General features: G+C 36.1%; 1 protein-coding gene across 6 annotated transcripts; it reads left to right on the plus strand.

Moving 5' to 3' along the window:
- The first annotated feature begins 18483 nt into the window (after window positions 1-18483).
- LOC112054059 (probable serine/threonine-protein kinase kinX) lies at window positions 18484-49970 on the plus strand. 6 transcript variants are annotated; one of them, XM_024093712.2, is made up of 4 exons: window positions 18484-18659; window positions 42526-42565; window positions 44834-47922; window positions 48241-49970. In XM_024093712.2, exons 2-4 carry the CDS (start codon window positions 42527-42529, stop codon window positions 48347-48349), a joined length of 3237 nt encoding a protein of 1078 aa, XP_023949480.2. In that variant the 5' UTR covers window positions 18484-18659; window position 42526; the 3' UTR covers window positions 48350-49970. The 6 variants fall into 6 exon arrangements, with proteins under 6 accessions (XP_023949480.2, XP_023949482.2, XP_023949475.2 ...); XM_024093714.2 differs by having other exon boundaries at window positions 44837-47922; XM_024093707.2 differs by lacking the exons at window positions 18484-18659; window positions 42526-42565 and adding exons at window positions 43385-43676; window positions 43800-44523.
- The last annotated feature ends 22119 nt before the right edge of the window (window positions 49971-72089 follow it).

Genomic DNA, 72089 nt, shown 5'->3' on the forward strand with positions numbered 1-72089 from the left:
TTGTTTTTATTTTTCATAATTATAAACACATAAATTTATATAGTAAAGCCCTGTGAGTTAGCAGAGAAATGAACACAGTATACTTAAGTATTTTCTGACAGTGCATGTACATTGTACTTATAGTACTATTATTTATAGTCCAAGAGGGTGTAGATAATTTTAGGGTTGTACTCGTATAATCCATTTAAGAAAGTGAACATTTTGTCACGCTTTCATGCTTTAAAATTTTGCTTACACGATAATAGTAGATAATTGATCATCTAGTATATTCAATCTTTTTAAAAATATTTCTCTTTCAATGTCTTCTTCTTAATATTTCACAGTATCTTTCATTTTTCTTATACGAAAACTGTTATTTCGAGGGTCAGAAAGAAACATCTACAGGCAGTTGAAGATTTCCTGTCTTTCTAGTGTAAATACTCCCTTGCCGTAGTCAAATCATATAATCAAATCAATTTAATTTATTTCAAGTACGCCTACCTACTTTACAAGCATTTTATTTGTAAACTCAACCACACTGTGACTCAACCATGTGGCAGGCTTACCAAGAAATTCAACAGTTCATCATCATCTTCATAATTATCAGCCAATGGATGTCCACTGCTGCTCTTGGAAGGACTTTCAAATACGACGGTCTTGAGCCGCTTGCAAATCACACGTCCTTACCTTTAGGAAGGATAAATGCAAGAGTTGCTCTTTTAAAATAATAATTCAAATAACGTCAAATAACGCTTAGAAGAAACACCCCTTCAAAATAGTCCACGCCCTCCTGGATTCTGTGACAGCAGTAACCAATATGCGGTGATTGATGTTTGCAAATCGTCAGTCTGGTGTGCGTTGCAAGAAATATTGCAAAGCGTTGCCATGTTGTATGGTGATTTATTGTCGTTGCGGCTTCACAGCGTTTTGTCTGCGCCATTTTCCTGGGCTTGCTACTAATCCAATTAGCATTTTTTGACGGTTTTTAAAGCACGATTTATCGTGGATTTTTTATTTACAAATAAATAGCGTGATGTGATGGAACATACCAGTTTGATACTAGATTGGGTCGAACAACATGCTAGAAAGTGAGAAAAATTCAACGGAAATTATGCCTCATCATCGTTGTCCTAGCCGTGATAGCCCAGTGGATATAACCTTTGCCTCCGAATCCGGAGGTTGTGGGTTCGAATCCGGTCCGGGGCATGCACCTTCAACTTTTCAGTTGTGTGCATTTTAAGAAATTAAATATCACGTGTCTAAAACGGTGAAGGAAAACATCGTGACGAAACCTGCATACCAGAGAATTTACTTCATTCTCTGCGTATGTGAAGTCTGCCAATCCGCATTGGGCCAGTGTGGTGGACTATTGACCTAACACCTCTCATTCTGAGAGGAGACTCGAGCTCAGCAGTGAGCCGAATATGGGTTAATAATGATGATCGTTGTCCTTGGAACTCAACTTCAAGGCAGCCTGAAGAACACCTGAAGTGCGATTCTGTTACAATGTTTTGTATAATTCACAAGTGCGAGTTTCAAATTCACCTCTATCTTTCTTATTCTTTACTATCGCGTTAGCCAGAGAGAGGTGAATTCGAAAGTCGCATTAGTGAGTTATAAAAACATTGTTACAGAATAGTCCCACTGATTTGCTCTGCAAAGAATAATAATTAAACTCTTGATATATGTATCTTAATAGAATAGAATAAGGGTATATTTACACGAGCAGCACGTTGCTAACGGCAGCTGGCAACTGCTTCCGACGACTGAAGTCGACTGCCGTTGACTGCCGCCGAGACGTCACCGACTGCAGTCGTCGGTAGCAGTAATTACTGCTCGTGTAAATGAACCCTAACGAATAATTATGGATTTAATATTGATCTAAAGTATATTCTTTTGTTTGATGTTACAAAGTTTAATCTTCTGATAGGTAGGTATACTATCACATTCATACATTCACACGTGAAAGTTATGTGTATACAAATTTGAAAACCTTCTACTTTAAAAACCTATGAAAAATATTTAAACATGTCGTTGAAAGCAGAAGAAAATAAATTGCAAAGAGTTCGAGCAATCTATCACCGAAGTCATCAAGGTCGGCATGTCGGGAAAGCGTGTATTTCCGTGGTGTTACGCAATCCATTCTTTCTGTTGAGTATTTTCAGTCGCTCCAGCCGATAATTAGCCGGGCTTCCGTCTTCCTAGTTGACAAGTCTTATATTTGTGAAAACGATTGATTTTTTCTGTTTTTTAAGTAGCTCTCTTGGTAGTAGTCTACTAATGCTAACCTACAATACTATCTACAATATGGGTATCTTCAAGTCAAGAGTGAATAGGCATCTTCTAGGCAAGCGCGTTCCACCATAGGTTGCATCATCGCTTACCACCAGGTATGATTGCTGCTAAGCGCATGCTTACAAAATAAAAAAATAAATAATTACCCCCTCATAATTTGTTGTTGGAACAATGTTAAGTTAAGCGTCACAAACATTAGCACAACTCGTTAGCGAGCTATGGAGCGTGCTATTATTTTTTTGCAGGGGAAATCCTCGTGTATGACATCCAGGTTAGCTTGGATGACTATGTCCGACTGCACTGTTGAGTATGTGATACTAGGCGCCTTACGGACTAAAACTTCCTCCTTCTAGGGCGCAAGTAGCAGGTAGGCTATAAGTAGGTACATAGTACCAACATGTAAAGTATATTTTACAGAAGGAGAAGGTACTAGTGTTCAGTAACAATGCAGATGTTGGTGTCATGAAAATCAAGACTTGTATTCTCTATGCATATCATGTTTTTCTTTATTTCTGTAAGACGAAACATTTTTGGCCTAAATTTGACGCCTTTAAAATCTGCCACTTAATATATACCTACGTTATATGCAGAAGAGAAAACGGAAGCTGGAATGGCGTTCAATGTAACCTGTGTATGGCTGTAAACAAACACAGAAGTGGTACAAACATTCCTATTGCTAAAACGATGTATGCGTACGCGGAACAATTCAAAATACAAAACTAAATTACAAACGGTGAAATAACAAAATAAATAACGCCGATAAGAACACAAAATGCTGGAATTCAAACACATAAAATACTTTTATCTACAATTGAATCTTATGAAAATATGCATCATAAAAATTTATTTCCACCAATTTATATTCAAAATTTCTCATAAGCGGTCAGATTGGACGACTTTTGTTTGATGGAATGGTTTTTATATTTACCCTACCTTGTGCCTTACCCACAGATATTTGCATGTAATTTCGCAGTTAGGTCGATTTATTTGATTAATTTATAATAGTCATGGTATTTGAGGTACTTTGGTTTCATCATTATAGTAGGAGAGCTGATCAGGGGATTTTTGCAGTTACTCGAGCGCGTCAAATAAACATAAGGGACTATACCTTGCACGTTGTTGAGTACCCCCACCAAGTATGAGCCCTTAAGTAGGTATTATGAGTGGGTACGTTTAGAGCGAAAAAAAACTAACTTCGGAAATACTCAACCAGCACGTCAGATAAAGATATAGTAGATTAGTTAATTATTAAAAGTTGTGCATTTCGAAAATCTAAGGATTTAAGCGTAATTTAATGGAATGGGGAGGGTTCCAAATTTACAAAATAAAATCCTTATGTTTTAGTTCTTGAGTTACGAGGGCAATTATTTTGAAGAATATATTCTCTTAATTAATCGCTAAAATTTTCTGACAATTTCAGTAAGCCAAAGTAATAAAAATTATTACTATATAAATATATATGGTATAATCAGCTATCTTAGTGCCTACAATACAAGCTATACGCTTATTTTGGGACTATGAAGTGATGTGTATATTGTTTAACATTACACACATAACTTCATTATATTCAGTATATATTTAATTTAATTTAACATTGTGATGCGATTTAATTAGACAACTTTTAAGTGGAATTCTATTACCTATCAGCGGCGAAGAGTCCATACAGACCGCTTCTCGTCGGGTTGCCTTTTAAAAATCCATACATACATATTCATTATTGTAATGTATGAATGTGTGAGAAACCGGAGTTTGTATCGAGCGGTATGAATTTTCTTTTCTTTGGGACGGCTTGCCTTCATCAAAATTTCATCCTTCGCCACTGTTAAATTGAACACCAATATATATGAAACACTGGGATTCGATCCAACTAGACACCTTGCTAGATAGTTACTGTTTATTGATGCTTGGATAATCTCTGTCGATTAGTATGCTGCTCGGTAATTAAATTTAAACGGTTATCCGGTTTACTTTGCTGATATATTTATAGCTTGTGTCAGCTATTTTCTGCTCAGTTGCTGATGTATCCTTCCGTTTTATATTTGAATCGTTGGTATTTAGAGCGGCGACGTTATTGAATTATATGACGATATACTTATAAATACAATTATCTGTATCTAAGTGTTTTTATGCATATGCATAATATATATAGGATATCGCGAGTCAGTTCAAATAATTATCGACATCTTCATCAGTATATCGTACGTAGTTGATGTTCCTTGGACTCGTACGAAGCGTTTAGGCTCTTCGTTTTTGATTCGCAAGTTATGGAATGCTCTTTCAGAGTTCACGCTTCCGTTTTTCGTACCACTTACAAGTCAAGTCCATAATGAATAAGCACGTTCTAGGCGCTTTTTCACCATAGGCTGCATCTTTGCTACCATCTGACGTTATTGCAGTCAATCGCTTTTAAAGTTAAAAAAAATCATAAAAAATTAAAAGCAAAAAATACATCGTACGTCGTCTTCTGATCAATTTGAATGCGGTGCCAACAACAATGTAAGCCGTTTAAATCAAATAGTTTTACAATTTTTAGACAGTTCTTTCCCGTTGTTCTTTCAGAAGCGTCTTTAATTAATACGTCACTGGCTTGGCACCGCCTTCAAATTGATCAGAAGATAGCACGTACGATGTTATTTTTCGCTTTTTAGTTTATTTTCTAATTTTAAAATCGGTTAAATTTTTAATGATTTTTTTTTATTTTTACATTTTTAGTCATATATAATGTAGTTTATAAATGACGGTAATTAACGTGAATTGAGAACCTCCTCCTTTTTTGAAGTCGGTTAAAATATCAACCAATTTGCGTCCATTTTTAGACATATTCATAGTCCCTTTAAAATGATAGATTATATTCTGAGGGAAGACAAAATATTAAGTATGATAGGAATTATGTCCATTAGATATGTATCCTCTTTTAGTCAGGTGAAAACGTAGTCGTATAAAATGATAATTATTATAATAATTACTAAAAACTGTACCAATTCTTATAGTATGTATACAGACACCGTGCATGTCTGTCGGTAATTGACCGCGGTATTTTTTGCACCGTGTTAATGTTGTTTGGCATTGTACCAATAAATGCTAACAATGATTATAAAAATTTCTTACAGATTTTTGAGACAGAATGTACAGAGCGACGTAAATCTAAAAATAGCAAGCTAATGCTCGCTACTTAGTACGTCATTGAAATTAATGGTACCTAGAGATGTTCCAAATTAATTGCATACTGGCATTCTACAGTGGCCTCGGATATAAATATATCCCATAAATATGGAATCTTTGTCCTTTCTGAAAAGTATAATCGAAATTGTTTTACACATTACTAAATTACCACTTGTTAATGAATATGACATGGATTTCTTTATAAAACCACTAGCAGACACTCCGCGGTTTGATCCATTATCAACCCATATTCGGCTCACTGCTGAGCACGAGCCTCCTCTCAGAATGAGAGGGGTTAGGCCACTTAGGTAATTGTACACCACGCTGGCCCATTGCGGATTGGCAGAATTCACACACGCTGAAAAATTGAAGGTGCATGCACCGGACCGGATTCGACCCTACGCCCTCCGGAGGAGGCATAGGTCATATTCACTGGACTATCACGTCTCCCTCTCCCTCAGTTTGATCCGCGTAGCATTTAAGTGGGAATAGGGAGATAAATATTATGTTATTCGCTGATAGCAGCTTTCCATTGTTGAAAGAATTTTTCAAGTTGGTCCAGCAGGCTAATTCACTATCTTTGACGTACCTATGTTAGTTGACATAGAAAAAATTGAGATTCTATGTAACAAATATCATCCGGTGCCTACTGAAAATCCTTCGTGGATATCATACAGTAGGTAGATAACATTTCGTACTTGATTTGACGTTTTTTTTTAATTGGTTGTTGATATAGACCAAGTTAGTGGATAGTCCAGCAGGAGTTTCAGAAAGAATCTCCTGTTTTCAGAATCTTCTGTGTTTGTCCTATTAGTATAGGAAGCAAAATAAAATGTTGAGTGTCGTAATTTTAATGTACCTAATAGCTACAACATATTGGTTACTGCATTTACATACGGAAGGAGATTATAACTCTTAAACAAAACTGTTTACTGTTCCCGATCGGTTCCGAGTTAGGAGTCGCTGAAATATGGCCGTCCTGAGTCGCTGCCATAGAGAAATTAACTATGGACATGCATCGCCCAAATTCAACAACATAACTAACTGGTTATCGTATTTTGAGGGCACGAGGTAAAGTCACACATGAAAATTAAGACTACTATTTATTTTTTATTTTTTTATTCTTTACAAGTAAGCTCTTGACTACAATCTCACATGATGGTAAGTGATGATGCAATCTAAGATGTAAGCGGGCTAACTTCTTAGAAGGAGGATGAAAATCTACACCCCTTTCGGTTTCACGACACACACGGTCACGGTTTCACGGTACTCGACTTCGTACCGGAACGCTAAATCGCTTGGCGGTACGTCTTTGTCGGTAGGGTGGTAACTAGCCACGGCCAGCCAGACCTGGACCAATTAAGAAAACCTCAATCGTCATGTAAATCCAATATAATTCATGTTCGTACACTACACACAACTATAACTTTTAACTGTAATACACACGTGTTCTATAGAAACAATTTTTTCGTTGATCTTATATACATTGACAGAGGAGTAGACAACGTTAAGTTTAGCAGGTCCCTATATAATTCGTCTGAGGTTGCTGCAGTTATTTCGTTACAGCGAATTCCATAAACTACGCCGTTGTTTACTCTTACGTCTCGCAACATAGAAAATGGCCGACGATAAATCTGTCCTACTGTACTATTTCTTGATATCGAAAATAAGTTTAAACGTGGGAACGTTAAAGTGAGGTAGTGCCAAACCGCATTTTAATTTTTCAGATTAATTGATTCCAGCTTTCGTTTCCCCTACCAATGTGAGTATCATCAAATGGACAGGCACTTGTTCATTTGAAGAACGTCGTTTACCGTCAGACGAGACGGCAGTCGCTAGACTAGCTTATTCCATTAATAAAATGCAGATATGTCATTTGGTTGGAATCTATGACCTACGAATTTTCCAAAAAAAAAAAAAAAAATTAAATGCAATACGAGGTCTCCCTAAAGGAGAAGCCACACGATGCGGTAGCGGTGCGGCGCCGAAGCGGTGCGTTCCGGCGCCGTTACCGCAAGCACACTTTTTGCTACAGCGCCGCAACGGTGCCCAATTGCGGCGCCACATACCACATGTGTTCCACCACCACCACCACATACCACATGCGGCAAAATGTTGTCCGCACCGCACGGTGTGACTTCACTCTTAGATTAAATCGTTAAAGACTAATTTTAACGTATAAGTGAAAGGAGATGGCCCATTTCAGGTCCACTCTTGTACCCCGTATCATTAAAATTTAAAAAATACAAGAATTTTATTAAAATTTATTAAATTGAATAAATCTAAGTATATAAAAAGAAATAAATAAAATAAAAACCTAAGTTTTTGAGTTATCTCAAGATGGCGCCCATAGAACAACTATGACATGACAATTGACAGCAAACGTCAAATCGATTAATGCATTGAAAACGTCATCTATCCGCCATTATTACACTTATTAATGTTGCATTTCTAGGGAGATCATGAATATTATTTCGAAAGAATTAAAATAAATTCGTAGATTTGTATAATCAAAAATAGTTAAAAAAAATATCATCTTTTATTTCCGCTAGGGTACAATGACTGATCCTGGGCTCCATACAATTTTGGACCATCTCCTTTGACAAAATCCTACACTAACAAAGTCACGAGGCTGCACCCGCCCACTTGCATCCGAATTATTTAATCTCAGCCCATTCGCCGCATACTTCGGTGTTTATAATTGAAATTCATGTGATTGCCAACTATTTTATATTTATATACTCAATTTACGTGCACATTTTCAAATGAATAAACACATTAATTAAAACACATTGTTGTGTAGTAAATATGAGCGCCAGCAAATAATGAACAAACTTATGTACCTTTATCAAAACTTATGTAATACAATCTTATGTAATTTATCAGAAAATCAAAACTAATACTGTTAATATTTGTTACGATTAGGCTCCGAAACTACTGGACCGATTTTAAAAATTGTATCACCAATTTAAAGCTACATTATCAGCGAGTAACATGGGCTATATTTTATTCCAGTATTCTTACGAGGATGGAAAGTACGCGGCTGAAACCGCGGGAGTATGTTAATCATTCAGTAAAAGAGTTTCGCTTCAACATTGCTATTCCGAGCATCTAAGGTGTAATAGGTACCCTTTGTCTACCATAAAATTCAAAGACCTTATTGCCTAATTTAAAATAAATGAATTTTGACTTTATTAATAGGGATTTTCTCAGTCAAGCGTAAACCTATCGACTATAAAACAGGCGGAGAAATTTATTAAAAACTAAAGACTACAAACACAATTGAATCACCACTTTCTATGACACGATGCAAATTACCTTAATGTCATCATCATCATTATCAATCCATATTCAGCTCACTGTTGAGCACGAGTCCCCTCGTAAAATAAGAGGGGTAAGGCCAATAGTCAACCACGCTGGCCCAACGCGGATTGGCAGACATCACACACGCAGAGAATTGAGAAAATTCTCTGGTATGCAGGCTTCCTCACGATGTTTTTTCTTCACCGTTTGAGACACGTGATATTTAATTTATTAGAACTCACACAACTGAAAAGATGAAGGTGCATGTCACCCCCTTCGGATTCGGTGGCAGAGGTCATATCCACTGGGCTATCACGGCACGATTCCTTAATGTAGTGTCATCCAATCTGCATTAGAATCTACCTCCAAGATTGAATTTATCGCAAATGGTTCCTTGCGTTTCGAGTTCCGCAAAAGTGTGTCTAGATTGACTTTGATGTATGTAGCGCTGGGGAGGTGGCGGTTGCTAAAAAATAATATAAAAGTTGGAAACTGCACGAAAATCCTTTTAGCGTAGCCAGACATTGACAAAACGTGCTCCTTTTTAAGCCTTTTTGAAACAAAAGCTTTGTTAGATACAAGTATGGGTGTTATTGTGTGTTACTTTCTCTCTATATAATTCTACAAGGTTTTGCCCGCGGCTTTTCAGTTCTCACGTTTATGAAAATTTAGGTTTTCATTTGGTTTTGACAAGCATTTAAAAGTTTTATATTAGGTTATAATACCTAATATAAAACTTTTCGGAAATAGTAGATACTATTAATAAGTATTAATGTCTTTAACAAGTACAAGATACTGGAAAATATTTGTGTGATGAACATGGGTTATTTTCCAGTGTCTGTGTGTATTTATACATTATATAAGTATTTATATGTAGTATATAAATGTATATGAATATTATAATTATAATATCAACTATCTTAGTACCCATAACACAAGCTGCTCTGTATGCTTACTTTGGGGCTAGATAGTGATGTGTATTGTTTATGTATATTTATTTATTTATTTATTATTTATTTAAGATATAGTTATATTTTTACCTGCATGCCGTACTTAGTACTTACGTAGGGTAGAAGAAACTTTAAGTAGGAGTAAATTTCAGCTAAAGCCGTGATAGCCCAGTGGACGTCTGACGTCTGCCTCCAATTCCGGAGGGTGTGGGTTCGAATCTGGTCCAGGTCAAGCACCTCCAACTTTTCAGTTGTGTGTATTTTAAGAAATTAAATATCACATGTCTCAAACGGTGAAGGAAAACATCGTGAGGAAACCTGCATACTAGAGAATTTTCTTAATTCTCTGCGTATGTAAAGTCTGCCTAGATCCTCATTGGGCCAGCACGGTGGATTACTGGCCTAACCCCTCTCATTCTGAGAGGAGACTCGAGCTCGAGTAGTGATCCGAAAATGGGTTGATTACGACGAACGAAGATAACTTTCAGCTATAATTGTAAGATTTGGTTGGCGTGGTTATCAAATACTCGTTTTAATACTCAACTTGGAGATTCATTAAAGTAGTCATATCGTAATCGTATCGTAATCGACGTTAAAAACTTCTTAAGAGCGCGCAGCGCGTCGGTACGATATGGATAAAATTCGAAGCGCAAACAAAACGCCGAATTATGACTTTCACGCGAGTGAAAAGCACAGAGCGATTGACGTGCGACGCAAATTTTATGACGTGAGCGCCAAAACCATTTTTACCTAATTGCAAGTAAATTAAACAACATAACGAAAAACAAAATGGCCCTGTTCAAGATATATACCTAATTTTCTATACAAAACAAAAATTTAAGAAAATAAGTTTGCTTTTCCTGAAATTGAAAGCAAAATGTGAGCAAAACATGTATTTTTCAAAAATATAAACTATCGAGAAAAGTTTTACAAATTGTGTATTTTGTATAGTCATAACGAAGCTAACACTTTGAAATATCATTTACCCAAATATCAGGCTCCTAACTTTTCCAGAATCTGAGATCCAGAACCATTTGTAACCACCAAATTACATATTGCACACTCTTAAAAACAAAACATAGTAAGTACTCGTACACTAAAATTGTACTTCTAATATTGTATCTCGTCGCAAATAAGTATATTTATCCCGTTATTAAATATCTCGAACAAATACGTTTTATTTTTGAACAGCAGACAAAGGGAGAGCTTTATTGCATCCAGGTTAAGACAAATGTTTACAGGAAGCTTTCCTGAAAGCTTTTCGATTTTTAGGTAAACAACTTAATCTATATGAGACAATCGGAGTTACTGTAACACCGGTATTAAATTGTTTTCGATAAAGAACAGTTAGTTTTCCATTAAAACTATTTGTGAGATATCTAACTTATTTTATTTCATTTCTTTTTGTAGGTTTGAAATTAAGGTTTATAATAACAATGTATTTGGACTTTAACATTACTTTTATATTGGATGTGACTTGTATTCTTAAGAAACCCGCAAATAAACTTCCATCTTCAAATTCTCCCACCCCTCCCAGTTAGGCCACGACATGTTTGTACATCAACACATCTAGCCCATGGCTAATAAGCTTATGGGTAATAAGTAGTGTTCCGAGTGAAACGTATGATTAGATGATTTTCTATTGGATCTGTGTGACATTGCCACTTCTTTTCGTTGATTGTTCGGATAATAGCAAAATAAATCAACTATTTATAACGATTCAAATTCGAACGATTACTTCCGCAAAATCACGTCTTTATTCAATACTTATTGGGTCTAAAATCACTGATGCACTTATCCCTATAGTATACATATATTTTTTTGACTTTATTAAATTTATCTCTCGTTCCAGATACAGCAAACATTTTCATCATACAAATATTTTCCACGTGAAATCCATCGAAGTGCGTGGAAATCGAATACACTACATTGTATGCAATAGAAGTATTATTTTCGTCTACTATACATAATTATATAATGTAAAAGTAAACTGATAATATCCCTAAGGCCCAGGTTGGTACCTCAACCACTGTGCTTTTGTCTTACCAAAAGGTTTCTTATCGCAAGCTTCACGGTTCGTTGAAAGGGAGTCGGGGACATTAGTCATCGTATGCAAATATGTGTTTAAAATTTTCTAAAAATGCTCTTTCTGATGTCGGATGGAAAACCGATTTCTGTAGTAATATATTTTTAGCGTGAAATAAAATTAACATTTAATAGATGAACAATTTAGAAGCTGGAACCCAAAATCCAGAGCATCTCCTAAAGGATTGATAGATTGTCCTTACGCAACTGACATTCTAAGTCAGCCACTGACGATCAAGTAAGCTCACATGCCCGCAGCGCTAACGGCCTGACAGTCGATAAAACTGATCGTGCGTATCACGCAAGCAGTTCTATCGGACGTCAAGCCGTTAGCGCTGCAGGCATGTGGCCTTAACGGAAGGTGAGTGGTTAGCATTAGGTGTTAATGCAAATTAGAAAAGATTTTCTTTTACAGTATTTAAATTTGTGCTTTCCATGATGAAACTGTTCAGCAGACTAACTTTCTTCGAAAACTAGAAAAATGTATGGGAATGACAGATCTTGATCACGAGACCTGTCGATAACAAATGTCATTCCCATGCTCTTTCTAGTTTTCGAAGCGTTTGCGGTCGTAGAAAGAGAATCGACGTGCCACTTGGCTACAGATTATTTTGCCCTACGCCGGATTACAAGAACGAGTACCGAATACCTGACCTGAGTTTTACCATATATATTTGTTGATTTGATTTTACTTTTACTCCAAAAATGAGAATTTATAGAAAAATGGCGTCCCTATAACAAAGCTAAGCACATTGAATATTTATATTTAGCAGACAAAAGTTGCTTAGTTTAAAAGTTCGTAAATTGAGAGGCTTCGCGTGAGGCAATACTTCACAGCGCCTCGAAAAGGGTTGCGACCTCAACGCATAAGCCGAAGCGGGTAAAAGGCACCTTGTAAAGTTCCTATCATAAGAAATTTTTTACATGGCAATTTCCATTTAAACTCTAGACTTATCGACTCTTTTCGAATTATTATTATCGAATTTAAAGCTGTATAATGTATGTCGTATGTACGTAATTTATTACTTTGGCTTTTTTACCGATTATGGCTGTAAGGACTAAGAAAGTAAGGAAATATTAGGTCAAACAGGAAATCTTACAGTCTTCGTGTATACTAATTCATAATTGATTCATATTTACAGGAGACAAGATATGGAGCTCGGTCTATTAAGGTGATATTGTCTGCCCCTGTGACGATTATGATGGAATGTTAATGATAATGACGTGCTTTTTAAATAACACCAACTTCAACTTTGTTCAGAATACTTAAAAGAACGAAAATTTCAAATTTAAAAAATTCAGAACCCTACTTTGGACTCGAATCAAGGGTTTCATGATCCATCTATTCACATAGGCTAACTAATCAACAATAGCAAAATCCAGTCCATAATAATAGCAAAAATCATTTGTCTAACTGTGAAATTCATTGACTTTGCAGGGGCACCCCCAAGGGAACATTGACCCGCTCAGTGTCGAATTCTCAAACGCATAGAGTTTAAATTCGACACTCAGTAGGTGAACGATTTCCTGGGGACGGTTTTTTTTTATTCTTAACAAGTTAGCCCTTGACTACAATCTCACCTGATGGTAAGTGATAATGCAGTCTAAGATGGAAGCGGGCTAACTTGTTAGGAGGAGGATAAAAATCCACACCCACACCTTTCGGTTTCTACACGGCATCGTACCGGAACGCTAAATCGCTTGGCGGTACGTCTTTGCCGTTAGGGTGGTAACTAGCCACGGCCGAAGCCTCCCACCAGCCAGACCTGGACAAATTAAGAAAATCTCAATCTGCCCAGCCGGGGATCGAACCCAGGACCTCCGTTTTGTAAATCCACCGCGCATACCACTGCGCCACGGAGGCCGTCAAAACGTCGTCTATGAATTCCACTGTAAATCGCTTTCGCCTATATAACAAGCATCTAGTCTTACGTGCGATGCAACTTGCTAACATTAAGGTGTACTATTACCAATTTGAAGAACTTGTACTTGTTCACACTTGGGCGTAAACTCGACACGAGTAGCGCTGAACATGTTTGTACTTAATTATAGCGGGGGCGATACAATTTCTCACGTGTTTCGTTACACTATACTGGTACTAGTTTAAATTGGAGGCTGCATCTGGTTGATAGATGAATGCAAATTAGTTGTAGTTGCTGATTTTGGTACGGGAACTTTGTGGCTTCCTTAAAAATGTTGTCATCATCATGTATACTAGTTAAGGACTTATTTATGGGATTGGGACGTATGATAATGAATGCGTATATGGCAGAACAATGTTTGCCGCGTTAGCAATTTGGCAGGTGGGAGGCTTCGCCCGTGGCTAGTGACCACCCTACAGACAAAGACGTACCTCCAAGCGTTCCGGTACGATGTCGTGTAGAAACCGAAAGGGATGTGTCATGCTCCTCCTAACAAGTTAGCCCGCTTCCATCTTAGATTGCATCAACACTTACCATCAGGTAAGATTGTAGTCAAAGGCTAACTTGTAAAGAATAAAAAAATATATATAAATTTTAACATTGAGAGCAGATTTATGTATGTTTTAAAATTTTCGATTTCAGTCAAAATTGTTATGATTTGCAATTTTAGTTTTATAATGAAAATTAGTTTAAAAAAATACTGTGTGTGACAAATGTGTGATAATGACATTATAAAAAAAATGTGTCAGCATTATGACGATCTCTATGCCGCAGTTGGTTGGCAGTGCTGTGGATCTCAGCACAGAAGTCTTGGGTTCGATTCCCAGCTCGGGTCAGTTTAGGATTTTATATTTTCTAAATTGCCTCAGGTGTGGTCTGGTGGTAGACCATCGCTAGTTACAACCCTACCGGCAAATACGTACCGGCAAGCAATTAGCATTCCAGTGGTGAGGTCACAGTCAAGGGCTAACTGTCACTGAATAAAAACCAATCATGAAATCTTCATTTATTTATTTTCCACGCAAATTTTTACAACTATTATAAACTATTTTAGAAACTAAATTATCGTGAGTGTTATTCATGTTAATTTATTATACACGGCTAGAACCCTAGTGATACAACGTCGGAGTATGTTCGACTAGTTTCGAACCCATACGCTATATCCATATGCTCATGACTAAGGGCCCCGCCTTACTCTTGAGTATATGGCCACATGAGTTTTAGTCGTGTTTTATAACAAACTAGCGAATGCCCACGACTTCATCCGCGTGGAATTCATGTTTTAACAAATCCCACGGGAACCATAGATATGTCCTGGATGAAAAGTAGCCAATGTGTTAATAAAGAGTAAAATCTATTTCCATTCCAAATTTCAGCCAAATCGCTTCAGTAGCCAAGTAAAGGAGTAACAAACATACTTACACACTTACACACACAAGCTTTCGCCTTTATAATATGTGATTTGATAGTGTGATTAATATTATAGATTACTAATCTATGACTATACACGTTACCAGTGGCATTGTTTGTGCCGGTACAAAAATAAACGAAGGTTTATCAGACTTTCAATCAGATTTAGTGCGTATTTTATAGCGCCAACGCCGTTTTCATGGTTTTTAGCGCACATTATGCTAAGAATATAATTAGCTCATGCACAATGATGAAACGCACAGAAATAACGATTAACGAAGAATGAGCTTCAGAATAATAAACATTAGCAGACGCCCCGTGGTTTTAACCGTATAGTTCCCGTTCCTGTGGGGATATAGACATAAATATAGCCTATTTAATCGATAAAAATGTAGCTTTCTATTGGTAAAAGAGTTTTCAAAATCTGGTTAGTTAATCCCGAGATTGCTACTTTACCTACAAATAGTATAGACTTACTAATCCGTATAGCAAAAGTGTCGAAAGATTTTCCCATGTACATACCATTGTTTTTCCTGCCAACTATGCACCTCCAACTTTTCAGTTGTGTGCATTTTAAGAAATTAAATATCACGTGTCTTAAACGGTGAAGGAAAACAACGTGAGGAAACCTGCATACCAGAGAATTTTCTTAATTCTCGGCGTGTCTGAAATCTGCCAATCCGCATTGGGCCAGCGTGGTGGACTATTGGCCTAACCCCTCTCATTCTGAGAGGAGACTTGAGCTCAGCAGTGAGGCGATTATAGGTTGATAATGACGATACTTTACTGGATTTTATTAAAAAAAATGGTAAGAACGTTGCAAAAGTAACAACTTAAATTTATTGAATGCTGAGTCAACCTGTCAGATATTTGGTTTTATAAACATTTCCACTGACGTAAGTCTTGAACTTTTACTTTGATTGATTGGAAAAACAAACAAAATTATGTGAAGTTCTCTTTCATGTATCAGAAATAACTGTGCACGCAAATAATTTTATTGACGACTTCTCTGGAAAAGTTATGAATGCCCTGATGATTCTTTCAGGGTGTAATACGTTTGACGAAGTCTTTTTTGTGGTAGTGTATCTTCTAAACCAATGGTTTTTTTATATTGAGAATATTTTTTTTAAATTGGAAATTATTTATTTTAAAATAACTTTTTTTTTATTCTTTACAAGTTAGCCCTTGACTGCAATCTCACCTGATGATAAGTGATGATGCAATCTAAGATGGAAGCGGGCTAACTTGTTAGGAGTATAATGAAAATACACACTTCTTTCGGTTTCTACACGACATCGTACCAGAATGCTAAATCGCTTGTCGGCACGACTTTGTCGGTAGGGTAACTAGCCACGGCCGAAGCCTCCCACCAGCCAGACCTGGACCAATTAAGAAAAAGACAACGAGCCGGAGATCAAACCCAGGACCTCCGTCTTGTAAATCCACGCTTACCGCTGGGCCACGGAGGCCGACAAAACATTCATTTCATGAAAAAACGGGAAGAGAAAAGCCACTAAAGGTTTTATGAATAAAAGATGATGATAAAAGGAAGTGATTATGATGTATTCGATCTATTGTTGAAAATGGCGTCGTCAGTGCTTGCGGCTGACGTGTGACGTAATACAGGACGATTTATAGGGAAATTGAGTTATTGGCGTGCCTAGTAGTAAGATGTCTTTATATGGGAGTCATTCGAAATTATTTTGATGGCCTATATTATTGCAAGAGCCGTGATAGCCCAGTGGATATAGAATAGAATAGAATCTCTTTATTTGTCCTCACACTAGTAATGAAATAAAAATAAACAAACACTGGATATGACCTTTGCCTCCGATTCCGGAGTTTTCCAACTTTTCAGTTGTGTGCATTTTAAGAAATTAAATATCACGTATCTCAAACGGTGAAGTAAAACATCGTTAGGAAACCTGCAAACCAGAGAATTTTCTTAATTATCCGCGTGTGTAAAGTCTGTCAATTCTCATTGGGCCAACCTGGTGGACTATTTGCCTAACCCTTCTCATTCTGAGAGGAGACTCGAGCTCAGAAGTGAGCCGAATATGGGTCGATAATGATGATATTATTGGAAAGATATTCACCCGTGGATTTCATCTTTCCCTCCGATTCGGAGGGCACAGGTACTAAACTGGTCAGGGAGGCACCTCTTACTTTTCGGTTATTCAGTAAGAAATTAATTATTACAATCTGTGAAGGAAAAAATCGCGAGGAAATCTGCATATCTGAGAATTTTCTCAGTTCCTTACGTGTGTGAAGTCTGCCTATTCGCATTGGGCACGTGGTAGACTTTTTATACCCCTCTGATTTTGATAAGAGACTCGAGCTCAATAATGATGCGACGCGTCCGATGCGTACGATTTGTGGACGCCTACGTCTACAGTGAATATATTGATGTCTAATTTAGTGTTTTATATTTCGCAATTTTCTTAAAAAGTATTTTTAAGTGCTTTAGTACCGTCGCTTGTAGAATGAGCGCTTTGCATGCGACACGGAATAGCTATCTACTGAGCACGATTTATGAGAAAATTGATTTATATTGAGGTTTTGAGATGGACTTAGGTACTCTGCTTTTAAATAAAATTTAATATATGTGAAGCTATTTCCTTTACATTCATAGTCGTCGTTATCAACCCATATTCGCCTCACTGCTGAGCTCGGGTCACAATGATAGGAGTTAGGCCAATAGTCCACCACGCTGACCCAATGTGAATTGGCAGACTTCACACACGCAGAGAATTAAGAAAGTTTTCTGGTATGCAGGTCTCCTCACGATTTTTTCCTTCGCCGTTTGAGACAACCTTGGCTGAGTTTGTTGTGGGCTCTTCTCGGACCAAGGCGCGTTTGGAACTCTCGTAATATTAATTTTAAGATTTCGACTTTTATTACCACCATTAGATTAAATTATGACATAATCCTGACATTTCAAAAGTGCTTGTAAACTAAGCCTAATTGAAATAAATGAAATTTTGAATTTTCTTAAAATGCACACAACTGAAAAGTTTGAGGTGCATGCCTCAGACCGGTTTCGAACCCACACTCTCCGGAATCGGTGGCAGAGGTCATATCCACTATCACGGATTTGATTTTACATTCACAGTAACTGACTATAATTACTATGTTTTGTCAAAGATGACGTACGCAAGTAGGTACACATCAACTGGATTATTTGCTCGTTCCGTCAAATTAAAATTAAAGAAATTTTCAAAAACTGTTTTACTGCGTTTAGCATGATCAATTACTATTCAAGAATGCAAACGTAAACACTATAAATATGATGTTAGTTACAGAAAAAAAAAAATATTATGGATCCGAGAATATATTACTATTACGTTATCTCCAGTCCAGTAAATAGTTGCCGTTCACATTCAAAGTGCCGCGTCCGGCGAGGCTTGTCGCCTTAGAATTTCGTTCAAACAATAAAATTATAAGCGATTTTATAAATAGAACGAGCGGTGTTAGCGCGGCTGCTTTCGTAGTCCCAGTCTGGAAGGCGAGAGACGTGTGGTGCTCGCGCCTAGCGGTAGCCAACTGCTCCCAGGTTTGTTACTCACCTGTCGCACCTCGCAATGTCATTATCACTTATTATAATAACTAGCTCCATAGATAACAAAGCGACCATCACTCATCGCTTGGCAAGCGCTGTACCCAAGCGATGACAGTCCACAGCCATTGTGATCATGAAAAAACTACACACTCACAAGACTAAACTTTCACATATTCTAATAGTGCAGGTAACTTTGTGTTAAATTGTTTTTCCGTAGTAAAACTTTTTAGTGCGAGCTTACGAGCTATTATAACTTCGACGTAGTTTTCCCAGCGTTTCGAATAACTTTGCATTTTCTTGGGAGTCGAAACACGTGTTAGAAGTATATTATAAAGTATTATCAGCGTGGAATTATAACAGTTTTGTGGAGTAACTGAGTTAATGGAATATGTTGTCAAGTTTAAACGTGTGTGATTTAATGTCGCACGACACATTAAATGCAAAGTGAAATTTAGATTACTTTTAACTAGCGGACGCCCGCTAAAGGCCGCTTTGATAAGCGTGCTATTCAGTTTTTTTCAAATCCCGCGGGAACCATGGATTTTTTTGGCATAATAAGTAGCCTACATGTTGCTCTATATCCTCTTCTATCTTCCAGTGAAAGTCTTGTTAAATTTGGTCCAGACATTCCAAAGATTAGCCCGGAGAAACAGAAAGACAGACAAAAATTTAAAAAAAGCTCGTTTGTGGTTTAGTATCGTGTAAATAACTATAAGCACTTGCGAAAAGTTATCTTGAAATCACAAACAGACACTTCAATTTTATTTATATACTAGCTGACGCCTCGCGGTTTCACTCGCGTGGTTTCCGTTCCCGTAGGAATACGGGGATAATATATAGCCTATAGCCTTCCTCGATAAATGGGCTATCTAACGCTGAAAGAATTTTTCAAATCAGACCAGTAGTTCCTGAAATTAGCGCGTTCAATCAAACAAACAAACTCTTCAGCTTTATATATTAGTATAGATAGATGATGATGATAGATAGCGTGGGCGGTGTTTGGGCAACTTTACCGCGTTAACGCAACGCGAATGCAGTATGAATTTAATTTTTAGTATTAGTTGAGTTATTTTAGCAATGACCTCGAAGTTATAGACCAGCGGCGCCATGTTCAAGTCTCATTCGTTATATTAAACGCCCAATGAAAATAATAAGCTGTGAACTATGGCTCGCGAATCGCCGTGTTAAAAATATCATTTCGACATCGACATTTCAAACATTCGTGGAAATTGGGAATTCCAAATTCAATCGGCGATGGAAAGTTTTAAATGTTTGCGACGCAAGGTTTAAGAAAATATGACGAGAAAGGCTGTTTGATCTTAAAAATAGAATTGAAACGGGAACGGGGATTTTTACTGAGTTACCGATTTTTCGCAATTGAGTTTTTGGGACAAAATAAAGTAGCTGAGATTTAAAATGTATTTCATTCTAATATCATGTGCATCAATGTTCTAATACTGGCTATTTTGTTATTAAGCCAAAGTGTCGCCTTTAAGCCCTCATTCGCACGAGAGTTTTTGTTTTATTTGAATATTTTTTTAACGTCCGTTAAAAAAGACTCTCGTTGCGAATGAGGGCTTATGAACATGTCATGAAAGACATAATAATTTTATTATAATTATGTCCACATGACAACACCCTTAATACAAACGAATTCGATTATGTTCCAGGGAATAGATAAATAATACTGATTAGTTTACTAGCTCGCTTAGTCACATTAGTTCCATATATAACTAGAATACCATCTTATAACAAAGGCCAAATAAGAAGCTTTAAATACTCTCCCATTGTGGCTCTAAATGCTTGAAGAGCGCATTGAACTGGTTCGTTTTATTTTCTTTATACCTTCTTGGCTATGGGCGGGGTACATTCGACGAGACGATGGACGTTATGGTCCCAAGATGCTGGAGTGGCGACCCCGCACTAGCAAGCGTTGTGTTGGTTGACCCTCCACCAGGTGGACTGACGACATCAAGCGAGTCGCAGGGATTCCCTGAATGCAGGCGATCCCTGATATGATTATGATGAGTATATCTTCATAATAATGATGCTAAATATTAAATGAAAAATATACGAAGCTTCTTATATTATTAATTCGTTTTCAGCGGCATTTCATATAAAATTCTTTAGTCAAACTGTTCGCGGAGGCTGAGCTTTGCTTTGAAAATGGATTTTTGTCGTATAGCCACTAAACTATGATATTTTATTCCTTTAGAGTCTTTCTTTATACATATTTCAATTCTTTGGCTGGTGTATTATTGGTAACACAATATTATTATATAAACAAAAAACCCAACTGCTTAAGCACAGAATATATTAAGCGTAATTATTTGAAAAGAGATAAACAAGGCTATATTAAATACAATATCTATATAAAATTCCAACAAAAAACTTTATGTTGACGCATGGGCTGACAAACATAGTTTTGGTAGATCATTCTTTGCCCGCCTGTAAGAAAGTATTGTTTGTCCTCACCTCCATCACCTTATAGTGTTTAGTTAGAATTTCATATAGATATTGTATTTATAGATAATTAGTATAGTATAGTAGAAATTTCTATACACAGACACTTTAATAGGTAATATTGAATAAAAGAGGTATAATTTCTTTAAGGAATTTGTTACAAGGAAGAGATGTGGTGGTGATGTATTTGCTTTAGGTATATGTATGGCAATTTATTATATCTAAACACTTGTAATAAATAAATAAATAATAAATAATCTTTTAAATCATTTAAGCGGATTGATATAAGCCTAATGTCCTTTCAGCTTTGCGTCTCGTTAAACTATGTCGATAACTTTGGTTCTTCTGTGGATTTCCTAATTTACAGAGATATTCTGAGCATAGCTTACTCCATCGTCCACTCTCCAACCACGTTGGCTTCGATTATGCACCTCTTCTTCTGGACCAGTGTCTGACAACAAAACTGCTGGCCAATTTACTAACTTTGGCGTATGTTAGCTATCTAATCTATAATTAACATCAAATCAATAACAACCGCATTTTTCCTATTTTGTAAAGCCTATTGTCAAGAAAAATCACAATTTACTACCTACCCTTACCTACTACCTACTTTGCTCGTGTTTGAGCAAGGTATTCAAGTATCTTAGGTCCGTAAAACGGTTTGATTTTTTCCATTTTAGTCACGGAACCCTAGAAAAAGGCGCCATTAATCCGTCCAACAATTCTTGAAGCTGCTCCAACTGTCTGCTGCGGACACGCACGAATACATAGTTAGATAAAACTAGTGTAGTTTTATTGCCAATCACTATTTCGTTTGGCACATGATCGGTCATAATGTGCAACCTGGTTTCTCTTCACAATATATTACCGTCTTGGCCTTGCTAATCGAAAGTTTGATACACTATATTTAAATATTCAATTAAAGTATGTATCTTGTTGATTTTGAGTTAGTATTTGTACACTTAAGACTCACAATTGGTGAGTTGCCATTGGGTTGGGTTTGAGGACGTTTTATTTTATAAAATTGTTTTTTTTTTTTTTAATAAAGTAAACTAACAACTCAGTACCAATTTTCTAAAGATTTAATTGAAAACCACATTAAAATCCTATTAATATTATAAACGCGAAAGTTTTTATGGATGTATTTTTGTTACTCGCTACTACTTCAGCGATTTGGCAAAAATTTGTAATGGAATTAGATTTTACTCTGGATTAACTCTTAGGCTACTTTTTATGCTGAAAAAATCCATGGATTCCCGATATTTGCAAAAACCTGATAATTTTGATGATATGAATGTTTACTACTCTTTCACACCTTGGCTACTAAACCGAATCATCTGAAATTAAAAGTAGAGATAGATTATAGTCTGGATTAACACATAGGCTACTTTTTATCCCGAAAAAATCCATGGTTCCCGCGGGTTTGGTGAAAAACTGAATTCCACGCGGATGAAGTCGCGGGCGTCTGCAAAAAAATAAACATATGTTAATGATCTTTGCACTTTAGTTAGTTCGATAAATTCAAGTTCTAACGGGTACAAGCCTTGATAGACGTCATCCCGTTGCATTGTTTTATTGAAGTTTCTGTAATATATCGAAAGTTTATATAGTTTGGGTACGGAGGATGAATGAAAGAATGCTAACAGAAAGTATTTATAAGGAGAGGGTGAATGGAAATGTCCAAAGGGGAAGGCCAAGGCGAAAGTTCCTGGATCAAAGGACATTCTCAATAAAGGCCAAGTTAAAAGTACCCTAAACCGACGAACATTTTTTGTACGAAAGGATTGATGAGAATGGAAGAAGACGTGGTTTTCGCTACTTCTTCTTCTGGGCTATATTCGCATTTTGTCATGTGTTTTTCTGTTGTGCGTGGGTTCTTCGGTGTAGGTCTCCGCTGGATTAATTCTATCTAGTCGAGCTCGCTCCAGTAGCTCAGCAGGAGCTTCATGAAATGTCGCTAAGGAATTGACGTATATTGGTTGTAATCTATACTAATATTATAAATCTGAAGAGTTTGATTGTTTGAATGCACTAATCTCAGGAACTACTGGTCCGATTTGAAAAATTCTTTCGAGTAAGGTTCACATGCATTCGTTTACTACAAAGTACAATAATTATCCGATAACAGAGAAACTATGTTCTATAATGTACGGACTTTAAATTATTTGTGTAGGAGAGTGTGTATGATGTAAATTCAGACACACCTTCGCACGTGGGCTTGTTATAGACTACGTCACTACACGCACGTGTTTACCACTTCCACAGGTGTAAACTATTGCGTGGAATCCCCTCTCACACCTGCCTATCACGTTGTCTTACTTATTCATGTATCTTTCATATCACTAGCTGACGCCGCGAGGTTTCATCCACGAGCTTCCCGTTCCCGTAGGAGTACGGGAATAACATATAGCATATAGCCTTCCTCGATAAATGGGCTATCTAACACTGAAAGATTTTTTAAATCGGACCGTAGTTCCTGAGATTAGTGCGTTCAATCAAACAAACAAACAAACTCTTCAGCTTTATAATATTAGTATAGTTTATTTTTGGTAAGTAATTTGGTTATTCCCTAGGAATACATATAATTATCATAATTTCGCACAAAATTGGTAATTAACTGTTTACTTGTTTCTCATATTTCTTATATTAGTATTTCTTATAGTAGTGTTATATTTTATATTAGTTATTAAATTAAGTTGCGTACTATTTATTACACTTCTTATAACAATATTTGGCAAAATTATACGCGCGGTTTTTCTTTTTCTTTTATTGACTAGGCATAATAATTTATTAAGATGTTTTTTTATTATGATGTTGCATTAACTGTCGGTCAATTGTTGTTACATTAATAAAATACGGTATGTAGTGCAGTAGTAATTCGATCAAATTGGTGCAATTGTAAATTTCAACTTTAAATCTGAAAACTGCATAATAAATTCTGACATTTCCTAAATATATCTGTCAGTGAGCAGACGTGAAGCGATCATTTATCCGGCCCGTTCACTATCAGTGCAGTTTTATAGAATCCATTAGATCAATGGCTGCCAACAGCTGGAGGCGAGCCAACCGCGGTGTGACGTCACTCCTGTAACCTGATCCAGGTGATATGACCTGCCAAGTGTTAATGAACTTTAGGGCTACCTTCGTTATAGTTTAAAGTATCTTACTATTATTTTTGTGCGTTAGAGTTTACTGACCAGGGCCTGTAGTCATGTGGCATGGCGATTCTCTTTCTAAAAACGCTAACTCTTCATGACATTTGATACCGAAAGGTCACGTGATCAATTTGGCGATCGGATCTGTTAATCCCATATATTTTGTTAGTTTTAGAAGCGTTAGCGTTTGTTGAAAGAGAATGTGCCACATGGTTAAGGCCCCAGTTTATATAACCGTCTTTCAAAAAGGAGCAGGTTAAGGTAGAGAGAGAGGACGTCATGTTCAATGGCCTTATATAGTCAAGCTAAGCGTAGGGATGTGACACTACTCAAATTTTCACTATGGGTTAGTGTTGTACTTTACTATACTATTTATTGTGTTTTTTTATTTATCTCTATTTAAGTGGTTCATTTCTGGCTAGGGAGCTATCTGGTAGTAGATAGATAGTAACCAACATTTTATTAAGATTTGGATTTACAATCTAAGCACCTCCAAGAAAAAAGTGAATAGGTACCTACTTCTTTCTGGACAAGCGCGTCCCATCCTAGACCACTGTTTCCCATGAGGCGTGATCGCAGTCAAGTGCAAGGACATAAAAAATTTTGAAAATCTGACAGTGACAGACATTCAAAGCAATATAACTAGGATTTTGACAAAAACAAATGCGGTTTGATGAGTCGAACGTTCTAAAATTAAGAAAACCACAAACAGGCAAACAACTACTTACTTTATATCACCTCTTTTTTTGGGTTCCTTCCTTACTTACATACAAAGTGAGGGTGAATTTTTCATCGTCTACCCCATGGTGTGGTTATGATATTTTTGTGTATTACAGGGATTAAAGTGCTAACTTAATCTACGGAACCCTACTGTGCACGTGGCCCGCCACGCACTTGACCGGTTTTTAATCTTTCAGATTTAAAACACACACATCAACAGCTGTTACGTCGGCTGTACGAAAAGTATTGAATCAACAATAATATGCAAATTCGGGTTTGTGCACAATTGGACATTCATTAATGTTGAACCATAACGAAACGCGCGGCCCCCAAATTGAAACAGTGCAGTAATGTGACTGTTTACTGCACACTGCTTATGTGTATCTGAATTAATACTACGTGTTTGGCTCGTTCAAACACGTATTAATATCATTAGTTTTATTTTCCAACTAGCTGACGCCGCGTGGTTTCACTCGTGTGGTTCCCGTTTCCGTAGGAATACGGGGATAATATGTAGCCTATAGTCTTCCTCGATAAATGGGCTATCGGACACTGAAAGAATTTTTGAAATCGGACTAGTAGTTTCCGAGATTAGCGCGTTGAATCAAACAAACAAACTCTTCAGCTTTATAATATTTGTATAGATATGCCGGATTTGATGATATAGTCCATATGAATTTTGGATGTATTCGTAAAGTTCAAAGTACAGAATAGAAAATGATACATAAGTCTTTACAAGCCGCGCTGTAAAGCCGGTGAAACCCATAAAAAAACAAAAGTCACGCGTGCTTCTCCTTAATTGTTCCGCATAATGTTGCTATCTACCATACAGGTACAAACTTTTTTCTTAGTTCGTATTTCACTAACAAAAATTACGTAAATTAATACCATAATAGACTAATCCTACTAGGTAATATTATAAACGCGAAACTTTCTATGGATGTTTGTTTGGATGTGTGTTTGTATGTTTGTTACTCTTTAACGCTGGACCGATTTGGCTGAAATTTGAAATTACCACCATTAGATTAAATAAAATTATGACATAATCCTGACATTTCAAAAGTGCTTGTAAACTAAGCCTAATTGAAATAAATGAATATTTTTTATTTGAATTTTGTGCAACTAAATTAAATTAAGACAATTTGGACGCGTTAATGACATATCTCATAGTATGAAATCTTTGGTAGACAGCTTTGAGTATATACAAACTGGATAAGTATTATATCCCTTAATATCTTTCACACTAGTAAAAGTGGACTAGCGATCGTAAAACATAATACAAAATCAAAATCAAAATCAAAAATCATTTATTTCAAGTAGGCTCAGTTTACAAGCACTTTTGACACGCCAGTTGACTATTTGTAAAGATTCTACCACCGGTTCGGAAGGCAGGTTCTGCTGAGAAGATACCGGCAAGAAACTCAACAGTTGCTCTTTTGAAAAAGTCATACAGTATTATAATTTACAATTGATAACAATTACAATTTCTTATAGTTTTATTTCCTGTGTGAAGGTGGAAGCTGATCCAATGGCCTCCAAGCGCTTTTATGCAACAATACCAACCTGGCTCGTACACTAGCGTAGCTACATATTAATGCTTCTTGTTTACATGAACGGCATTTTAACATACTCCTATTTTGACAGAACAAGCACGTTACTAACACCTCCGCTGCAAAAAAGCTAGTGTGAAGAGGCTGTTAAACCAGCACATAGTATAAGAGCGTCATAGTCCAAGAGCCCACAAGTGCCCTCGCGGTGTAACATCGGAGTTAATAAAGGCGCATACTTCGTCGTTGCAGACGTAATTGCAGCAAACACGCGGTAATGCCCGCTGGCGATAAAACACACATATGTCGGATAAGATGCTGTACACTCGTCGACAAATTTCAATACGAATTTAAACTGCGCTGTAAAATATTATTAGGTATTTACACCAAATTTTTGAAAATTCAATTTATCTTCATCATCATCATTAACAACCGATATTCAGCTCACTGTTGAGCACGAGTCCCCATTCAGAATCAGAGGGGTTAGGCCTTAGTCCACCACGCTTGCCCAACGCTGTTTGGCAGACTTCAAATACGAGTACGTAGGTAGAGAATTGATAAAATTCTCAGGTATGCAGGTTTCCTCACGATGTTTTACCTCGTTTATAACTATAGTTAGCGAATAGCGCCCCAGATCGATTTTTGGATTTTACTAAAAAATATAAAGAGGTAAATTTGTGGCATTGTGGGTAATCGCAAGATCTACTAAACCAATTTTGAAAATTCTTTGACCACTAGAAAGCCACGTTATTTGTGAGTATCATAGGATATATACTATGCACAAAAATTAAGGGAGCAGAAAAAAAATCCAAATTTTTGGGGGATTTTCAACAGGCTGTAACTTATACAAAAATGATCGTACAGCAAAAAAAAAAAAGCAAATTGTAGCTCTAAGTGTTTAGTTTTTGGATCTGAGTTTGAAAATTTTTTTTTGAAAATATTTTTCGAGTAATCATAAGAAAACCACCGAAAAAAAAATTCTCGAATTTTTTTTGGTTTTTTTTTTAATCTACGGACGTGGAAAAATTTTTTTTGACTCAACCTCTATATGGACCGGATAGCTTGTTTATTCAGATTTAATTTCGTTTTTTTTAAATCTCGATACGAGCATTTCTCGCTGAGATAACGATGTTTGAATGGAAAAAGATCAATTTATTTTTGATTACCAATATCTCAGCAACCAATGATCGCACAGAAATTTTGAGGTTGGTTTTAAAAACTTGAATAAATTCTCTACAAGGATTGGCAATTGAATTTTGAAAAAAAAATTTTTTTTCAATCATTACATGAATTTGAAAAAGCATCCAAAAAAGGGCTTTTTGTCGTTTTTTTGGAAAATCAAGCGCCCAATCAAAAATATTGCGGAAACCACTGACGTTAAGTGTGCCTTTTACTGTTCAATATACCCACAAAAACCCTACAAAGTTTCAATTCAATCCAGCCAACCGTTTTTTTTTCCCACTTGATCGAATTTTTGAAAAAATTAAAGGAGCAAGAATTTCGCCCTGAAAATGTCATAATTTTATTCAAAAATGAAAAAAAAATTTTTTTCATTTTCTTTCAATTCTGTATAGTGACTTTTAAGAATAAAAAATTAATTTTTTTTCAATTGGCCCAAATCAAAAAAAATGTAGCGACTCACTTTCTCACCGATTTTACTCTTCCGCACTTTAATTTTCCTAGTCACAAATTAATTGAATAAATTAAAAGTATTCGTTCTACAAATATTGGGACAATAATTTTTTCGTGCGAATTCCAACAGTGTCTAAAAAAAACAGTTTTTCTTAAAACTAACCTGCTTTCTTATTAATCGAGCCAATCAACAGTTTTTCTCAAAACTACCGTATTTTTTAATTTTTAGAATAGCAAATTAACTGAGTTTTTGCAAACTTTAGTTTTCTTTTTATTTTTTTTCATAATGCCCAGGCGGCATTTATCCGCGCCACAAGTCGCTAAGATAGTGGAAGAAGGGTACAATTACCGACAAGTCGGGGATCGTATGGACGTTAGTTCATCTGTCGTATCTCGCGCATACAATCGGTATTTGGAAACCGGTGGTTATTTTTTTTTTTCTTAAATTTTTCAAGTCACTAATACAGAATTGAGAGAAAATGAAAAAAAAAAATTTTTCATTTTTGATAAAAATTATGACATTTTCAGGGCGAAATTCTTGCTCCTTTAATTTTTTCAAAAATTCGATCAAGTGGGAAAAAAAAACGGTTGGCTGGATTGAATTGAAACTTTGTAGGGTTTTTGTGGGTATATTGAACAGTAAAAGGCACACTTAACGTCAGTGGTTTCCGCAATATTTTTGATTGGGCGCTTGATTTTCCAAAAAAACGACAAAAAGCCCTTTTTTGGATGCTTTTTCAAATTCATGTAATGATTGAAAAAAAATTTTTTTTTCAAAATTCAATTGCCAATCCTTGTAGATAATTTATTCAAGTTTTTAAAACCAATCTCAAAATTTCTGTGCAATCATTGGTTGCTGAAATATTGGTAATCAAAGACAAAATGATCTTTTTCCATTCAAACATCGATATCTCAGCGAGAAATGCTCGTATCGAAATTTAAAAAAAACTAAATTAAATCTGAATAAACAAGCTATCCGGCCCATATGGAGGTTGAGTCGAAAAAATTTTTTCCACGTCCGTAGATTAAAAAAAAAACCAAAAAAATTTCGAGAATTTTTTTTTCGGTGGTTTTCTTATGATTACTCGAAAAATATTTTCAAAAAAAAATTTTCAAACTCAGATCCAAAAACTAAACACTTAGAGCTACAATTTGCTTTTTTTTTTTTGCTATACGATCATTTTTGTATAAGTTACAACCTGTTGAAAATCCCCCAAAAATTTGGATTTTTTTTCTGCTCCCTTAATTTTTGTGCATAGTATATTTTATCGCAAAATTGGTAATTACTTATCAATAAATATACATAATTACAACATTATCTTTGATAAACATAATTATATTAATTTAGATGTCAATATAATAATGATACAACATACTTGTTGAAGGCTTATATGTAATATTGCATTACGCATTATATTAGGGTCTGTCAATTTGAACTTAATTATATATATATATTTAATATATACTTTATTAATTATATATAATTAGTAGCTAGCTAAGCATTAATAACTACCAATAGCTTACTCTTTGTTGAAATCGTTGAGTATTTTTTTTACGAAAACTCTTTTAGCAAGCGATTGTACAGTCGGAAAGAGAAATGTAATTGTGATAGCAGATAATAAAGTGTTGCTTTCGCAATTTGCGGGCAATTAAGGTGACTTTGGTGTACGTACAGATGAAAGTACCGATTTAATCACTAAATGTTGTTTTATAGCCACGTTTATTACTTAAGTTATTTGATTTCTTCAACAAAATGTTATTTTCTGCACTACAATTTTACATGACATTGAAAAACTACAAGTTTGGCCTCGCTGTCAGTCAGCTCTTACGAGTTAAACAAAATATATTAGTTTACTGAACGTTTTTAGTATTGTATTACCTCATTGTGTATTTAGGAGTTATAAAAACATTACTAATTGCTACATAGACAATAAATGTTTCACTAACGTAGCTATTCATCGGTTATTTGATATATCACAGCCCTAAGAGTTACAAAATAAAATAAATAACTGTTTTGTTATTTGAATCAACAAGAACATGTGTTTAATTTTTTGAGGGGTTAAGTTATTTGCGACTAAAATAATGTAAATTTTTAATAGTTTATGAAGTTATCTGTGACTTTTTTTTAGCTGTAACACAGACTTTTTCGTTCTATATCCAGCTTTGGTCAATTTGATCTTATAATTATTACAAATTGTTTTAGATCTAGCCTAGTCTAGTCTTCGATTTAGGTTTTCAGAGGCCGTGAGAAATCAGGATTAATTAAAATTGGTGCGATCTGACTGCATCATCATTACAACTTAACATCATTATAACTTAACCGAGGTCTGAGTCTCAGAGGAGACGCCCTTAGAGAGTCGTTCCGCCTCATCTACTCTTCTTCTGCCTTCGGGCCCCATCAGGCGATGGTTCTGCGCTCACCCAAACCCCCCAGTGACGCCGCTGAGGACCCCTATGTCACTTACACAATCAGGAAAAAAAAACATCCGGTGAGATAGCAGTCATCTATACTAATATTATGAAGAGGTTGTGAGTTGTAGAATGTTTAGAGCTACTTAACTGATTAAAAAAATCTTTTACCATTATAAAGCTACGTTATTTGTGAGTGTCTTAGGCTATATTTTATCACAGTATTTCCACCAGAGCGGGAATTACACGAAAATAAGAAAAAAAGAAAATAAGAAACGAAATATATTTACGTTAATCCCAATGTACCGTTTAATATTTAGATGTAAGGCACAAAGAGAGACCCTGTACATAATTTATTGCATTGAACTTTGTATGCGACTGTCCTCATGTCGGTATAATATAGTACACGAGAGCTTAATATCAAAATATCCAACGGAAATATCTCAGGCAGAACGCCAAAACTGTAATACCTACATTTCATTTAGAAAATAACTAAATGGTGTATGTAATTGTTATTTGCGTTTAAACTATTCTATTACATATATTCGTAGTAGGTGATAGTTTAAAAACTAAAGTTTCTAAAATACAGTTGTCTCGGCGCCCAATATGAATTTGTCCCGTTTGGCGTCGAGACACTAGGCCCGTGGGGCAGGAGCGCTCAGACTCTCCACAAGGAGATCAGCAAACGCCTCAGAGAGGCAACAGGCGACCCTCGGGCGGGCAGCTTTCTCGCGCAAAGAATTTCAATCGCAATTCAGCGCGGGAATGCTGCCTGCGTGATGGGCACCCTACCAAGGGCGGCAAATTTTGATAAATATTTTTAGGTATTAGTTTTAATTTTAATTTATTTTAATTTTGTAGTTGTAGTTGTAATGATATTTCCTTATATTTTATTTTTATAATAAGTTTAGCCTATTTAAGTATTATCTTCATTAATAAAATAAATATAATAGGTACATTAATAATACAGTTTAAAAACTGAAATAATTAATTAAAATAAATTGACTTTAAATAATTTAATCTTTTTCCATAAAAATGGAACCGACTTCAAAGAAACTGATTTTCATGAAACTGAAATGGGACTAATCTGGAAGTAAGTTCTGAGGTAGCAAAAATAAAAAAAATATATAGGTACGCGTAAAATTGAGAACCTCCTCCTTTTTTGAAGTCGGTTAAAAATTACGTGCAATTAAAATAAATCAAATAGTCCTTATGTACAAGATTCAGTTTTTACGCTGCGTCATAACGAAAAGCTAAATCGCTTGGCGGTATGTCTTTGCTAGTAGGGTCAAAACTAACCAGACCAGACCTGGAGGCCTATTCTGTAATGATGTTTTGTATAAATGGCAAGTGCGAGTTAACATGATACTATTGTCAGAGAGCGATGGATGCGAGTTTGAAGCTTACACTGTCGAAGTGATAAAATATCGTTACAGAATAGCCTCCCTGAGCTAATTTTGATAATAAAAACTTAAATTGATCCAAGCTGGAAATCGAGCCCAGGACCTCTACCGAAAACTACAGCAATACGAGTATAAACTGCGCTAGAGGTCAAATTACTGTAAAAAAGTCTGCAATCAAAAATTAATAACACATAGATAGTGTGTAGTAAAACCATGGCAATGTGGACCGAGACGTGAAAAGTACAATGAATGCGGGATGGATCAAATGGCGACAGGTCTTAGGTGTACTATGTGACCCGTGAATGCCTCTTAGACTTAAGGGTAAAATATACAAAACGGTTGTAAGACCTGTCGTGCTGTATGGATCAGAATGTTGGGCGGTGAAGGGGACGGATAGTAAACGAATGCATGTGAACGAAATGCGTATGTTGAGATGGATGTGTGGTGTGACAAGAAGAGATAAAATAAGGAATGAGTATATAATGAGGAAGTCTGAAGAAGGCGCCAGTGACAGAAAAATTGCGGAGTAGAAGGTTAGCTTGGTATGGACATGTAATGCGTAGGGAGGAAAGTCATATTACTAGAAACATGTTGAATGTGCAAGTGGAAGGACATAAGGGGAGAGAAAGGCCAAAGAAGAGATGGTTGGATTGTGTGAAAGAGGACATGTGTGTAAAAGGAGTGGATGATGAGTTGACGAGTAATAGAGACGAATGGAAAAGATTGACATATTTTTCCGACCCCACTTAAGTGGGATAAGGAGAAGATGATGATGATGAGATAGTGTGCAGTCGTAGGATTCCTAAGCAGTTCTATGTGCCCCAAAATGGGAGCCTTTGTCGGCGGGTGAAATTAGCTTATCTCTTACGCTCACACAGTCACAGAAATGGCTTATTAGTCGACTGCATTCTTATAAATGCTTGGCATCATTGCTTCCGGTATACCCTTTATAGTTCGCTAAAAAAAACCATAGCATAATGTTTCTTTAAAATCCTTTTATACTTCCGAGCACCGGGGTATAAAAAGCGATTGCACTCACCAGCCTGTATTTACCGATCAGAGCAGCCTATTATTGTTGCTGACATTGCAATAAAAAAAGCTTTAGCGGGAAATATCTAAGAGGAAAATTATTTCCAAGGCATAAAAGACGATACGATGACATAGAATGTTGAACGATCCGTCTTGGTAAGAATCTAAGTTGCCGTGTTTTTATTTATTTTTACTAAAATATACTACCTGATAGCCCAGTGGATATGAGCTCTGCCTTCGAAGCGGAGGACGTAGGTTCGAAGTTGGTCCGCAGTATGCACCTCTAACGTTATGTGCATTTTAAGAAATTAAGTGTGTGCAGTATAAGAGCATATGATGATAGTGTACTCGTATGCAGCTTTTAGTAATCCATTTAGGCATAAGAGAGGCGTATATAATTGGTTCAGGTCTGGCTGGAGGGAATCTTCGGCCGTGGCTAGTTACCATCTTACTGGCAAAGACGTACCGCCAGTGTCGTGTAGAAACCGAAAGCAGTGTGTATTTTCATCCTACTCCTAAAAAGTTAGCCCACTTCAATCTTAGATTGCATCATCACTTACCATGATTGTAGTCAAGGGTTAATTTGTAAAGAATAAAAAAGGGTAAAGGATATCCTTGACAATCGAACACTCCCCTTTTCCGCTCTAGGGTTCTAGTTCAGTGTGCTTAGTGGGAGTTTTCAATGTTTTCATACTGTTACTATCGCGTTAATGCCACTTGATCGCGCTGTTTCAATTCCTTAGAAATTCACGCTTATGTTAACGCGATAGTAACAGTATCTAACTGCCAAGCCCTCAGTTTAGTTTGAGGTTCAGATCTCACCATTATTATCCATCAGGCACAACTTTAGTCAAGCGCAAGGTTGGCTAGCATAAAAAAATATTCCAGTGTTTTATTTGCAACGCGAAAAGTTTAAAAATATCGCGTGGAGTGCGTGCGAAAAGTGCGCGTGACATTTTCGGGGACACGCTATAGCCTTAGGGCTGCTAAAATATTTTTTTTAAATACTGACATATATATTATATCGGGCATCGAATAAATGTTACTTCTGAAAACGGAGAAGCCTCAGGGCAGGTTCTAAGCTTTACGTGTCAAGGATGGCAGATACACAAAGTAACACTATCGATCATTACTGGAACGACCATTTAACTTGCTAATACAATTCTACCCTCTATATTGATCAAGTACAGCGCTGATATCATCACATGTAAACCAGGGATATCTATGATAGGGCAGGTAGTCAAGCACGAGCGAGATTACGGACTGGCAACCGTCAGTGGATATCGCCACCTAATCAATGTAAGATGGCGCTACCATCCAATCCTCCGACATATATATTTTAATATGAGCAAATCTTTCTTCTAAAAATAATATCCTGATTTTTGAAAGGAAGCGGGTCCCTTTCAATAATAGTTTTACAAGTTTTTATGCATACCGGCATCCAATTAAATTGAACATTGCGAAGTGTTAATGATTTCTGTAGTCATGTTGAAGGGTAAATAAGCTTGTTTTAAAAACATTACAATGGGTATCTTAAACATGTGTGCTAAATATAAAGTTCACATTATTATGTTGTAAGCATTTTTTAATTACGATCAAAAGTAAAAAATGCCAAAAATAACATTACTGATTTGAAAACTGAAACTGAACGTCTCAAACACAATTTCACAATCACAAATAGTTACAACCAAGTATTACGCAATAAAACCGAACAAGAAAAGAATCTCAACACGAGTGGTGTATTTATTAAAACGAGTTATTTATTCCCGTCAAAGTTTATCACACGAAAATAGAGGATCGTTTTTCTTCGTTTTGGCAACCCTACGGACGGCGTGTCAAAGCTACCCTTGAAATACAAGTAAACAAGCTTTACAACCGAATCTACTGACACTGAACAAAATCTAGGTCTCTATTTTTATTTTATAATTTTAAACATGAATATTTTAAAAATAAATAAGCTTGCTTGTTCGATAATCATCATCATCATCATCATCATCATCATCATCATCATCATCATCATTATGAGCTGAATTCGAAATCTACTGCTGTACCTTCTGTAATAAGCCTTCTGTAAGGACCTCTAAACACCGCGGTCTAGAGCCGCCAGCACGAAGTGTCTCTCCGTAATCCGCTTGATATCATCACTCCAAGGGGTGTGGATTTTCATCATACTCCCATTACAAGTTTATTGCTTCCATCTTAGATAGCATCATCACATACCGTCAGTTGAGGATGTAGTCAAGGGCTAACATGTAAAAAAAATCCACTTAGAGGCGGTCGACTTCGTTTTACGATGTGGATCGCCATTTCACCTTGAAACCCCAACGTTTATCGGCTTCTCAAAGTATGGAGGATTACCTCATATGAATAATTATTTAGGTATTCTTTGCCCATAAGGTCTCGCATTACGAAGGACCCCGCACTACCAAGCGCAGTGTTGGTAGACCGATAGACAGGTGGACTGACGACATCAAGCGAGTCGCAGGGATTCGCTGGATGCAGGCGGCTCAGTATCGTGATGTCTGGAAGTCCCTACAAAAGGCCTATGTCCTGCAGTGGACGTCCATCGGCTGATATGATGATTAAGATTACGCAGAGTTAGTTCGAGCATAGTTTAATTGCTCACTGATGTACTAAGAGCCTTCTTTTATGGAACACACTAGTCACCTAAAACCTTAGTTCGTTTATGGAAGATAATTGTAAGTTTCTAAACGGTTGGTAACTATTATACAGTTTATTTAAATTCTAGACAATTTGTTTAGATTACTGCAAGGCTAGTGATGATATTCCTTATAAACCAAAGCGTTATAAATACTTCTATAATCTGTGGTTTCAGGGAGATCAGCGCACGTAATAACAATCCATACAATATGGCACATTATTGTGAAGCTCGTAATGAGATACGCCGCTGAAAGGCAAATCCAGGAATAGCTCGATCTGAATTAACAATAACAAATGTAGTTAGCCGACCTTGCAGTAAAGTTCACATTTATATGTGCGAGTAGGTACCGGATGTTCAGAATTTCATTTGCAAAGTCGGGCAGATGTTTCCTGTAATATTCTAGTTTGAAGTTAGCAAATAGTTTGTGATACATAGCATAACGAAATGCAAAATAATATTATCAATAATAAAGCTTTTTTTAACCGCTTTAAAAAAAAAGGAAGAGATACTCAGTTCGACGCGTATGTCTTTTCTTATTAATGTTTGTTACTTCAAAACTTGGTCATTTATTAACCGATTTTGAAAATTCTTTTTTTGTTTGAAAGAATATACTTCCAGATTGGTCCCATTTCATTTTCATGGAAATCGGGTTAGAAATTTTGTATTGAAATCAAAATTACTAAAATACGTCTTCGAAATCGCTTCCACTTTCATTTTAAAAAGATTGTATATAATATGCTCTAACATGATCAGAGTGTCAAGACAAATGAAACTCGATAGGTTAATCTTGGTTTCTATACCAAGATTAACCTAGATCTCTCCAGGCCAGGAAACTAAATAATTAATTTCCTTTGCCTATAAGTCTTATCCCAAGCTTATCATTTGGTTGGAAGAAGATTAACTTGAATAATATTCAAACATGCGTCAATCGACTAAACCAAAAATTAGAAAAGACAATCGAAAGCAAATTGGTTCATTAACAGCGTATAATAATGAGGTTTGGAAAATATAAGCTTTATATTTCTTCCAAAAAATTATCATTTTAGTTGGGAAAATTATCGGGAAATTTACCGTTTATTATTATTATTCACGAGTGGTTATTTTCGGCTGGTGGGAGGCATCGGCCGTGGCTAGTTACCAACCTACCGACAAAGACGTACCGCAAAGCGTTAGAAATAAGCTGATGATAATTTGAAACAATTAACTTAACATCAAATATGTTCTTGTAAAAAGGTTCAGATACCCGCGAAAGAATAAGTGACACTTTATTCACCGCCCGATCAGGACGTGCGGCGGTGATCATATTATGCGGAATAGTCCCCGCAGGAAATCTCAGCATATGAAAATGTCCCGGCAGAATTTGCCTTTCAAACTATGGGATTTTCTCGCGAGTACGCCCATTACTTCGCGAGAGAAACTGCCATGCCGCGACACTGCTTCCTGCAAGCCGTATAGGTGGTGACATGTTAACAGTGAATTGTTAAAAGTAGTAAAATGAATAAAATTTAAATTATTAAATATGCATTCGTAAACATAAACTGGCTAAGAGATATAATATGAACACATGATGTTTAAAACTTTCCAGTAACGTTATGTGTTTGTAAGTTAAGAGAATGTACAAATATTATCTAAGACCTTAAGTTGCCGATAAACCTAGCCTAAAGCTAGCTAGACTATGCTTCAATTTGCATATGTGTTTTATATCTTGTGACCATGAGGTTAGCTTTTTTATCATTTTAATCTTCAATCGTTTAACCGAGTATTTAACCAACTTCTTGTATACTACAATGATTTAAAAGAAGTATTGTAGTGCTTTAACTTGGCTCAAGCTTCAAGATCTGGCAAACTCGAGTCACCTTTTTTTTAAAAATAATAGATATGACGAACTTAACATTAATAGTGTTACGATGGCATATAAAAATTCAATTGATAAATGGCATATAAAAATGGAATAACATATTCAATCTCATTTTTAAATTAATACAGTATTTATTAAAGAAGGTGTCCCTTTTATATGACTCGACCTATAACTTTCTAGCTATTTTCTGTCTATGTACCAACTACGAAATATCAATAAGTAATGTACTTTATTTCCCGCTAGAGAAAATGGAGGGTCCACTGTCCCTTACAAGCCTTACTTTTGATGATATCTGGCTGGTACCAATGATATCTTTGTTCTGCTGCTGTTTTTTTTTGGCAAAATAGGTAATATGAAAGATAATTTCCATAAGCACAGTTAGGAGTAATGAATGAAAACCAAATATTTAGAAAAATATATGTTATATCTAACTTTTTTTCGTCATACATTTGAATTAAAATAAAAAACATTCCATGAAATTGTTACCCTCAAAATAAACAAATTCGACGAAGCAGGACAAAAATGCCCAGTGTCATTTATGACCACAATATACCTAGTAGATAGATAAATAATTTAAATAACGTCGGTAACCTTAATTTTTTAAAAAGATCATTTACCTATTTTTACATGATTATATGAGTTGGAAATTCACTACGTTCAACCATATAAGATTACGATTTTTAAAAAACTCATTAGTTTATTTACTGTAACAGTGGATATGATATCTGCCTATTCGATTTGGAGGGCGTTGGTTCGAATCCAGCCCAGGGGGGTCCTCCAACTTTTCAGTAATATGCATTTTAAGAAATTAAATATCACGTGTCTCAAACGGTGAAAGAAAAACATCGAGAGAAAAATGCTTAACTGAGAATTATCCTAATTATCTAATGTGTGAAGTCTGTCAGTGGTGTCAGGATATTAGTCTAACCCCTCTCATTCTGAGAGAAGACTCGTGCCTAACAGAGAGCCGCTTAGTTTCTATTCTAAATAAAGTTGCGTACAAATGAAGCGCAAACAAGCATCTGTTTGCTCAGATATAAAATATTGTAGATGGCAGAGCGCGGGATTTATTGAAGCACGCCATCTATTTTTACATTCCGTTCTTTGCAAAAAATAGTTTATTACGACATGAATCCCATTTGCTTCTGTGTGTATGAAAGCTAGATAACGGGTTCGGGTTAATGGTCGGATCTAGTTGGATTGCTGCCTAATGCTCTCTGACACGTTTGATTTGTTTTTTTCGGGTATCGAAATTTGAGTATCGGGTGCCGAAAACGCCACTTTTTCATCGGGTTTAATCGGTTCAATATGGTTTGATGGTGATATGATGCGTCATGTGTAATTTTTACACGATGAAAGGCTAATTTGACCCGAATGTTATAAATGGTGGGTTATAGCTTTATCGAGTGTATGTAATATTAGCGGACGCCCGCGACTTCGTCCGCGTGGAATTCAGTTTTTCACAAATCCCGCGGGAACCATGGATTTTTTTTAAATGAAAAGTTGTCTATGTGGTAATCCAGAGTAAAATCTATTTCCATTCCAAATTTCAGCCAAATCGCTTCAGTAGCCGCAGCGTAAAATAGGAACAAACGTACTTACACAAGTGTGTAAGTATGTTTGTGTGTAAGTGTGAAAGTTCACACTTACGCACAAACATTCACCTTTATAATATTAGTGTGAAGTGTGATGTATGTACTAGTATGTATACTCCTTTAACATACCCTGGACAGTAAACACCTTATTGTATCTTAGATTGAAAAGTGTTGTCGTCTTAGTATCTTTACATATACAAGCCAAAGATCACCCATCATGATATCTCGGGCAGGGAGGTTCATAGTTAGTAGAAGTCCACTAAAACGGATTTTGCGAGAGGGCCATAGTAAGGAGGTCTTAGAGACGAAGTCGCGAGCGTCCGATTGTATAAATTTTTAATTTTAACCGAACACAGCAGTAAATATGCCAGTAAAATATGGTTGTGGTAGTATAAGTCTTGTGTACTTATTGACTTATCTTTTGTACTAATTTTAATGTATTTCTGTTGGTATATCAATTAAATAAATAACATAAACCTGTACTATAATATATATCTGAAATATGTATATATCTGTACTATAATATATATATTATGAAGCCTATATCTATATCACCAGCCAGTTTGGCGTAAGAATTTTAGGTTAGAAGCGATTGCGCTATATAATTAATTGTTAGTAATTTAGATAACATGTATTAAATTGGGCCATAACATATAATAAACGTGGTATTTATAAACTAAAATTTGATTCTGTTCTAAAATTATTGTTCCCATAAATCTAGGAATTTACGTATTTTGGCACAAACAATAGCTGTACTCGTGAGTACTTTATGTTCGATCTAGTTGTCCAATTATGTTATTAATGTTGTTATTTGTGCGAAATAATTGTTTGTAATTTGGTTGTTATACATATTGTAGTGTATTTTGATATTTAATATTACAATTTAAGTGTTATATTAAACTAGCTGTTATACCTGCGTCTTTGTCCGCGTGAATATGTGATTTTTTTTTTTTTATTCTTTACAAGTTAGCCCTTGACTACAATCTCACCTGTTGGTAAGTGATGATGCAGTCTAAGATGGAAACGGGCTAACTTGTTAGGAGGAGGATGAACATCCACACCCCTTTCGGTTTCTACACGGCATCGTACCGGAACGCTAAATCACTTGGCGGTACGTCTTTGATTTTTACTACCGCGAGAATAGTCCTTAAAGGTTGAATTTTGAAAAACTTTTAATAAGGGGATGTCGTATGTAAAAGAAAATGCCCATTCCCGGTCCAGGCCTTCTCTAACCACCGGGCATACTTATGTCTAAAAAAATCTTGATAACTCTACTTTAATAAAGAAATCATTACTTCATCAAAAAAAGTTTGCTACAACGTTTTACGACATTTTTAATTTATCTTTAATTTGTCCACAATGGAGATAAGCTAACAGCCAGTTTCTTCATGTAAAGCTAAAGTAACAGTAATAATAGTAAGTAGTAAAGCAGACTTTATTTTTCAGTGAATAAGACCGTCACTTTTGATTTATGACGTTACTTTGACTGTTACCTTGTGATGAAGAAACTGGCTGTAAGACAGTTGACTATACAAGTATACAGCCTGAGTTAATTACGATATTTTTGAAAAACTTAAATATGATTGGTTGGTTTGTTCATTTTCTTGTTAAGCTTGTTGGTAACAGAAAAAAAATAACACAAAAGAAATAATACAGCTTCAAATGTTACTTCGCCACTTTGTTACACCGGCGAACATTTTGCCCTAGTGATAAAAAATGTATTTTTCTTCAAGAAACTACTTTTACTAAGCCAATTATTTAACCAGATCTTTATTTATACATCATATTATATTTTCCATATACTTATATACCTATATATTTGGGTTCCCTGGGCTGACGTTGTATGGACCGGTGGGCATTCCCCTTTGTATACTATCCTGCGGAAACTAACCTTATGGGGTGAATTTTGGGAAATCTTTCTAAACGGATGTCATAATATTTTATTTATTTATTTACACAGATTAAACAGATAGACCTCACGGAACACGACGGTGTCGTAGCAGCTCCAAATACAAAATTCAAAAACGAATACCTTCTCGAGTCAGTACGACACGAAGCGTCGCATCAGTAACTTTCAATGTTATTCAATAAAAATGGCGTCTTGTGATTTTAAAAACTGTTTACAAAAACTAAAGAAATGAGAAATTATGAAAAAAGTTTGTATATGCGGATGTCAAGGAGACGCGTGACTTTTTTTTATGGGTTTCACCGGCTTCACCACGCTGCTTGTGCAAGACTCACTCTGGATCATTCTTTACTCTGTGCTTTGCTGTTCTGCATCGCATCAAAATATGAAAACAATAAATAATGCAAACACTAGTGCACTAGAAAAAATCTCCACTTTTTGTATGAAAAAACAATAGTAGATTGTTATACAAGGGGCTAAAAAGACCCATTATATACGAGGTATTTTTAGGGCCTGAGACGTAATTCGAGGGCCGCCTAAATAGAAACCGAGTATATAATGGGTTTAGCCCCACGTGTTACACTCTGCTTTTCACTACGATTGCGAGAAAATACAATAGTTTAGTTCAATATTCAATGATTTATTTAATTGAAAATTAAATGTACAAAGTCTACAATTTTGGATATTATGGGAGATGCTTTTACCCGGTAACATAATTTCCGACTACTGAATAACGAGTGTATGAGGTAAACGTGGGAGATAATAGTTTTTAAAAACTCCTTTCGTAAGTGAATCCATTTGTTGTTGTTTTCTTCACTTATTAAATTTTTCGTAGGTAAGTATTTAAGTAAATGCGTGTGGACTTTGATGGTAACAGATTGAAAATTTCATCCATCTCCAAATTAGGATCACCATTCTCAGTAGATGAAGACACTAATAACAATTAATGTTGAAATATATGAAAGTTACAGTCACAAATTTACAATTATTTTCTGAAATAAATCAAGTATGTATTATTTGTTTTTTAAATTCTCGCTTTTTAATTTTATTTTTTTCACATGAGAAAAAGGCAAAGGTAATACCTTTACCGTAAAGGATGTCCCATGTCTTCAATAAAAATTAAATAAAAAAAATTAACGCATTCCACAGACAAGAACGCTGCATTTATTTCCAATTTAAAGTTTTTTATTTATTTTTCAAAACAATCAGAGCCTTACCTACAATGATTCAATTTTCGAATAAAACCTCCTCCGTTTTATAGTAGGCTAGTTAGTACTCGTAACAGACAAGAATTAAAAAAACAAAATTACTTTAGCCCCTAGAGGCTAATATGCTTGTTTAGCCCCGCTGTGGAGTGGTAATATGACAGTGTTTTTGAGCAAGAGTAGTGAAAAATGCTTTTTTCTACATTGTTTTTTTTTTAACCGACTTCATTGTTACTTATATTGCTAAGTTTTAAAAAAAAATTATCTTTGTTTCAGAATGGCCAGTAAAACACAGTCTGCGGCAACTGAAGTAACAGTAAGTCTTTAATTTGATTTACCAATTACATGATCAAAATGCAATTTTGGTTGCTATGTAATACACTGACTTATTGCTTTTGTAGAATTTAAATTTTATCAAATCATTACTTTCTTACATTAAAAATTATGAAGTTATTAAGGGTGCCATAACAATAATTTAATTATTAGTGGTTGTTTTAAGAATTTAAACTATTGTGAGTGTTATTCATATTACTTTATTATAAAACATGGCTAAAAAGTGACACAACGTTAGATAATGTCCGATGAGTTTCGAACCCTTACTGGGCTCTTAATCATGAGCTGGTTCTTGCAACGCGTCGTGGGCCAAACTTGGTGGTTGGTTGATTGGGTCTTGGACTCATACTGATAATAATAAGAAATGTTTTGAGAAAAGAAATTCGGTAACAGGTACTTTGTGCAAAACGTTCTATGCTTAATGGTGTTTGTTATTATTATTGTAGAGATTCTTATCATTTTTGGACTAACGCCAATGCTAATAATACAGAGTTACCTACAATTCTACATGCACATATGTAATCATTTGTCATAGAATTAATAAACGTTAGGAATGGAATAGACAGAATTAGTATTATATAAAACCCAGGTTGTGTCTTTCCGAAAATTGCTACAAGAGAAAAACGACCGAGATGAAGGAACTTCTTGGATGTGAAAATGGTGACGATAGACGAACGCTGTTAAAAGCTTTACTAATTCGTTTGGAAGTTGCAGAAAGTTGTTGTGACGATTTTGCCCAAGACAAATTGTAGACGATGCGTCCGTTAAATATTGGGGTCGCGACCAAAATACATGGCGGCGGCTAACAGACGGCAGTAGCCGGCAGGCGGCGTACGCGCCGACCGCGCGCAACACTCGGACAAACGTACCAGCCCATCGACTATAGCCCGGCTATATTTAACTGCTGCAACCATTAATCTACAAGTTCCATCACAAAAATTGGCGATCCGCTTCCCAAGTGTAGTGACGTGAAATGCTCAATAAACATTAAAGTGTCATTTGTAACGTCTCAGTGATTTGTTAGTGTCCACAAAATATTACTTATAATAACGTAAAGGAAGTAAATAATATAATTTACCGTAACGCCGACTCTAGTGAGTATGTTATGTCTATTTTTCAGTGATCTTGTCAATTTGCCAAAAAGTGTTCGCGTTAGTTATGATTCTGTAAAGATAGATAAACTAGTGTTCATTTTATGATGCGATAACTCCTTTCAGCAAGATGAACCCTCCGTCAGCATTGTACGGCGCGATGAATAAAGAACGGAAGCCATTCACGTATACGCCGGGAGGGCTCGACCTCACGGAGATCAAATCGGAACGAATGGCCCAGAGGTTGATGAGGAACGCAATGAATCAGGGTCTTCCTGAGACTCAAATCCAGACAGTACAATCACCGCCAGTTCAATTCAACCATAGTGCAATACCGAATTTTAATTGTTTGCCAGTACAAGTTTTTCCAACGTTTGCTCTACCAGCGAATCCTAAATCTTTATTAAGAAGTAGAAGTAACCCAGATCCACCAAAAGAACTTCCGATAAATAAAACACCGGCCCCGTCTCTTTTTATTTCAGACAATAAAGACAGAGATCAAGACAAAGTCGTAAACAAACCATCTTTATTGTCTTTAAATAATAATGGGTCAGTTTCAACAAACGATAGCAAGTGTATATCGAATACTTCTTCGTTATTTCAACCAGCAAGCTATATCCCCGATAGTCGTGCAGAAATAACATTACCTGAAAAAAGTTTTGATGCCGAGTATTTTATACTCGAACCTCACGGTAATATTAAACTGACGGGAAATGAAATTAATAAAATAGAAGACAATTACAAACCAGTTTCGAATATTTTCGGGGATACTGCTTTTAATATTGAGAAAGATCCAGAACCATTAGCATCTCCGGCTTCACAAGAGAGAACAGCAAATGATACTGAACAGGTCGATTTGAAATTAATGTGCACTTATTATATTTATATTTATATGTCTATTTACATTATATGTTACACGTATTTACTCTACCACATCAAAGATCTCTAAAGAATGCACTAATATTTATTGTGAGTTGTATAACTTTATTTTTATTTTAACATAACATACATACATACTTATTATATTATGATTTACAATGTATGTTACTAACTACTATATAAATGTTTTTTCGAAATTGTCATAATTAAATTATTATTTACATTATACAGACGTAGTTTAAATAAATCAGTTATTAATTTTACAATTATTTTCTTTTCAGAAGAAAGTGAAAGTAATCAAAAAACAAACCAAGACTTCAGAAAATGAAGCAGAACAAAACGGTGATACTGAAGCAGCCATAGTAGTTAAATTACCATCAAAAAAATCATCAGCGAAGACAGAGACAAAAGTAGAAGTTCTAAAAAAAATATTGCCTGATGGATCAATAGAAGAAGTTAAAACAACAACAACGAAGACAACTATAGATGGTAAAACTGAAATAAAAAAAGAAACGGAAACTAGAATATTACCAAAAGAAGAAGACAATGATACCGTCGAAATTGAAGAGGAAGAAGAAGAGGAAAATGAAGATGTAGTCATTGAAGAAAATGAAGTAGAACAAAATGATGATGAAGAGTTAGAAAGTAATACCAATGTTAATTCAAAAGATGAGTCAAAAGAAGAAATGCAAAATGAGCTTGAAATAAAAGAAAATGGACATATTATTAGTGGAGAAGAAAAGGTTGAAATTAGTACCACAAAGAAAGTAGTAATTACTCAGTCTACAGATCAAGAATCAGAGAAAGAGCAAGAAGAAGAAGAAGAAGAGGAGGAGGAAGAAGAAATACAAGATGGTGATGTTGAAGTAGAACAAGTTATTGTATTAAAAAAAGTCAATGAAAGCAAACTGGATAAAAATGATCAAAATGATAGTGATGACGTTGAAGAAATTAATGTAGACAAAGAAATAGAGGGTGCCGAGGAAGAAGAGGAAGAAGTAATTGAGGAAGAGAATGTAGAAGAAGAACAAGAAAGTGCAACACAAGAAATTAAAAAAGATGCTCAAGATGCTGACGAAGACAAAGAAGTAGAAGTCGAAAAAGCTGAAGCAGAAGAAGTTGAAGCTGAAGAAGTTGAGGCTGAAGAAGTTGAAGCTGAAGAAGTTGAAGGAGAAGAAATTGAAACTGAAGAAATTGATGCAGAGAATGAACCAAATGAAGTAGAGGTTGAGAAACAAGAGGAAGACAAGGATCTACCTCAAGAAAACAATACAACGACCATTTCTTCTAAGGAAAATGATAAGCTGGATCAAGAGGAAGCTGAAAATGAAGAAGGAGAAAAACAAGATAAAAATGAGGAAGAAAATGTAGACTTGTCAACAACGGCACCTATTCAAGAAGAGTCACTGCCTGATAATCAAAATACAACAGTATCAAAAGATGATTCGCCTAAACAAGAGCCAAAAGATGAACAAGAACGTTTAGTCAAAATAACTTTAGAGCAAAAAGAACCAAAAGTATCATTTCGGGAGCCATCAGTTCCTCTTGAAAAAGTAGAAGACGTAGAGATTAAACCAATTGGCCCCGCTCAAGAAATAATAAAAAAATGTCACACAGAAATTATAACTACTACAAAAGATGAACCTACGGGAGCTTTGAGTACTCAAACTAATTATAACAGAATCGAAAACATTGTCACTGTGAACCGTACTACCAAAACGTTAGACCATTCTTATGAACCAGAACTAAATATTCCTGCTGCTGTAAAACCTTTTTATGTACCCCCTAATGATCGTATTTTATCGACTCCTCAACCAATTTCTAGACCATATCAACCTGTATACACGCCAGAGCCTCAAACCGAAAGGAGACATAGTTTACTTCTTGACCGACTAAGTATAGAACGCCAAATACCAATACAGCAGTCAGATATCTATCAAAATAACTACCAATATAGTAACCAAAACTACGAGCAAAATCAATGGTCACAGGAGCCTCAATCAGAAGTATTGACTGTGAGCAACGTTAAGCCAAGTACGATAACTAAAAACCAGCAATGGTATCAACAAAGTAAAAGAGAAGAAAATATTACTTCTAACATTGTAACGCCTACACCAATTATGCCTAGCCAACTGTCGCAACCACAGACACAACCACAGGTTCAGACGCAACCACAGTATCAAAATTACGTGCAACCTCAGTACACGCCAAAGCCAGAGCCCCAACCAACTTATACAGATTTCAGTAAACAGAATTCATTTAAAAGTACCAACTTGCAACAGAATACTTATCCAACATACACACCAAAACCAAGTTGGGTAAGCAGTACTTTCGATTCGAAACCTACCCCTGCTGCTAATCAATATACTACTTATGATTCAAAACCAGCCCCTGCCGCGACTCAATACAACAGTGCTTACGATTCTAAACCAACCCCTGCCTCTACCCAATACAATCAGTATTCAACAACAAAGAAGGAATCTAATGAAAGTTATCAAACATCAACGCAACCATTTTCTTCCTCTTATGTTCCTCCACCTTGGGAACAAGATTCTAGTTACATAGCAGGTAACCAGTGTTACTACGAACCACCACCGCCAACTACTTATACTCCTAGTCCGAATCCATCATGGAAACCTACACAACCAGCGAGTAAATTTACTAAACCAAAACCTACTTCATATATTCCTCCTGCACCTAATCAATCTTTTGTTAAACCAGTATCAAGTTCCGATTTGAACGTATTACCTGGTCGTAAAACATACTACAGTGAGTATGAAAGACGTTACATATCTGTACCAGAGTCGACGTACATACCAACTGAAACAAAGTACCAAGCTCAGCCTGATCCTTCACCCCAGTTTTATTACGATAACAATGAACCAGTTGAACCAGTAGAACCACAATGGAGAAAAGAGTTAAGGGAATTCACCGAGAAAACGTCCCAAACTACCATAACACAAACAGAAAAAACTTCAGTGAAACCACCATGGGAAGAAGATCCCAAGTATGCCACAGGATATACGAATACATCGACAGTCACCCCGAGTTGGACTCAGACGTTAAGGCCTAGGTCCTGGCGAGAAAGAAGTTATGAAACCGAGTACATTGGATCTAAAGAATGGCCAAAGACTAACACTCTTGGTCGTGGACGTCCACATAGTTCATATGTAAGAAACAATGTGGACACAATCAGGGAACGAACCAGAGGTGTATCGGTTGATCGATACAATCCCAACAGTTATCAACCACCGTTGCCATCGGAACATCCGCCTGTACAAAGCCACACGTTGACTCAGAGCATTCATCCGAAGGCTTACCATAACCCTAGCGTGCCTGCATACCACTCCCGAACCTCTGCTGAATCTAGGTGAGTTAAATCTTTGGTAGTATATAATATATCACTTGGGTTAGATGTCACTACTCCTTAGATCTGAAGGAATATGTTCCCTAGGTTAGTAAGGAAAAACGAGGGTACACAAAACAACAGTGTTAGCCTTAGTAAACCCCGGCAACGATTAGTCGTTGACTTAGTTAGCTAAGTCGTAAGGTAAAACATGCATCGCTTACATAAAAATGCTGCGTATGCGTTATTAATTGTGTGTCAGGTCCACCACAAATTTACAAATAAAAATCAAGTATGCGATGAAAATATTGTTTCAATAATCAAAAAATGATCCTATTTCAGAGAGCAAACGACACCTTACATCCAGCGTACGTGGTCAGAGTCAAAAGCTCCGCCCGTCCAATCAAGATCGTTCAAATACCTCCAATGGATAACTGGCACTGAGGATTAAGTGTCTATATTCTAAGTGTATTATTTAAGGTTATATTGCGAATTGATAATTGTGAATCGAATGAACTTAATGAAATCGAAATCGAATATGATGTGATTTTTTTAAAATTAACCGTCTCTATAAAGAATAATATTATAATAAAGAATAAAAAGAACTGGAAGTCAGTAAATAATTAATTTCAAGTTTAATATTGAATTTAATGAATACCGTAATTTATTAAACTAAACTAGATGCTTGACTAACGTTCTCTTCTTTGTCAACATCAGTAATTTTATTAAATTTTAATGTGATATTAATAAATGTGTACTTTTGACAAATTTAGTCGAGCCGTCTCTAGTGGCGTTTGAGCTAGTATATAAGTAACCTTGGTACTTAAATCTTGTTATTACTTACTTTGATATTAGTTTAGATTTTCATCACTTGATTTTGAGTCTGAATTTACAATTAATTAATAATTACTTCGCTTAAAATTTAACTAACCTTAAGTTAAAGTTACGGATACCAAAGTTAATGCCATAATTTATTTATTTTTATTTAAGTTTTAGGACATTAACAGTTTGTATTTATCAGATGTAATACCTGCTCCGTTTTAGCATGTGTAGAGTGACACTATTCGTCTTTTTTTTAAACAAAAAACGTTCTATGTCCACTTCTTACACTATTAAATTAATCACCACATGAACTGAACAACGTTTTATCTACAAGTAGGAAAATATGTTATTGATAACATAAAAATACACCAGTGTACACAAAATACACTAGAACACACACACATACACAAACACCCACACAACCTTATACTACACTTAAATAAATATCAAGATGGTCCGGTCTATGGTCGGTTAACTTACTGAAAGCCTTGATTATTCAAGTTAACCTGTGATTCACGGGCAGAATTATTTGCTTACTTTACTTCCACCACAGAAAATACATATTATAATGTATTATCTACTTGTATGTATGATTTTCGACTTGGTAGCCGTTTATACAACACGTACACAAACACACACATACAAACAAACATAAATACAAACACAAACACCAACACACAATATTATTTACATAGGTACATACACACTATACTACACACACACACACACACACACACACACACAAACACATGAAATGGCCGTGTTAACTACTGCATCTTTTTAAGGGCTTTATAAGTTACTAGTTAACGCTTAATATTACTGGAATTGATCCCAAAAACACCAAGGGATACAATCTCAATAATAATATAAAATTAACTAATAAAAAATATTTTTTTCTGCTGTCTGTCTTTAGTTTTTAGGTAAAATGGCGTTCATGAGGTGATTATCCTATCCTTTGGTTTAATTTTTCTAGTACTTTAATTATAATCTATATTAAAGTACTAATTAACTACCTATATTATTAACTCTATAAATAATAATTTTTTAAATAATTTAGCAAACTTAACTTGAAATAACATCCGAAAATAGGTACCTATAACAAGAAATAGTTTTTAATTTAAGAAATATTATATGTGCCATAATTATATTTTTTATTTATTCGTAAGTATATTTGCACTGTTGTAACTATATTTCGTTCTTTTATTGTGGATTATTGTTGAGTTTAATTAATAAATTATTAAATATTTCCATATTGGTATTTCACTCAACTAACTAATATTCACCCAATTTACCTATACTAATCATTAATCTATTTAATCTATTGTATTAGTTTAGACAGCAGGGCGTGCACCTCCAACTTTTCAGTTGTGTGCATTTAAGAAATTAAACATCACGTGTCTCAAACGGTGAAGGAAAAACGTCGTGAGGAAACCTGCATACCAGAGAACTTTTTTAAAATCTTTCACCAATAGCAAATTAACGGATGAAACCGCTGAGTGTCTGCTTAATTATTTATGCAGAACTTATTGCTCGCGGCTTGCATATAGTATATATATATCTCTCTTTGGAACCCAGTCAAACACGAAAAAAATCATAAGATATGGATGATTTTTTTTCAACCTTCTGAAGTGTTTTATTTGTTGGTAAGTAACGTTGGTAGTAATATTATTTTGAGAAATTTAATATCAAGTGTCTCAAACGGCGGAGGAAAAACATCGTAAGAAAAACCTGCATACCTGAGAATTTTCTTAATTCTCCGCGCGTGTGATGTCTGCCAAATGCCAATCCGCATTTGCCCAGCGTGCTGGACTATTTGGCCTTACCCCTCTCATTCTGGGACACTCGAGCTCAGCAGTGAGCCGAATATGGGTTGATAACGATGATCATTATAGTCTCCGAGGTGAGTTTGTTTGTTATGCTTTCACATCTAAACTGATTATAATAAATTCTTTCACCAATCGAAAGGTACATTACCAGCGAGTAACTTGAACTTTATTTAATATCCCCGTACACCCAAGGGAACGGGAACTACGCGGGCGAAGTTGCAGGGCGTCCGCTAGTAATACAAACATATACAAATAGTTATAGCTACAGAGCGATAACATTCTGATATTGCGATATCATTATGCCCTGGAATGCAATCCATGGTAAACGTTGGCGGGACGCCATATTGCGTTGTCTGACTTAACTGAGCGAGATTATAGAACGAGAGTTTATATAGTCAGATATACGTCAGTTTATGATGGATGTAACTCTGTCAGCGCATTTCTCCTATACAGGACATCTTGTATACCTACTAGTGAAGTATTTTTCATGAAATGAGTCCCCCAGACGCGGCGCTAATGTCTTAATGGCATTCATTGTCATTTGGTAATGGCGGACTTATTGTCATTTGTGTAAGGCGCTGTCAATTTTACTTCAGGTTTTAGCCGCGGGACTTCTTTCATGAAAATAACTTTTCATAGACGTTTGACAATGTGGAACCCTAAAACCTAACTCGTATACGCCGGTAAAGACTCTGTGAATATTTCAGGCAGGTTGGTATTGCCATGAGGTTCTTGTCTATGGTTATTTTGTCACCTGGACCCTGAAGGAGATTTTTAGATTATAGAGCTTTTAGATTATATAGCGCTAGGCTAGGCAATCGTACCTAATGGACCACGAAGAAAATGCCGATTCATTAGGTTGAAGATACCCATGTAGCAGGTGGTATGAAAAACGGAAGAACGAGTCCAACGGCTTACGTATAGATCTAGATTACTGCGATTTCCGTTATGTGATAAAAAAGTAAAGGTGGAACTAGAAAAGTGCCTGGGCGCATTGACCTAAATTATTTTTGTAGAAAATCGACAGACAGGCAAACTATCGGAGATTATGTTAATTTCGTTAGATAATGCTTCGTAGATGAGCCTTCCAGTTCGGTGATCCACTGTAAACGGCACGTTTGGAACCTTCGTAACTTTAATTTTATGTTTTCGACCAATTGTTTTCACCATTATCTAATAACTAGTAGACGCCGTGCGGTATCACCTGAGTGGTTTCCGGACCCGTAGAAATGGGGGGATAATATATAGCCTTGCTCGATAAATGGGCTATCTAACACTGTAATTTTTTTTCAAATCGGTAAAGTAGTTCAAACAAACAAACAAACTCTTCAGCTTTATAATATTAGCATAGATATTATAACCTGGTGTTGAAAGTGCTTGTAAACTAAGCCTAATTGAACTTTGACTTTGACTTTTATATTTTTTAGGTGTGTGTGTCAACAAATAAATGTTTGTTTTGCATTCGAAAATGTTTATCGCATTTTCAAGACAATGCAATAAACGGACATTTGCAATGAGAGACAAATGTGTTGGCGTTTCGCCATCCACGCCGCTTTCTCAGCGAGTTGCATTTTATTTGTATTTTCTTTATAGCTTTTCCCAAAACAAATTTTAGTTCATACCTCATGTAATTAGTTTGGGGATTTTTCCCAAATATTTTGCTTTTTTTTATTTTGCTGTTAGGCTTTGTTTAATTGAACTTCCAGACTTTGTCTAGATCTTTTGTAATAGAATTTTTTATAATAAAACTCGTTCGGGTAAGTAATGCTTGCAACGATTCTTATTTTTCCGAATTAGCGTTCTGTTATTAATTTCTCTGTCATCATTAATCAATATCATTAATTTCTGTGTCATACTAACTTCTATTAATGGACTTGAATTAGGTAATACCCTTTCTACAAACACTAACGCTTTGAAAATTAATACATTTACATAGACAAACAACTTGTGCCGTGTCTAACTTACAACTCTAGTTCTCATATGGATTTACACATTACCTATGGATTTAGTTCGTTTCATAGGCCTAAAGAAAGGGTATAGATTGAAAATAACTCAAACACGTACGATCCATTGCTCAGGAGAATATCTTCAGGGTTCACCTTCGTTAAGCGTTGCGTATCTAATTTACCCATAATAGAAAAAACGGTCAAGCGCGATTTGTACTTATGTGTATCGGGTTCGAGAATTCTTAATCTATTTAATTATGGTCATCTACTAGTTGAAGTTCGAAAAAAAATATTTTTGATAATTAAGTAAAATGAACCTCCTCAGTGTCCAAATTTTCAACTAACTTATTTATATGCACATGTATGATGTACGCCTTTACTAACTATTGCTTTATTTATAGGAGATAATTTTCATCTTAATATCAAGTGGCCCATCTGGGCCTGTAGCCATGTGGCACGTCGACTCCCTTTCTACAAACACTAACGCTTTGAAAATTAATACATACACATAGACAAACAACTTGCTCACGTGATCTGTATATCATGAGATCTACAGATCACGTGAGCAAGTTGTCGATCGGATCTGTCATTTCCATGTATTTTGATAGTATATATAGTCCTGCAGTGGACGTCAATCGGCTGATGATGATGATAAGATCTAATATTGAAGTATTTACAGCTTCGTTGTTCGAGTGGTCTTAGCACTTAAACAACGGGGCTCATATATCAATATTCATCATAATCATATCAGCCGATGGACGTCCACTGCAGGACATAAGCCTTTTGTACAGAGTTCTCCTTCGAACTTGAGCTGCCTGCATTCCGCAAATCGCTTGATGACGTCAGCCCACCTGAGGGGTCGACCAACTACAACTATTACCAACCTATTTTTAACTGACTTCAAAAAGGAGGAGGTTCTCAAGTTGATGCAGTTTTTTTAATGGCCAAGCTTGATATGGGTTGATGACGACGAAGCTTCCCAGTCCAATATTATTACAAAAATAATACGTTGCAATTTCGCATACGCGTAAGTAACCCTGAAAAGGTAAAAATGCGGAAGGAAATCCTTGAGAGAAATCCCCGCAGTTCGTTATCTTTCACCGTGGGATGCCCATTATCTTACAAGAAATGATATATAGTATATTGCTCTAATCTCTCTAATCTAAAAATTACGTTATTTAAAGCGTTCTGTCAGTCTTTTTATACCGGTGGCCTGTGGGTGACATATACGCGCCGGGCCTATAACGCCTTGCGTGTTCAGTATAACAATGCCTTTAGGATGCTGTTGAGGCTGCCATGGTGCTGTAGCGCATCAAAAATGTTCGCAGACGCGCATACAAATGACTTTTTTGCAATAAGGCGTAAAAAAGCGGTGTCTCTCCTACAGAGATTACGTGCTAGCACCAATGGCATCCTAAGGGTATTGTCTGCTAGGCCCGACTGCCCAATTCTAGGCCATTGTGTGGAAGTAGCTATAGGGCGTACTTGATTGTTGTTTTTAAATGTTATCAAAAAAAAAAAAAAATTCCAATGTTTACTAACTGTACTAATTTAATTTAATAAGTAAGATGGAAATGTAACCTACTAATATACTAACAATATATGGATTTGTAATTCTGAAATAAATAAATTATTATTATTATTATTATTATTATAATCTATACATTCTACCGAATTTTCCTTTCCTTTTCAACCAAATCGATGTTTGTTGATTGCTTGCAAGGAGGAAAAGGAATGATTAAAGGAAATCAACTGTTAAACGTTTAGGGAAATGTTTTTATAAGAAGTTAAATATTTTCATCTATATAAATAAAAATAGAGACGTGATAGCCCAGTGGATATGACCTCTGCCTCCGATTCCGGAGGGCGTGGGTTTAAATCCGGTCCGGGACATGCACCACCAACTTTTCAGTTGCGTGCATTTTAAGAAATTAAATATCACGTGTCTCAAACGGTGAAGGAAAAACATCGTGAGGAAACCTGCACACCAGAGAATTTTCTTAATTCTCTGCATGTGTGAAGTCTGCCAATCCGCATTTGGCCAGCGTGGTGGACTAATGGCCTAACCCCTCTCATTCTGAGAAGAGACTCGAGCTCAGCAGTGAGCCGTATATGGGTTGATAACGACGACGACGAAATAAAAATATTTAACTTGTTAATAATGATGATGATGATGATGATGATGATGATGATGATGATGATGATGATGATGATGATGATGATGATGATGATGATGATGATATCAAAACATATAAGCGTACAGAGGACGGTGGGAAGTGACTTTGTTTTATACGAGTACTAGGCAAAGTAGTGACTTTTTAATTAAACATTGTTGTCAAGATCTAAAGATGCTCCGCTATGCTACACCTACTTACAGGGCACATATAGGCACAGTTTTGAATATGTTTTTGGTTAGGTATAAGTCGAGAAGTATTTTTTACCCTCCTACCCCACCACCCATTTTTTAGTACTTATTCTGATTTTAGAATCTTAGTGAAAGAAATTTATATCGCAGAAACCCCTTTGGGTCACCTACGAGTAGGTAGTTTACCAAGAACGACTACAAATAATAATCACTTTTGCGAGTGTACAATAATTTAAGCTGTTTACTACCCGTTCTTACAGTTCTCGCTACGCGTTTAGAATCACTGTCGTCGTATTCTGAGCGTCTTCTTGCAAACTATCTAGGGTTGCCACAGAAAATTTGTTAATTTTATATAAACATTCCAGTTATTAAAATACTAGCGGCCGTCCGCGACTTCGTTCGCGTGGAATTCAGTTGGTCACAAATCCCGCGGGAAATGTCTTTTTTCAGAACTTTATAGGGGAACAATTCTGTCATACATGATTTTTGCGAAACTTTTACCGTTTATGCAGCACACAGAAAAAATCCCCCGATTTTGAAACATTATTCATTGGTGCTCCTATTAATCTTAGCGTGATAATATAAAGGCTATAGCCTTTTTCGGTAAATGGGCTTTTTAACACTGCAATTTTGTTTTAATCGTATTAGTAGTTCCTGAGATTAAGGCGTCCAAACAAACAAACTTTTCAGCTTTATAATATTACTATAGATCTCAATTTTGATAGGTATATTGCCTTGAAAGAGAACTGGAAATCTTACCAACAACCCTGGTCCTCACAGGGATGGTGACAAGCTTCGCAATCCGTCGCTAATTTACCCGAACTACAACTTATCAAATATTTCGTGGATTTCAGAATTATCAAAACGGTTTTTGAGGTTATTGTCCGACACTGTGCATATGTGATTTATCACACGAATTTATGATTTCAATCTAAATAAGACTCTTATAGTGATCAAAATAAGACTTAATTTATAAGTATTACAGCCGTGCAGTTTTAGCGTCAGGCAAGAGAGACACTATTAAGTGCATGTGTAATTCGTACAAGCAATGCGTTTACATTTAGGTATAGGTTTACCTAAATATATAAATATATTAATCATAATTATTTACTCGCAGCGTGGCAGCCCTGAAACCATCGAACCGTGTATCCTTATTTTGCAAGTTCCACGAACTGTTAAATACTCGCAGTAGAGTAAGAAGTAGTGAAAACTCCTTTCACGTTGACTTTCACTCCGGTGACTTTTAATTGGAAACCGATGCTCCTCTATAAATACGAGAAACTAATGATCCTCTACAGATAAATAAATAGTGATCGCTTACTTACTTGTTCCTGTAAAGAAAAATGGTTTGTTATTGGGCTTCGTACCGGTATGCCAAATAGCTAGGTATAACTTGGCAAATTCGTTCGTAGTACTCTCGATGGTCCGCGCGGGCCGGGAGGTACAGTTCTTCCTCCCCCCCCCCCTTTTTATTAAAAAAAGTTTGCTACAACATTTTACGAAATTTTCAATTTATCTTTAGTTTGTTCCCAACAGGGACAAGTAACATCGTTAACCATACAGCCTGAGTTTTCCGACAATTTTTAAAGGTTTATGATTTTTTTGTTCATTTTCTTGTTTAACCAGGTTGTTGGTAACAGAAAAAAATAATACAGCTTCAAATGTTACTTCGCCACTAATACACATTTTTTTTTGTAAAAGCGAATATTTTGCCGTAGAAAAGTGAAAGGGGAATATATTTTTCTTAAAGAAACTTACTTTTATTAAGCCCATTATTTAACCAGATCCTTATTTATACATCATATTATCATCTCCTTAAAGATCATCACCAAAATATAGATTTCTTTAATATAAATACCATAAAAATAGTTACATACTAATTTTAAAAAAGTAGGTAATTCTCACAACATTGTATATAATAATAATTATACAAATATAATGGGGATGATGACGAGGTTTGAATATATTGATTTTTATGATACATTCGGGTAAATAGGGTCAATATTAACTAATTTATACATAAAAAGAAAAGGTTGTCTTAGTATTTGCAAAATAAATGAGATTATAAAATTTCAAAATCTATTAAAAATCTTTTATCGTAATTAGATGAAAATTCATACAGTTTTAACTTCCTTACATTAAATATGTCACTTTTCAATAAATGAACTATAAACATAAACGCACAAATAACAAAGATATTAGTAATTTTGTTTGAACGCAAATACAAATCTAACGACCATTACATTACCTACGACGTCATTAGTTCGTGACATTTTGTATGGGACGTTTTTCAGGGATCCGCGGCAGCGCCGCAAATCTGACCCTTTAATTCGCTGTAGCTCCGAAAGTAATGATCGCAGATACCCTGTTACTTTTACAAAACTGCTTTACTATTAGCATACTCTTAATTTATATACAATTTAAAAAACTGTCATCATCCTTATTGTCTGTTTTTATGTTAAAAAGATTATATGTCCAAATGTTTATCATAACGGAAATAGATTAATTTAGTACGTGTTAAGTTCAGTGAAAAAACATTATGAAAATTCGCGAAGTAAGCCGATTGATTTAGTATACACAGTTAAAGTTAAGCCGGTAAGTTGCAAGCGCGGAAGTTCCAGCATTCGTCTTTTACAAAAGTTTTGGGTCGAGGTCATAACTTACCGCAACAATGTAAGGCCGCCCGACTGTCACAACTTGCCTCATAATGTTACTTGTAGTCCATTTTAATTTATTTTATTTTTACTGGCAATCCTTAGGTACCCTTCACAGAATAGACTTTCATACAATGCCCCCCTTTCTCCCTCTTTAAGTTGAAAAAAAGTTTATAGTGGAAAGTCTTGTGTGTGTTTGGTATCAATCCCATTTGTAGATACAGATATTAACGCGTTTAAACAAACTTATATACAAACTCTTCTGATTTAAAGTTTACGCAATACATTCATCATCATTATCAATCCATATTCGGGTCACTTCTGAGCACGAGTCTCGCTATCCCAATGAGGTTAGCAGACTTAAAACAAGTAGAGGCATCCGAAATCAGAGGCATATCCACTGGGCTATCACGGGTTGTACTAATACATTCATAAATTCGAAAAAATATCTGACAGAGATTTAAAAGTGGTAGAGGTTTTTTTATAGGCTTGCCAATCAATCTTGCATGGATTCAATGACGAGGTCATGGTTGAAATGCACTTGCATTTTCTGAATTCACACGACCTAAAATGTTTTTCAGATAGTATGGGTACCGTACCCATGCTATCTGAAAAAGTTCGTTTCAGTCTTGAAAGTTTGTCACGATTCACGATAATAATACGTATTATGAACGTCTTAAGGCAACTGTCACCATGCCCTTGCTATCTGAAAAAGACTTTAATATTAAATAAAATATAAAAACACTTAAGTATCAAAAACCCTGGGTAATTATCTTGTTTAGTTTAAATTATTCTTTTGGCCAACTTCCCACATCATCTACTGACACATACTAACAACATCACACTTATAAAGGCGAAAGTTTGTGTGTGTGTAAATGTGTATGTTTATTTCTCCTTTGCGCTGTGGCTAGAAGCGATTTGGCTGTAATAGATTTTACTTTGGATTAACACATAGGCAACCTTTCATTTCGGAAAAATCCATGTTTCGCACGGGATTCGTGAAAAACTGAATCCACGATGAAGTCGCTTGCGTCCGCTAGTAACACAAACATGTACAATGTTTATTATCAATACAGAAAACGCGTAACACTTCCCTAAACAGAGGTGACCCCAAAAATCAATGAAACACAAATAAACCAGAACCGAAATAGTAAGAGATCGGATAAAACCAACTCACACTCAGTATCCTATAAATATAACGTACACGTACCCTTGAAGGGTCTTTTGGGACGCCATAAAAGCTTTCCTTCGATTTGTAAACTCTTGTTGACCCTATAAAGATTAAATTGCATTTGGTCAGAAATAAAGGACCTTGTAAGGACGCCAACGTTCCGTGTCTTGTAAGATACAATCAATAAGGAGTGCTGAAAAGGTTTTCTATATAGTTAGTATCAATATATCACGTATGGTACATATAAATGAAATCGAAGTGTCTGTTTGTGATTTTTAAATAATTGTGTTTGTTCAAATATTTTTTTTGTTATTCTTTATTCTTTACAAGTTTAAGGGTTATTAAATACAATCTCACCTGGTAAGCGGTGATTGAACTAAGTTGGAAGCGGGCTAACTTGTTAGGAGGAGGATGAAAATCCACAGCCCTTTCGGTTTCTGCACAACATAGTACCGGAACGCTAAAGCGCTTGGCGGTACGTCTTTGCCGGTAGTGTGGTAACTAGCCACGGCCCAAGCCTCCCATCAGCCAGACCGGAACCATTTCAAAAAACTTCAATCGGCCCAGCCCAGGACCAAGGACATCCGTTTTGTAAATCCACCGCGCATAGCACTGCGCCACGGAGGCCGTCAAAAAGTCTACATAAAGAAGTTTTACTACAAAAATATTGTAATGTTCTACAACTAGGGTGTTAGCGCAACCTTCAAGAAACCATCAAAAAAGTTGGTCCACCAAACCAAAGTTGGAAAACAAAGTATTTTTATAGCACTTTCCTAAAGTGGAAACAGACAAGTTCTATCCACTTTGTGAAGTTATAAAAATTACGATCCCATTTGTATTTACAAACAAAAAGTTATGACTTTGACAGACTGTTCGTGCGTATCTAACTAGAAACGCCGTCAGAGTGGACTATATACTTAATGACCTACGGGTAAAATTTACTTACGAGTTGCGAAGCTGAAGTGGCAATGGGCGGGGCACATAGTTCGAAGAGCCGATGGACGTTGGGGTCCCAAAGTGCTGGAATGGCGACCCTGCACTACAAAGCGCAGTGTTGGTCAACCTCCCACCAGGTGGATTGACGACATCAAGCGAGTCGCAGGGCTTCGCTGGACGTAGGCTCAGTATCGTGATGTTTGGAAGTCTCTACAAAAGGACTATGTCCTGCAGTGGACGTCCATCGGCTGATATGATGATGATGATGAAAATTTACTTAAGAAATTAAATATCACTTATCTCAAAACGGTGAAGGAAAAACATCGTGAGGAAACCTGTATACTAGTGAATTTTCTTTATTCTCTGCGTGTGTGAAGTCTGTCAATCCGCATTGGGTCAGTGTGGTGGACTAATGACCTAACCTAATGATCTCTCCTTACCTCACCCAGCCACGAAATGTGACACAAAAATGCCTTTAAACCAACCCAAATAAGCCAATAAAAGAATGAACACTCACTGTATAAAACCCCATGATGATGACAAACAGTTTTAACTCCCATCCCACAATTACGTCACAAAAAATCCAAGTCGAAAATAACGAGAGGCAATGCTGAAATAATTTAAGGCCCGAAGTTGTCAAATTCGGGAAACATAAAAAAATGGCCAGCGCTAATGCGGTTAGGGCGACTTTGCGTCAACAATGATTGCTTTTGATGAGGATGTCTGTTGAACGTACTTGTAAAGAGGCAGTCTAAGAATCCTTTCATCATTATCAGCCTATGTCACAGCTACAGGGCCAGGCTTTCCTTATAGGAGAGGGGATTTAGAGCTTAAACCCACCACGTTGCTACAATGCGGTTTGGCCGGCTTAAGGTGAAGGTGAAATTCATTAACGACCACTATAGGATGGGCATGCCCATGACATGACCAATAACCAACTTCCCAAATAAATTCAGTACTGGTAGTTAAATCATAACAAAAATACTAACTTATAGTTTTAAAAGTGCTTGTAAACTTTGTTCTACTTGAAATAAACTAAACTGACTTCATTGGCTGTAGAAATTGAAAACCTAATATGCCATAAAAAACAACACTTGTAAAATGTAGCAACTCCCGCAATCAATTATTCTACCGCAAAAAGTTGTGAGATCCATGTATTAATAATATAATACCAAGTCGATTACTTTATTCTGTCCGTAATTAAGAGATCTTCTGTTTCAAGTTATTACGTAATTAGCTAACGTGACAACATCTTATAGTGAACATATCAATATTAAAAATGTTTTATATTTTAAATAAATAGATTGACTTGGCCATCGCATGAATACATAATATACTCATATGTTACAATTAATACATATTTTATTCAATAAAATTGTTTAGAGCGCTTGCCGTGCTCCCAGATATCAAATGAAATTCTTCTATTTAGGTTTACTGGCCCAAGTTGTGAAAATCGTGAAGCGTGCTCGTAAATCTCTACACAGCCTTCGCTAATGCTGTTTGGGCGACTTTGCGTCAACGTTGATTGCGTTTGATGCGGATTTTGGACGAAAGCGGGCATTGAAGAACCCTTTGTAAGCTGTATGGTAGAGATTGAAATGTATGGGGTCGCCTTAATTAAGATAAACAAGTGTGAATTGGAACACGCAGTGCAAAACTACGGAGTGAATCTATATCTAACTAGCTCGATAGTCCAGTTCAGCTGTGTTGCCATGAATCTCGAGGTCGTGACTTTGAAATATGAGGTTTTTCTTTTTTCTAAGTAATAGGGCAGTTTTTTTTAAATTATATAAAAAGTAAGAGTATGCTAATAGTAAAGCGATTTTGTAAAAGTAACAGGGTGTCTGCGATCATTACTTCCGGAGCTACAGTGATTTAAAGGGTCACATTTGCGGCGCTGCCACGGATCACTCAAAAACGTTCCATACTAAATAGCACGAATAAGCACTCCTGTGTTGATTCGTAAAATGATAGGCGTCCACAGATCCGAATTGTACGTATCGGACGCATCGCATCAAACGGGTTTAAGTTTACGGTAGATAAAATCCGTTCGATGCGATCCGTACGATGCGGATCAGTGGACGTAATTGTATGACTTTCTATACAAAGAATATCCGTTTGATGCGATACTTCAATCATGTCAGACGATAATTAACCAAAAATATTATTAAGTGACGTAGTAGCTAACCGTTAACAAATAAAACTACCAAAATCAGGAACTCGAGTTGGTGTTCCAAATTCAAATTTATGTCATACAGCACAAACACAAGCATCTACTCGTAAGTATATCCCTACTAATTATATCTCGGAGGAGTTAATTTGACTCGACAAAAGGCGTCACAAAAACAGCTCGTACGTCTACTAATGAGAGAAACGCCGCTCCGTGTAAACACGTCTTTATGAGCTGCTGAATATATGAGGGGTCGCTTTGACCCGCGACACAATTACGCCTTGGCACACACTTGAGCGACCGGCGATAGGTCGGGGGCAGTCCGAATTGGTGCTATTCTGTGAGCGCGCAACGGTGCTTTCAACGTTGATTTTTTCTTGTAGGTACCAACTTCTTTTACCTCGTTAGTCTAGTGGCTGGGCTTCGAGTCAATTAGTCCTGGATGCGGGTACAGGTTTGGGCTTTAAATATTGAATTTTTCTTTCTTATAAAAATGTCTCAGTAGCGATTTGGTCGTAATCGCCACACATAGCTAGAACAAGCCCTGTAGTAGGCCAATAAGAATATACTAATGATAAATAATTATGAATATTGAAATAAAGGAACAACACAAAAACAACAGTACATAACTCTGTAGGACACGCTCGCTTGGAACTGACTTTGCAATGCGCTAGCCGGCGCTCGTTATCTGAGGTATATTTCAGCCTCTTGTGTCTTTGATTTTACTGGCAATCTTATCTAACACATAAAGCAGAGTGTCATCTGGCATATTATTCATTTGACGAGTTCTAAAACAAAACACCGAGAGGTTTTTGCTTAATATTTATACGTCTGAGGTAACGATGTTCACACAATTAAAGCATGGTGGCAGTGTTCTCTCTACGAGCTCTGAAACAAAGATAGATTAGATACTAATTGATGCGGCGATAGATTAACTCTGTCTCAATAACAACAATGTATTTGTAACTTTGATTTAAAATACCTAATATGAAATTCACGTCAATACAGCTTCGCTTATCAGAGAAGTTCGCGGTTTTCGTATAGCTGAAGGTATGCTTAGGTCAGTATTCATCGACGAACAGATATTTTTACAGAATAGCACTGTTGGCTGCTGAGACGCGTTTTGCAATTCACTAATAGCGAACAGATTTACGGTTGAGCAAGCTTCAATGGCTTGTTGCATTTTCAGCGATTGTAAACTTCTGTGATTTACTTCACCTATCTTTCTATTAATGAAATATTAATAAAAATAATCTGTGTTTCCAACGCCTCAAATTGAAAATGCAAAAAAATCGTCGTTTTAAAAACGCTGTCTTGTAAACATATACTTGGGAATGCATTTATTGTATTTGGACGCTTTTTCAAAGTCGGTTAAAAAAGCTCTCGTGCAAATAAAGGCTTATTCGATGAAGATTTATATAGACGACTGAATATTTTATTTCGATTATTTATAATATTATTGTTATAAAACACTTTTTAATTCCATTTAAAAAAAATTAGAAATGCCGTGACAATTTATAAATAAAGGATAAGAATAGACATGCTAGAAAATTAATATATTGATTAAATTATTAATTACCTACCCATTTGCCAGAACGTAACACTAACGTGTGACTTTAAACGTGACTCTCATCTTGATATAAAACGTGACTTGTTCTTGTGAATAGAACTGCCGGTAAATGTAATTTCACAAATAGGGATATTTCAATGTAGCGCTACGAGACGGGTTGAGTAAAATTTTTCTCTATTACTATTATTAGAAAGTGAGTCTGCTATATACAGATTATTTAATCTTAATACTTAATCTTATGAAATATAAAAATAATAAATAAATAATCATTTACCGTTTCAAGAAATTAAATAGCACGTGTCTGAACGGTGAAGGAAAATCATCGTGAGGAAACCTGCGTACCAGACAATTTACTTAATTCTCTGCGTGTGTGAAGTCTACCAATCTGCATTGGGCCAGCGTGACTATTGGCCTAACCCCTCTCATTCTGACAGGAGACTCGAGCTCAGTAGTGAGCCAAATGGGTTGATAATGATGATGATTTTCCGAAACTGGTTGTAACTTTACAGGGCAGTATGTTTTCACCCTTACTTTTTCGTTTGTTAGTTTCCATTGTTTTGTTGGCCTAACCCCTCTCATTCTGAGAGGAGACTCGAGCTCAGCAGTGAGCCAAATATAGGTTAATAATGATGATGATCTTCCGAAAACTGGTTGTAACTTTACTGGGCAGTATGTTTTCACCATTACTTTTTCGTTTGTTAGTTTCCATTGTTTTGTTGGCCTAACCCCTCTCATTCTGAGAGGAGACTCGAGCTCAGCAGTGAGCCAAATATAGGTTAATAATGATGATGATCTTCCGAAAACTGGTTGTAACTTTACAGGGCAGTATGTTTTCACCCTTACTTTTTTTTTTACATTGTTTTGTTGGCCTAACCCCTCTCATTCTGAGAGGAGACTCAAGCTCAGCAGTGAGCCATATATAATTGATAATGATGATGATGATCTTCGGAAAACTGGTTGTAACTTTACAGGGCAGTCTGTTTTCACCCTTACTTTTTCGTTTGTTAGTTTCCATTGTTTTGTAATAATGGCAAAGTTTCCACTGTTGTAAAAGTTTTGAACTTGTAGTTCATTTTCAATGCTGTTTGCAGCTGCGCCGAAATATCCGTGTCACCGAAAGTATGTAATTTTAAATTTAACTCCGTGACTGTGAAGTTTACCCTTTCTGTACTGCGAATTTTTTACCCACGACGAAGAGGAGTATTTATACTTATGCGTTTAGGGTGAGAGGTTGTTCGTTTGTTCATAAATCTAAGCATCCACTTATCCGCATCGTACGTATTTTTCAATTTTGTTTCTTTCACTCTCTTACAAATGATTTCTTATTAAACCAACTTTAAAATATCTAGGTATACCTGAATCATCACTATCACCCCCTTCGGCTCACAGCTGAGCTTGAGTCTCCTCCCAGAAGGAGAAGGGTTAGGCCAACAGTCCACTACGCAGGCCCAATGCGGAATGGCAGACTTCACACACGCAGAAAATTAAGAAAATTCTCTGGTATGCAGGTTTTTTCACGATGTCTTTTCTTCACCGTTTGAGACACGAAATACGTATTGATACGAGTCGTATGTTATTTTCTTAAAATGCACACAACTGAAAAGTTGGAGGTGCATGCCCCGGACCGGATTCGAACCCACACCCTCCGCTCTCATCATAAATATTCTTTATTTTGTATTAACTACGATTTGTTCTCATAATGCAGATAATCGCCAATAGTGGAAGAGCATTGCATAGAGAGCGTCGATCATCGTTGCAATCACAACCACTCTGCCAAGTGTGAACGATTAAGAAGAAGATTATGAAAATCTTTACAAAAGATACACATCTGAGTACAAATAACAATTATAAATTATATATAATTCTGATGAAATATAAATCATTAAAAAAACATACTCGCAAAAATAATTATAAAAAGTAAACTGAAACCTTAGAAACAAAACTTGGATATGCATTCGAATAAAGCCTTTTACAGACGATAAAAATAATGAGGTTCGTTTTACAACGGGTAACAATAGTAAAATTTCCGTTTTAAAGCAAAAATGCAAATGAATAGCTACGGAACAAATTCAAATAGAAATAATAGAAATGTGAAATTCTTACATTTAACATATTATACAATTTTAATTTAAAATAATTTTAATGTTAATTTCACATGCTGGCCATCGTATTGTACGTATTCGCTTGAAACGTACACGATGTTCCATGTAATGTAATTAGTCGATTAATCGACAGATAATTAAGGTGAAGTTAAAGGGCAAAAAACATCATTGAGTCATCCATTTCTATCCATATTAATATTTTGTTGTATTACTGTAGGTATATCATCATATCAGCCGATGGACGTCCACTGTAGCACATACGCCTTTTGTAGGGACTTCCAAGCATCACGGTACTGAGCCACCTGCATCCCGCGAATCCCTGCGACTCGCTTGATATCGTCAGTCCACCTGGTGGGGGGTCGACCAACACTGCGCTTTTTTAGTGCCTGTTCCAGCACTTTGGAACCCCAACGACCATCGGCTCTTCGAACTATTTGCCCCGTCCATTGCCACTTCAGCTTCGCAACTCGTTGAGACATGTTTTTCTGCGGATCTCCTCATTTTTGATTCTGTAGGTATATGTAGTTATTTAAAGACAATAATTTGTTTAAGTGACTTGAAAAAAACAAGGCGATTCTCTATTCAACGTACTTATACTATTGTTTATTTTACCCTATAACTTCGTTATCTATTAAAACCAATTTTAAGAAATAAAACTAAATAACACAAGAGCCTGTTTAGTTTGTTACCGCCTCAGCCAAGATCAGTAGATAGCTGATAGGGCATAGTTAAAGTAATACATCTTTGCACCTCCCCTCTCATACTGAGACTCATGCTCAACATTTAACAAAATCATCATTATCATCAGCCGATAGACGTCGTCTGCTGGACATCAGACTTGCAAACACCACGGTCTCAGACTCGCTTGATGCTTTGGTCCATCTAGATGGGGTCGACCAACACTGCGCTTTACGGTGCGGGGTCATCCCAGCACCTTGGGACCCTAACGTCCATCGACTTGAACTATGTGCCCTGCTTATTGACACTACAACCTCGCGACTCGCTGACTCGGTGACTTTGTTTCTTCTGCGGATATCCTCATTTCTGATTCTATCACGCAAAGAAACTCTAAGCATATCTCGTTCAATCACCAGCTGAGTGATTGTGAGTGAACCGAATATAGGTTGCTAATTATGCTGATGGCACCTCCACAGTCGCTTACAATTAAACAGAAATAAGCATGGAGGCAGTATAACCCCCCTTCCGAGTAACCCCTTATAAGCTCAGTCTTAAACAGCTCTACTGATTTGTACTCATGCGAGTACACTCGTACGTTCGTAGTTTAGCGTTTCGAAAGCAATTAAATTGCCGATCGCTGATGCTAAAAATATCGCGCGTGCTATGGCCCCATACGGCCGCGATGATGGACAACAGACTAGAGACATTTAAATACTTTTGGTATTCAGGTTGTTATTTTGACGATAGCAATCGTACTCAAATGAACATCGCTCTCTTGGCTTACCTAATTGTAAAGGTTAATGTTCGTTATTAAGGCCATATACGTGTCATACTTAAACTTATACGTAGTAATTGGCTAAAGGGCCAGGCCTTCCTCATAAATGGGAAAGAAAAGAAGCAGACTCACAAAGATGCTCCAATGTCAATGTCCAAGCTCAGGGTGATAATATACTGTATGATAAACGCCAACCCGCATTGGAATAAAATGGTGGTGAAACGCTCTAAATATCTATTGTAATATATGAATAGCCTGTAATCTACAAATAAAGGGAATAAAAAAAAACATGCCTAATATTTTTTGTAAAAATAAAAAACACAAAGAAAATGCAAATGTTTAATTAATAAAATTATAAAACTTGTAAAATATTATTTTAAAATATCTATTACTGCAAAAGGTTTTGTTAAGAAAACGTTTCTAAAATGAATTTCGTTTTCACTGTACATTTTATTACAACTGCGTAGTTGAAATGGAGTTGAAATGAAAGAAAGAAAATTAGAACAAAATGTGGTAGGGAAGTAAGTGGCTTGTGAAAATTTAATTTTGGCTGACCACGAAATAGTTAATGGAATTAAGCTCGAACGTGAGCTGAATGACGTCCGGCGTCTAATGAAGCGGCGGTCTTCAGAGGTTCAGTTATAAAATATTATGACAGGAGTGAAGTTGCCGACGTGTGTAGATTTTGCGGAGTTGTTTGGTGACGTGAGTGATTAAATGTCTTTTTACTAATGCTGCATTGTCGGAGCGGTGACACGCCTGTGTGTCTTTGAATCACGAGGTCAATTGCTAAAAGCGTTAGCTTTTGGAGTTATCTGTCCTGTGGTTCAAATGCTTTGGGCTATGAAATAGTTTGTGGAATTAAGCTTGAATGTAAGCTGAATGACATTTGGTGTCTTTAGTTTAGGTTCGGTTAAAATATTTTATTTAAGGAAAATCTACCGTTAATACATTAAATTCATGCTTACATTTAATTACAATTTAGGTTCTGTCAATGCTTAACTATTTAAAAGATTTTCATAACACAAATTTTTACAGAGTATATATGATGTCATCACTTTCTTAGCTACAGATGTACTCATATCCATTAATTCTATTAGGTAACAACATGATCTAATATATTCTAATCTAATCATTATGAGACAGAAGTGAAGTTGGCGACGTGTGTAGATTTTGCAGAGTTGTTTGGTGACGTGAGTGATTGAAAGTGTCTTTTTACACGAATTCTGTTTCCTTAGTACAAAGGTTAGACTATTTTGCTTCGGAACATTAGGTCCAGTATATAAATGAGTTGGGATATTAAATAGTTAAGGTAATTAAGCTCGAACGTGAGTTAAAAATGCCGGCGTCACACACGATTATTAAGAGTTGTATGTGTTTGGTGACATGAGTATTGGAATAATTCTTTTTACCTGACTGCTGCTTCGTTGGTCCAGTAGTTGGCCTATTTAGCTTTGGAACACAAGGTCCTGGGTTCGATGGGTGAAATAGGTCGGGCTGTGAGAAATTCATTACAATCTATTGGCGTAGTGTCCCTTAGAGGGCCCTTGTATCAAAATTTGTTGGGGGTCCCAATAGACGAGCAGCAAATCCCGATAAATCTCTTTAGTTTTTGATTTACTCTACCCTACCTATGTCACCACAAAGTATCGTTTTTTTTAACTTTTGTCATTTCTGTAGTTTTTTATGTTTTTTTCCCGTGAAGCATCACCAGATTAAGTATTATTGTAGATTACTTTTTAAAAATGTTTTTAGGGGCCCTAGTAAAGGTACCCCGTATCATCGATACGGCTGATACGGTGATAGCTACGCCCTTGTTACAACCCTCACTTACCATCAGGTGATATTGTTGTCTTGTAAAGTATAAAAAAAATAAAACCCTAACAGGGTTTTAAAGATAAGGTATTTTCGAGATTTAGTGACCCCTCAATGTTAACTCATTTATAGTTTTTTCTGGCACAGATGTATCATTTTTATATTTTTCCTGCCTGAAATCATCGAAATCACAGAGTCTGTTTGTACAGTTTCCGCTGTTTAAAATTCAAACGAAGCCCGCGCGGCGTAGTGAGGCGTCAAAGTGGTGTAATAAAGCCACGCGATTGCCACTACGGCGCTATGTATGATACGTGCCGCCCGCATAGAGTGCCGGCCCACTGGCGGTTTTACTTTAATCTAACTTAGTTTAGTCTAAGTCTCACTTTTAGGGATTTATGTAGGATGAAATTTATTTTAGATTTTTTTATTTTATAAAGTATAACATCACAAAGACTAATCTCGTTGTAGTACATCATCTCTTTCAATGCAGATCCGTGCAAAAGAAAACAGGCATGATCTCATTCAATAGGTCTATTAATATGCAAAGATACACGCATTCCCATGTAATAAAGCTACCATGATGAAAAGATAATCGCATGATCCCATTCAATAGAGCCATTATGATGAAAAGAGATGCATGATCTTGTTTAACAGAGCTACCACGAAAAAGAGAGGAACGTATGGTCTCAATCGTTAGAGTTACCATGATAGAAAGAGTCACGAGTGATCTCATTCTTTAGAGCAACCATGATAAAAGAGACACAGATGATCTTGTTTAGTTTTAGAGCTATATTACCTTTTAGTAAATCTCTAACGTTAAAAAAATTATATTTTTCTTGTACGTTCAATTTTAGATTTTGGCTGTACTATTTGGAGCCCCTTTTACAAAGTTCATATTAATCGTATCGTAGTGATCTCATTCAATAGAGCTATCATGATAAAAGAGATACAGATGATCTTGGTCAATAGAGCTACTATGATGAAAAGAGAAACGAGATATCCTTCAACAGCTTAGACCATTAATAACTGGACGCGGTTCGCACCCAAATTCACCAACAAAAAAGTCTGTCATTTTTTGAGGGGGACGAGGTAAACTCACACATCAAAAACATTTAATACCATTAAGTATATTTTTGGCATCAACATCAATGGCGAGTACATCACTCAACTGCGGTTCGCGGACGATGTAGTCATCATGGCACAGACTCTGGATGACCTTAGTACCATGCTCAATGACCTCAGCAGCGTTTCTCAACAGGTGGGCCTGAAAATGAACATGGGCAAAACAAAAATAATGTGTAATGCTCATGTATCGCTCCACCCAGTTATAGTTGAGAACGCTGCACTCGAAATTGTAGACGAATACATATACCTAGGACATATGATCCAGTTAGGTAGGTCCAATTTCGAGAAAGAGGTGAACCGTCGAATCCAACTCGGCTGGGCTGCATTCGGGAAACTTCGCGACATCTTTTCGTCCGAAATTCCTCAGTGCCTGAAGACAAAAGTCTTCGACCAGTGCGTGTTGCCAGTAATGACCTATGGTTCTGAGACTTGGTCGCTAACTATGGGCCTCATAAGAAGGCTCAGAGTCACAAAGCGGGCGATGGAACGAGCTATGTTAGGAGTATCTCTGCGTGATCGAATCAGAAATGAGGAGATCCGCAGAAGAACCAAAGTCACCGACATAGCTCAACGAGTTGCGAAGCTGAAGTGGCAATGGGCGGGGCACATAGTGCGAAGAGCCGATGGACGTTGGGGTCCCAAAGTGCTGGAATGGCGACCCCGCACTAGTAAGCGCAGTGTTGGCCGACCCCCCACCAGGTGGACTGACGACATCAAGCGAGTCGCAGGGATTCGCTGGATGCAGGCGGCTCAGTATCGTGATGTTTGGAAGTCCCTACAAAAGGCCTATGTCCTGCAGTGGACGTCCATCGGCTGATATGATGATGATGATGATGAAGTATATTCTGTGTCCATACACTACACACAACTATAAATTTGACTCGCAATACACACACGCGTAATTTTTACACACACTAACAAACACATTTGTGCACAGTAAAAATATATACAAGCAGTATACTCGGCCGTATTTTTGAAATAAATACTTACAGCGCGCGGTACGTAAACATGTGATAGGGGGGCCTGCCTCCAGCATTTTAATTACATTTGCCAACTTTGTATTTCCATTTAGTTTTGTGATTGTAAATATACTTTTTTATGTAAACAAATAAAGTATTTTGTAAATTGTAGTAAAATAGGAAGTGATCAATAAAATGCGTGTTGTTTTTTGATTGGTAGATTTGAATAAGGCTGATACTAATCAATGACCTTGAAGGATTGGTCGTATTCATATGTTTATTTTGCTGATGCCATCTAGGTATTACCTCCACACTACGTGACCAAATATTAAAAAACCGGTCAAGTGCGTGTCGGGCCACGCGCAGTGTAGGGTTCCATAGATTATGTTAGCCCTTTAATCCCTTATGTTTTTCTCAATTTCAAAGCCTTTATTATTCCTTACATTAATACATTAAACAAGTTTTTCAATTAATAAAAGTAACAGTTTTAATTTTTTTTTCTATGTTAGTATACTGTTAGTGTATCTGTTTTAAGTGTAGTATGTTAGTGAGTTAGTCTTATTTCTACTGATCGATGATTGGCTGTTTCGTCAAAGGAATCGATTCTTTTTATAAATTGTTTTTATTAAAAATTTGATAAAATTAAGGTTTAAATACTTTCAAATGAAACGTTACTCCATCTTTTACTAAACTACAAGTTTTTGGCGGTTTTTTTGCCATTTAACTACACAAACCGGCATTTTTAGGGAGCTCCTTACACGACGAAAACGATTACAACAATGAAACATCGATTCTGTAGCAACAGTTTTTATAAATGCATTAGATCATAGATTTTTGATATTTGCCAGAGGGGTAACGGTTAGTAAACCACGTCCAGTTATTAATGGTCTAAGTTCAACAGAGATACCATGATAAAAAGAGATACAGATGATCTTATTTAATAGAGCTATCATGATAAAAGAGACACATATGATCTTGTTTAATAGTTTTCATTATGAAATCAGACCAAAGAAGCATTTCAGAGACAGCTTAAAACTTGCACTATATCAAAACTTCAACATGTAATCTACAATCATAGGGGAAATTGCAACAAAAATCTAATAACAAACGTCCACGCCAGAATATAAATCAAAAACAGGGGCCCATATTATACAAATAGCATATTTCGTGAAGGGAGGGCAACTGTCATTAGCGTAATCTTTCAATGGTCCCCTAACCTCATTTGCAGTAATAAATATGTAATCCACCACCATTTGTAAGGACCCTTCCGATTTAAT

This window comes from Bicyclus anynana, chromosome 22, assembly GCF_947172395.1.
Source record: "Bicyclus anynana chromosome 22, ilBicAnyn1.1, whole genome shotgun sequence".
NCBI classification, from domain to species: domain Eukaryota; kingdom Metazoa; phylum Arthropoda; class Insecta; order Lepidoptera; family Nymphalidae; genus Bicyclus; species Bicyclus anynana.

Coding starts and splice junctions, on each gene's coding strand:
- LOC112054059 (XM_024093707.2), top strand. CDS start 43,804: ATGAACCCTCCGTCAGCATTGTACGGCGCGATGAATAAAGAACGGAAG. Junction 44,524..44,833: donor CAGCAAATGATACTGAACAG/GTCGATTTGAAA, acceptor TTTTCTTTTCAG/AAGAAAGTGAAAGTAATCAA. Junction 47,923..48,240: donor CGAACCTCTGCTGAATCTAG/GTGAGTTAAATC, acceptor ATCCTATTTCAG/AGAGCAAACGACACCTTACA.